Source organism: Mustela nigripes, chromosome 4 (assembly GCF_022355385.1).
Source record: "Mustela nigripes isolate SB6536 chromosome 4, MUSNIG.SB6536, whole genome shotgun sequence".
In the NCBI taxonomy this organism is placed as follows: Eukaryota; Metazoa; Chordata; class Mammalia; order Carnivora; family Mustelidae; genus Mustela; species Mustela nigripes.
In genome coordinates, this window is record NC_081560.1 from 23859629 (window position 1) to 23928904 (window position 69276).

General features: G+C 47.6%; 4 protein-coding genes across 5 annotated transcripts; 2 read left to right on the forward strand and 2 right to left on the reverse strand.

Annotated features, from left to right (window-relative positions):
* The first annotated feature begins 24755 nt into the window (after window positions 1-24755).
* Window positions 24756-28905, forward strand: PAX4 (paired box 4). The gene is made up of 10 exons (XM_059397497.1): window positions 24756-24768; window positions 25135-25265; window positions 25560-25775; window positions 26049-26124; window positions 26704-26829; window positions 27042-27124; window positions 27468-27537; window positions 27985-28040; window positions 28328-28488; window positions 28830-28905. Exons 1-10 carry the CDS (start codon window positions 24756-24758, stop codon window positions 28903-28905), a joined length of 1008 nt encoding a protein of 335 aa, XP_059253480.1.
* A 3558-nt stretch (window positions 28906-32463) lies between these two features.
* FSCN3 (fascin actin-bundling protein 3) lies at window positions 32464-41004 on the reverse strand. The gene is made up of 7 exons (XM_059395630.1): window positions 40826-41004; window positions 39200-39896; window positions 38747-38865; window positions 36123-36282; window positions 35480-35650; window positions 34965-35170; window positions 32464-32540 (listed from the first exon to the last, which is right to left on the reverse strand). The coding sequence occupies exons 1-6, from the start codon at window positions 40964-40966 to the stop codon at window positions 34965-34967; spliced, it is 1494 nt and encodes a 497-aa protein (XP_059251613.1). The 5' UTR covers window positions 40967-41004; the 3' UTR covers window positions 32464-32540.
* A 1509-nt stretch (window positions 41005-42513) lies between these two features.
* ARF5 (ADP ribosylation factor 5) lies at window positions 42514-45673 on the reverse strand. Its single transcript, XM_059396468.1, has 6 exons — window positions 45456-45673; window positions 44850-44930; window positions 44387-44496; window positions 43755-43826; window positions 43107-43232; window positions 42514-42999 (listed from the first exon to the last, which is right to left on the reverse strand). Exons 1-6 carry the CDS (start codon window positions 45520-45522, stop codon window positions 42913-42915), a joined length of 543 nt encoding a protein of 180 aa, XP_059252451.1. The 5' UTR covers window positions 45523-45673; the 3' UTR covers window positions 42514-42912.
* Window positions 45674-48321: 2648 nt separating this feature from the next.
* On the forward strand, window positions 48322-53528 carry GCC1 (GRIP and coiled-coil domain containing 1). Of its 2 annotated transcripts, none has more exons than XM_059396466.1 (2): window positions 48322-49737; window positions 50576-53528. In XM_059396466.1, the coding sequence occupies exons 1-2, from the start codon at window positions 48706-48708 to the stop codon at window positions 51929-51931; spliced, it is 2388 nt and encodes a 795-aa protein (XP_059252449.1). In that variant the 5' UTR covers window positions 48322-48705; the 3' UTR covers window positions 51932-53528. The 2 variants fall into 2 exon arrangements, with proteins under 2 accessions (XP_059252449.1, XP_059252450.1); XM_059396467.1 differs by having other exon boundaries at window positions 50636-53528.
* The last annotated feature ends 15748 nt before the right edge of the window (window positions 53529-69276 follow it).

The following is a 69276-nucleotide window of genomic DNA, read 5'->3' on the forward strand; positions in this document are numbered from 1 at the left end:
CAAACTACGTGACCCACAGGCTAAGTATATATTTTTCTTTCACAGATCAAGAGGTTGGAGGCGTTTGTTCAGAAGCTTAACCATTTCAGGGTGGGCATCTCCGTAATCCTCCTAGCTTTTCCCTTGTGGTTGCAAAATACCTGCTTCAGCTCCAGAAACTGTAAGAAAAAGGCAAGAAAGAGGAAAGAGACCAGTACCAGAAATATCTGCCCATTTTTATCAGGAAAGCAAAAGCCTTCCCAGAAGTCCCTGACCTAGGCCTTCCCCTGCTGCAGGAAAGGTTGAGAAGGCTTTTCGGTTGCCAAAGGAGAAGGATTCCGGCATGGGTGCTGGGACGGCCTGAGCACTGGGCATCTTCTTTGCCTCTGGCCCTGGTCAGCCCTTGCTGGAGCTCTGGCCTATTTCTAAGCCCTATTCCCTTTCTCAAAGGAAAAATACCATCCGCTCCTTCTTTCTAGACTAAAAAAGCCCAAAGCAGTAAGCCTGTGTTTCATCTGTACTGTCTCTGGACTTTAGCCCTCCCTATCACCTCCTCTACAAAAGGCCCTGCCTCTGTGGAGTGGAGGGATCGTGGACTCCCTCCACTGTTCTGCCTTCTCTGCCCGTGGAAAAGCCTTCTGTCTACTGCAGGCCAGAGGCACGTGTTGCATTGCCCTGTGTGGCTCACGGTGGCCCCAGCAGCTCTTACTGTACCAGAAACCTCAGTCTGATTGTACCCAGGGCCCAATTCCCTCCACTCAGATTGTCCTTCTATTTGGTGCAGTTACCGCTTTTCCTACAAAATCTTCTGAGACACCTGCAAATAGAAATGACTTCCGCCTCCTCTGTATCCCAGGCCCCGTGGGTTCCACCTTCCCCAATTTCTGCGCTATACTCCTCCTGTGTCAGAGTTATTTGTGCAACAGTTGAGCTGGCCTGGGAGCTTGTAACAGGCTCCTATGAGTCTTGTTGGTTTTTGTGCTCCCTGTAGGCCCTGCACTGCCTTGTAAAGGATAAGCACTCAGTAAGTGTGTTTTGAATAAAACTGAAGTAGTCAGTTTGTTTGAATGACTGAGATGACTGATGTACTTTTCTCTTTTCGTCTCTAATTTCCATCACATATTTTTTTGTGTTTTCTGGAAATTGAAACTGAGAATGTCTGGGTATTTCAGGCAGAAGCCGGGATTATAGTGGGGGTTGTCATCTTTGGACAGCTCTAGACACAAGATAGTTCATCTGAGGTGTGAATTTTTTTTTTTTTAAGATTTTATTCATTTATTTTGACAGAGAGAGAGAGATCAGGCAGAGAGAGAAGGGGAAACAGGCTCCCCACTGAGCAGAGAGTCCCATGCAGGGCTCGATCCCAGGACCCTGAGATCATGACCTGAGCCAAAGGCAGAAGCTTAACCCACTGAGCCACCCAGGTGCCCCTAAGGTGTGCATTTTATTTAAGTCCTGCCCCGATTGCCTGTGTCCCCGCCTCTTCTGGAGCCCTGGCCACCACATATGCATTAACTTCTGTTTGCCCCTTGTCTTAGGGTAGACCAGTTGCAGAAACAGAAGAACTCACAATTGTTTGGTGACTTGAGTAACACAGAGGTATAACCCTCTCTCACAGAACAGCCCAGTCACATAGTCACCCAAGGGCCCAGGCTGGCTGCAGCTCTTCTAGCCATCAGCAGGGACTCCAACAGACCTGTCCTTTAGAGTCAAGAGCAAAGGGAGACAGATCATGGAATGATGCAGAGACATTTTGTGGAAGAGAAGGACGATGAGATGGTCACGTTGGACATTCTCAATCTTGCACATAAAGTTAGAACTTAGAAGTCAAAACACGGGATGAGTCCCTGTGGGAGCCATGGCCCCAGGACTAAAGATGAGGCCCTTTCCGGAGAGTCTGTGGCCTGGAATAGCCAGCAGCTGATCCAAACCCAGCCAGGACTCTCGAGCGGGTTGGCATGTCCCCACCAGTACAGCCAGGGTCAGCTGTTAGCATAGAGGAGCCCAAGTGATCAAGAGGAAGAATGGCAAGAGGTTAGGATCAGGATGAGTGGTGATGGTGCGGAATGTGGGGCCAAGAAGAGGAATAGCGGACTGGGCCCTGGGCTTGGGGAACAAAGACAGGGTAGCTGGAATGTGCGGGGTTGGAGCTGCCAGCATTAAGCGACCAGAGTCTAGGCAGGCTTGACATCTGCTGGGGGTGAAAGAGCAGCGGTGGGGCTGGGGCAAGAGGACAGGGTTCAGGTGGCAGCTTGAAGGGACTCATGGTTGGGGTCTGCTCAAGGTGAACTCCAGGACAAATGGGCATTTTTTTAAAAAAGATTTTATTTATTTGACAGACAGATCACAAGCAGGCAGAGAAGCAGGCAGAGAGAGAGGAGGAAGCAGGGTCCCTGCTGAGCAGAGAGCCGGACTCAGGGCTCGATCCCAGGACCCTGGGATCATGACCCGAGCCGAAGGCAGAAGCTTTAATCCACTGAGCCACCCAGGTGCCCCATGAATGGGCATTTTTATCAGGTGCCCTTTTCTGGATCTCCTCCAGCTTAATTCACTCAAAGGACAGCTATTTCACGTAAAAGTACATCCTACTTCAGCCACATTCCACACAAATGCCACAGACACACTCTGATGTCAGAAAATCACCTCTGTTTTCTCATTACCCAAGTCTTTGTTTCACGTATTCGAGAGTGGCATAAATTCCAATATGATATGATTTTATGAAAAGGCAAGATAATTCTAAAATTAGAATTGTTGCTCAGCAGAGAGCAGCTAATAGAGTTTGCTCTCTTATGAGTACTTCAGAGGACAGGATGTTGCTTTATGCTGCAATTCAGACAGGCTAAACGACCATCGAGTTCTGTGATGTTTACACGCCTTTTTTTTTTTTTTTTTTTTAAAGCATCTTTCTCAGTACAAGGCTTTTGAGCAGTTTTCCTCTGTCTGGAGCTCTGACCCTGCAACAAGAAACAAAATGGAAAAACTCTCTGCCTTCTGGGAGCTTCCCTTTTAGTATCAGAAAACTAGTATGGGATGATTATGATGCCTGAACTTTAAATTTGGATTAGAGGTATTTGCAACAAAGGCAAAAATAAAAAAGACACATTAAGGTTATATACGTCTCCCTGTCTGATTAAAGGAAGTGCACTATTTTATAGGAAGAGACAAACTTTTCCCTTGACGTTGAATTCTGGAAGGTTTTTATTACATGACTCTTACCTAAAGAGTAATCAGTGGGTAAGATAACGGGTGATGTTTTTAGGAGAGTTTTGAAAAACATGCAGAAGTGTGGCTCTTTCTTATAAAAAGTTTATATATAGGGGTGCCTGGGTGGCTCAGTGGGTTAAAGCCTCTGCCTTCAGTTCAGGTCATGACCCCAGGGTCCTGGGATCGAGCCCCACATCAGGGCCCCCTCTCTCTCTGTCTGCCTGTCTGCCTACTTGTGATCTCTGTCAAATAAAAAAATAAATAAAAATCTTTTTAAACAGTCATATATAATCTAAAGGAATACTATTGGATAGTAATTCAGTGAGAGTTTGATAGGACACTGCAATCACTGTAAAGAAAAAAAAATATGCTTGAAAAAAAGAGGGCAGATGTAACTAATTCTTTCTTTCCAGGTACTGAGAGTCAAACAAAACATTTAAGAAAGGGAAATTAGACCTATAATATTCTAAGTGGGTCAAGTGAAAATAATATTAAGGCATTCACTAGCACATACCATTTTGCTGAGGGAAGATGTATGGGGAGGCTGTACAATTGGATTCCCTAAATTTGACATGACTCTGACCCTTCACTAAATCCTACGCAATCTCTTTGTAAATTGGTTCAAAGTGTATAGAGAATAATCTGGATGTATATGAGCCTTCTAAAATTGCTCAAGACTTTCCACTTGGCAATTCCACTGTGGGAAATCCCCAGGGGAAAAAATGTCTCAGGTCAGGATGGGAGGAGTCCAAAGCAAGTGTTCTGACAGAGGGGCAGGGAGTAAGGGTACTGGGATTGTCAGAATATGAGCTGTTTGTGAAACGTATACTTTGCAAAACTTGCAAGTTACTTAATCTCTCCAAGTCTCAGTTTCCTTATCTGTAAGATAAGGCTCCACTGGGAGCCTGCTTCTCCCTTTCCCACTCCACCTACTTGTGTTCTCTCTCTTGCTGTCTCTCTCTCTCTGTCAAATAAATAAATAAAATCTTTTAAAAAAGTAAGTTTGGTGAGAATGATAATGATGATGATGGTGGTGGTGGTGGTGGTGATCTTGAACATTTGAAGTCACTCACAGTCCCAAAGATATGAAAACAACCAAGAAATGTATGGTATGTAAACACAATGAAATACTAGGTAGTTATTAAAAATGACATGTGTGGGGGCGCCTGGGTTGCTCAGTGGGTTAAGCCGCTGCCTTCGGCTCAGGTCATGATCTTGGGGTCCTGGGATCGAGTCCCGCATTGGGCTCTCTGCTCAGCAGGGAACCTGCTTCTCTCTCTCTCTCTGCCTACCTGTGATCTCTCTCTGTCAAATAAATAAATAAAATCTTTTTTAAAAATGACATGTGTGTAAACTGCCTTTATGGTGCAATGTAAAAACCAGGATGTGAAAGAATTCTGCGTATTGATTATAACAAGGTAAGAAGAAATATCAGCATTAAAAATAACCCAACAGAATTTTTAAAATATTTATTTATTTATTTGACAGAGAGAGAGAGATCACATGTAGGCAGAGAGAGAGGGGGAAGCAGACTCCCCGCCGAGCAGAGCACCCAATGTGGGGCTTGATCCCAGGATCCTGAGATCATGACCTGAGCTGAAGGCAGAGGCTTAATCCACTGAGCTACCCAGGTGCCCCAACCCAACAGAATTTTTAACAGAGCTTAATGATCTGTCAGTTTGCTAGCTACTGTCTAAAGTTCATAGCGAATTCTTTTTCAACTAAACCTAGTTCTCAGAGCCAAGAGATTAATTTCTTATTTTGAAAGAATCATTATATGATCATAAAAATCATTTTCTTATTTTATTGTAAACTGTAAGACACCAGGAAGACACCCCAAACAAGGTACAATTTAGTGATTTATCACAAAGTGAACACCAGTATAATTACCACCCAAGTCAAGAAAATGACAGCAGCATCCCCAGAACCCACTTTCCTAATTACTGTTCTAAGTATGTATCTCAAAATGCTATAATTCTTTGTGTTTTTAAAAATTTATGACTGCAGAAAAAAAAATTATGACTGCAGTTAAACAATAAGTATTCCTTCCCGTGGCTTCTTTTGCTCAACATCACGTTTGCGAGACACATATATGTCGTTTCATGTAGCTGTTGTGTGTTCATCTTCATTGTTGTATAATATTCCATTGTAGTGACTATACCACAATATAGTTATCCATTCTACTTGGATGGGTATTTGGTTTGTGGCAGGTTGTACGTTCCAAAGATGGCCACAGCCATATCTCTCAACATATGTGTTCTTCCTACAAAGTGACCTTGACCTTCTTCCCAGTAAGACATGGAGTCTATGTCTCTCCCTTTGAATCTGGGTGGGCCTTTGCTCAGCCTCTGCCAACAGACTACAATGAAAATGATTTCTTAAGTCACTTCATAAAATATGCCTTGGATATTTGCTACCTTGTTCTTTTGGGATGCTTGCATTGGGAACCCAGCCACCATGCTGTGGGAAAGTCCAAGGTACTGCAGAGAGAGGGTTCATTCATGTGTTTTTGGCCAATAGCCCCAGAGGAATTCCTGCCAATAGCTGGCATCAACAGCCAGATGCAAGAGTAAAAAAGCCTTTAAATGAGTCCAGGCCCTCACCACTGAGTCACAGCCTTCAAGCCTCCCAGCAGAAACCACATTAGTAGAGCTATCACCTCTAGACCCTTTCTTTCTGAACTCCGGACTCACAGAATCCTTAAGCATAACAAAATGATGGTAGTTTTATGCTTCTGTGTTTGGAGTGATTTAAAACACAGTAACAGTGTCTGGAGCAGTGCTGTATGCAATTTTCAGATATTATAAATAAACATTCGTGCACATGAATGTCTTTAGGGAAAAATCGGGGGTCATATGTTGTGAATATCTTCTTTTTTTAAAAAAGATTTTATTTATTTGACAGAGAGAGATCACAAGTAGAGAGAGAGAGGAAGCAGCAGGCTCCCTGCCTAGCAGAGAGCCTAATGCAGGACTCGATCCCAGGACCCTGAGATCATGACCTGAGCTGAAGGCAGAGGCTTAACCCACTGAGCCACCCAGGCAGCCCGTGAATATCTTTAACTTAGGTGAATAATGCTAAGCTTTTTCTAGAGCATTGTACCAACTTAGATTCCCATACAGTAGTATCTTATTATGGTCTTAATTTGCATTTCCCTAATTTCTAATGAGGGAAATATTAAATGAGGATTGGCATTTTTATTCATTTTTTTAAAGATTTATTTATTTATTTGACAGAGAGAGACACACACAGCAAGAAAGGGAACACAAGCTGGGGGAGTGAGAGAGGGAGAAGCAAGCCTCCCACAGAGCAGGGAGGCCAACTCGGGACTCGATCCCAGGATCCTGGGATCATGACCCAAGCCAAATGCAGACGCTTAACAGCTGAGCCACCCAGATGCCTCATGGGTTAGCATTTTTACATATGTATATCTGGCATTTGGTCATAAAGATATTCTCCTGTATCATCTTGTAGGAGTTTTATTATTTTACTAGTCATATTAATAGTAACAATCCCAGGAGGTATCTGACATCATTTCATTTGTCTTCCCTCAACTCATCTTTTGGGATTGTAGCCATTGACATGCTATCCTAATCCAAAATGAGGTAGGAGGGTGAGAAAGGACCTAATTCTGGAAATATTCTCCTGCTCCCAGAACTTAGAAATTCTTAATTGTAAGCCAACTGATAAAATAAAACTCCTATCACCCTAGAAGAGTGAAACTCTTTATTCTTCAAGCAGCCTGGTCCAACTTAATCATTTGAGACCCAAACTCTGTAAAACTCTCCCCATCTCAGACCTCTCCTCCAAACCAAGTTCTATTTGAGCCTGTGGCTCTCCACCTATCTCACTATGAGAGCCAAACAAGCAAACTTTTCCATTCCCATCTAGTCCCTGTGGCCAGGACAAGGTGATAAACTCTTCTGAACTCTGGATTCCCAGATTTAGGGGCAAACATGAGGGTGTCTACATTTTAACTGTACTTTAGACCTTTACATCTTATTGTTTGAGTTCCCTTGGAAGGCAAATGGTTTCTCTTCTCAGGAGTTACTACCCATGGAATTGCAGTGAAGTTAGATTTCCAGCCCGCTCTTCTCTAAGATGTGAGACCAATTTCTTCTTCCAAGCCATGACAGACCAATGGGAAAATCTGTTCAGTTACTCTAGTGTTAACTGCTGCCCAGTCTCCCCTAATAATTCATTTCTCTTCTTCTCTTCCCCCCATTCATCTTTTCTCTTAGGACTCCTTGACATTCCTAAATGACTTTATCTCTTTCCCCAAAATAAAAATAAACACGTTGGAATTAAACGCCTCCAATACAAAAAGTCCACCCCCAAGCATTTTTTTTTAATCCCTTAAGATTTTCAACCTAAAATGTAAAAACTTTTTTTTAGGGCCAAGAAATGCAAGAGACGAAAAAGGAGACAAAACATAGCAGGAGCATAATAAATGCTCACAGAAAAGGGTAGCAGTTGGTTAGGAGGTCGGCGGTACAGATGAACTTTTCCCCAGCAAGGCAACGAGGAAATGCTTGGGTGCTCACAGGGACCCTCACCTCCCTCCTGCCCCCAGCCTCCATAGAAAGAGTGTTTTTTAAGGGTCAGCACCCCACAGGGAGTGTTGGTTGTGTGACACTAGAGAAGAGCCCAGAAGTTCAATTCTAATCACTCATTCAGGGATATCAACATCTAATCACTCAGTGTGGCTACTCTGTAGGACTTGGTCCCGCCAGTCCTGTCTGCTGGCCAACACAACCTCGAGTGCACCCTGGGAAGAAAGCAGATTGCTTCTCCTCAGTAACAACATGATTGATAGCTACACTTTCCAACTTCAAGATCAGAATTGCCCTAGGTGAGAAAGAAGGAATGGGAGTGAGTCCCACGTGACTGTAAGCCATCAGCCTGGGAAAAATTGCAAAAGACTTTGTTGCAAAAGGTTTTTTGGGGGGCATCTGGGTGGCTCAGTGGGTTAAGCCTCTGCCTTCGGCTCAAGTCATGATCTCAGGGTCCTGGGATTGAGCCTCACATTGGGCTCTCTGCTCAGCAGGGAGCCTGCTTCCCTCTCTCTCTGCCTGCTTGTGATCTCTATCAAATAAATAAATAAAATTTTTTAAAAAGAAGTTTTATTGTCTACTGCTTCATGTTTGTAAGACTCATTTATGTCGGTATTTACTCCTTTACTCAGGTGTGCCTGCGTAATCCACGTGTTCCTCATGTTTGATAACAAGGAAGCTTTATGTTTCCTTCTATTGGTGTGTAAGCAAGGTATAAACACGACCTTTTATTCAGTCTCTACAATGCAGCAGGCATAGTACTAGATATTTTAATATATTATCATAGAATCTCATGAGATTTCTTTAAGAATCCCAGGGAGGAAATGTTTCCATTATATAGACAATAAACTTGAGGCTCAGGAAGACAGGATTTCAACCCAGGTCTGTTTGACTCCTAAATTCAAGCTCTTAATCCTTCTCTTAGTTAATCCTTTTTTTTTTTTTAAGATTTTATTTGTTTATTTGAGAGAAAGAGAGAGCATAAGCAAGGGGGTGGGGAGAGGGAGAGGGAGAAGCAGACTCTCCGCTGAGCTGGGAACCTTATACAGGGCTCAACCCCAGGACCCCAGGATCATAAGCCGAGCGAAAGGCAGACGCTTAGCCGACTGAGCCACCCAGGCGTCTCTATCAGTTAATTTTTATTCATGAATCATTGTTTCGGAAGCCTCTTGGAGTCCATTCCACCCCACCCAAAGGTTGAAGTCATTGTCAAAAACTTGTTCCATTTAATAACATTCACCTTATCTGCCCATTCTTTTTTTATTTCTCTAGGCCTCTTGCTCACCCGTCTGCTTGCTCACCCGTCTTTGATTTTCTCCACCAAATGATCCTTTTTATTTCAGTCCTAGAAACAAAAAATCTGGAAAGATGAGTCACTGTTACAAGCCACTGTGGCAATTCTCTGCTTTCCTCCTACAGAAACTGTTATCTAGCTCCTTGGGAAATTTTTTCCCCCTTTTATCTAACTTGATTGTCCTTTCTCTGCCAAGAGATTTTCTATTCCTACAAAGTAGAGCTTAGAGGGAGTCTCTCTTGTAAACTCTTGGGTTCAGACAGAGCTGACCATATCTGAGAAGGTTTTGAAGTCCTCAGAATAATTTTATTTTATCTTATTTATTATTAATTTGACAGAGAGAGATAAGAAGTAGGCAGAGAGGCAGACAGAGAGAGTGGGGGGGGGGAGCAGGCTCCCCGCTGAGTAGAGAGCCCAGATGTGGAACTTGATCCCAGGACCCTGGGATCATGACCTGAGCCGAAGGCAAGGGCTTAACCCACTTAGCCACCCAGGTGCCTCCTGGGAATGATTTTTAAGGAGGAGGCTCACTTTAATGGTCCTTGCTGGTTCCAGTCCCATCTCCATTTCCAGGGCTTTTGCCCCCTCTTGGGGATTCTTTCCTTCCAGATACTTGGTGATCAAACGCTGCCCTCTGGCTGCCCAGCAAAGCCTTATTGGCAGCCCAGTGATTGGCCTATGACCTCTTTCTCTATCCCAACTGATGTATTCTGGATGTCATAGGATAGTCAAGGTGTTTGCAGGAGGCAATCAGTTAAGTTGAAGGCTGTTTATCAGATGGATCCTGGACAGCTCCTGATCTCCTCCTTACTGGGGCCTAGAAATTCCAGGGAGAGACAGGATGAACCTAAAATGAGTTCTAAAAGCACTTATAAGAACATGATGAGCAGGACGAAGTGGTGCTGGCCCCATGGAGTGGTCTACCAAGAAGTACTTGCAAGTGAGGGTGAAAGGAGAAATGGCATGTTTGTGACAGCCAATTATTGCCTTGCTGCTCTAGAGTCCCTGCCCAATAAGCAGGGTAGAACTCATCTTGGGGACCAGACAGGAAGTACAGAGTGGAAGATGCTCTCTTCTTGGGATGTGGCCAGGAAGGGCCTGGTTATCTCTCTCCAGCTCCAGTGCTAAGAGGTTATAGTAGAAGAGGTCCTGGTTAAAACAATGGACTCAGTCTTGCTATGGGTTGAACTTTGTCCCCCCAAAATTCATGTGATGGAGTCTTCAACCCCAGTACCATATGATGTGACTGTTTGTGGAGATTGGGTCATCGCAGATGTAATTAATTCAGTTAAAGTTGAGTTATCCGGGAGTATGGTGATCCTCTATTCCAATATGACAGGTGTCCTAATAGAAGAATGCCTGTGAAAGGACAGATACACAGGAAGGACACCATGGGAACACTGGAGTCATTCAGCCATGAGCCAATGAACAACCAGAAGCTAAATGAAAGACTTGACACCGATCCTTCCCCAGAGCCTCAGAGGGAGTATGGCCCTGCTCTTACTTCGATATCAGACCTCCAGGCTCCAGAACAACAAGCCTCCCTATAACAAGACAAAATGATCTACAGTTAGTTTATTCATAGAAAACTGACAAGTAAGTGGCAAATAAGTGGGAGAGTTTGGACTAAATATCAATTTTTCTAGCCCTCCACACGCTTGCCAATGGTGTCCTCCCACCATATCTTGATGGGTCAGGACAGAAGATGCCAGGGAGTCAAGAGCATAGATTTTCTCACGTCTCCTCTTTCTCATTCCCCTCCCACATACTACTTCTTCCTACTCCAAACTGTTTCCTTTCATCTGCTACTCCATGAATTTTTAAAAGGTGGGAATGAATTGGGAAAGGAACAATTTGAAAGCTAGGAGGCAGGACTCACTTGAGCATTTTCATTCCTCTATTCTCTCTCTACATCTTTGTCAGCTGCCTAAGGAGACTAGAGCTCAGGGGACTCACCCTCTAGTGCAGAGAACCCCCAGCATCTGAGGGAGATAAGCTGCCATCTTCTTATTTGAATTGCTTGATATCTCTGTGGACTGACTTGGTATCTCTTTGGAATGTCATTCTCTTGCCTTGTCTTCTCTCTCGACGGGGGTTCTCCCAGTACTCAAGATGTGTGAACTCAGAACCCTAAGGAAGTTTACTCTTTACAGACTTGTTTTGCTTCTACCCATCATCTTCATAGACAGATACCTTTCTTCTTCCCCATGGCTCTACCAATAGCTCCAAAATCAGCTTCAATTTTTTGAGACCGGGGTGATGAAGATGAGGGCAAGTAGAAGAATGCACAAGAATCCCCTTCTCAAAAACAGCATGGTAAATGAAGTGAGCCAGACACAGAAGGACAAATACTGCATGATCCCACTTATATATGGTACCTAGAATAGCAAATTCATGGAAAGAAAGTAGTGTAGAGGTCCAAGGGTTGGGAGAGGGAGGAATGCAGAGTTACAGTTTAATGGGTACAGAATTTAGGATGAAGTTCTGGATGGGGAATGATTGTAGTGGTACAACACTGTGAATGTTATGGCTTAATGCCACTGAATTGTACACTTAAAAATGGTTAAAATGGTAAGCTTTATGTTATGCATATTTTCATGCAACGGGGAAAAAAAGGACAAGAGGTAAAATCAGCATTTTTAACTACAGATTCTACATAATTACAATTTTTTCTGAGTTAGTGCCTTTGAGCAATTATGTTAAATAATTTGATATTTTTACTGTTTGTTTTAAAATAAATTCCCTGTTTTCTCCTTAAAAAAAAAAAAAGGAGAATTCTATTCTCAAATCCAAGCTTCCTCCAACAGTGGCAACAATACCTAAAAGATTTTACTCTGTTGGATTCCAGAACCTTTTTTTTTTTTTTTTACTTTCTTTTTTTTTAAATTTCTTCTCAGCGTAACAGTATTCATTGTTTTTGCACCACACCCAGCGCTCCATGCAATTCGTGCCCTCTCTAATATCCACCACCTGGTTCTCCCTCTTCAAAACCCTATAGCAGCAATGGCCACGGTCGCCAAACTGTGGAAAGAACCAAGATGCCCTTCAACGGATAAGGAAGATGCGGTCCATATACACTATGGAGTATTGTGCCTCCATCAGAAAGGATGAATACCCAACTTTTGTAGCAACATGGGCGGGACTGGAAGAGATTATGCTGAGTGAAATAAGTCAAGCAGAGAGAGTCAATTATCATATGGTTTCACTTATTTGTGGAGCATAACAAATAGCATGGAAGGCAAGGGGAAGTGGAGAGGAGAAGGGAGTTGACAGAACCTGTCTTTTCAATTCCGTCCCTGGAGGCAGAAAGATGGTGATGCAGGAGAGGGTTGGGGAGGATGTGGCGTTGAAAAGAGACCTGGCGCCTCAGAACGCTCGCAGATGCCAGGTCTTGCCCAAGTCGGTGTTTCCTTTGCTGCTTCTGACCTGGGGCTGACCCGCCTGCCAGTCAGGCCGCTCGGGCTTTCAGGGCAACTGTGAGGAGGACAGCCTGGGTCACCCAAGGTTAACTGTCATGCTGTGTCCCCACCAAGTGCAGGGCACTAGGCAGGCTGTAGGGGGAGCCCGCGTGCAGACCCAGCGCTCCTCCGGGAACTTCATCAGTGGGGTCCAATAGTGAATCAGCCTTCTCTCCAACCACCGTTCGGTCGGAACAATTATTATACATTAAATTTTCAAAAAATGTAAAGAAAACTAAGAGAAAAAACTCAAGGGACCAGGAAGCTGAAGAAAAACCGCCATGGTGGGTGGAGTGAGTTAGGGCTGCCGTCAGCAGTCTAAATTCTGGACAAAGAGAGTTAGAGGGTCAACAGAGGCTTTCCCTGAGCATGAGTGTTGTGTGTCTTCCAGGGAAGAAAAGGGGGGCTGTATGTGGAGCAGCGTAGGGAAGGCTAAAATCATTGATTCCAGGTAGTGGAGACTTGAGAGTAAGAGCAGTTTGTTGTGGGACCAAGAGTGGACCTGAGGACCAGCCAGGAAGGCGGAATCAGGCAAGCTGAGGATGGCGGTAAAGGGCGGCCAGCTGGGACTAGGGCTGAAACCTGGACCATGCGTCGCTCAGAATCAAGTTATTGTGTTGGATGGTGCCAAGCCAGAGACAGTAATGAGACTTTCTTTGTGTCTACCTGTCTTTACATAGCTTGATCTCTGGGTAGGGTAGTGACTTCTGCTGGGCTGAGTGGCTATTGCTTCGGAGAACTTTGGAGGCACAATAAAAGTTAGAGCTCTGGATTTCTGAGACAGAAGTAAGATCTTTATCTTTGGGGGGTGTGTGGAGCGGGTGGAGTTTTCTTCCCAATTGCCTTTGGGTCTTCCTAAACAATGGAAAGTTACCCAAGCTGGAACACTGAGTTTTCTTCTGTAGGACCTGCTACAGGTCTAGTTTTAGTGATGACTAGCTTAAATTAACACAGTCCTCTCTCACTCTGTCCTAGGCCTGGCCAACCCCCCACAACCTTTGGAAAGCATACAGGCAAAGACCTTGGATCATAGATGACTTTTGTTCTTCATCCCCTCTCTTTCAAAAATGAAAAACTTTTACGATATTTCAAAGACAGGAGAAAGATAGCCACCCACCTCTCTCCCAGGTAAGGTAACTCTACGTCAGGAAAGGGATTTCATATAATAGGTTTATTGAACCCAGAGATCAGGAGGGTCAACTGAAGAAGCATAGAAGCAGAAATGACAAGAGTGCCAAGTACGGACAACAAGGGTGGGGCTGGAAATCTAGACTAGAACTACTGAACTCGGTTAGTAGATAATGGGATTACCTACTGGCACAGAACAGTAGTAGTAAGAGCAGTAGTAACAATAATAATATAATCGCTGTACAGAATGTTCTTTACGTATATTAACTTATGTAATACAACAGTCCTATGAGGTAGATACTACTATAATCCCATTTTATAGATATAGAAAACTGAAGTACAAAAATGTTTTAAGATATGGAATGCCTGGATGGCTCAGTTGGTTCAGTGTCTGCCTTTGACTTAGTCATGATCCCAGGATCCTGGCATCGAGTCCCACATGGGGCTCCTTGCTCAGTGGGGAGCTTGCTTCTCACTCTGCTTGCCGCTCCCCTGCTTGTGCTCTTTCTGACAAATAAATAAATAAAATCTTAAAAAAAAAAAAAAAAGTTTTCAGGGGCGCCTGGGTGGCTCAGTGGGTTAAAGCCTCTGCCTTTGGCTCAGGTCATGATCCCAGGGTCCTGGGATCGAGCCCCGCATTGGGCTCTCTGCTCAGCAGGGAGCCTGCTTCCTCCTCTCTCTCTGCCTGCTTCTCTGCCTACTTGTGATCTCTGTCTGTCAAATAAAAAAATAAAATCTTAAAAAAAAAAGTTTTCAGATATAAGCCCCAAAAAAGAAGAAAGCTCCAAAAGGGCTAGGATATTTCTAATTTAATTTAATTTAACTTAATTTAATTTAAAGTCATTGACATGCAGTGTTCTATTAATTTCAGGTGTAGAATATAGTGATTCAACAATTCCATACATCACCTGGTGCTCCTCACAAGATCACAAGTGCCCTCCTTAGTCCCTATCACCTATTTCTCCCAATCCACCTGCTCCTTTCCCCCCATAACCATCAGTTTGTTCTCTGTAGTTAAGAGTCTATTTCTTGACTTCTCTCCCCCTTTCCCTCTCTCTTACTTTTTTTTCCCTCCTTTCCTCATTTGTTGTTTCCTAAATTCCGCATATAGTAAACTCATATGGAATTGGTCTTTCTCTGACTACTCATTGCTGCTATCCCAGTGCTGGGCATACAGTAGGTGTTCAATAATTATTTGCTAAATTAACAGTTAACTGGCCCAAGATCATGTAGATAGCATGGCAGAGACGGAATAGAAATTGAGGTTTGGTGGGTTTAAAGTCCTGCTCTTTCTTTCTTTCTTTTTTTTTTTTAAGATTTTATTTATTTATTTGACAGAGATTACAAGTAGGCAGAGAGGCAGGCAGAAAGAGGGGGGGAGCAGGCTCCCCCCTGAGCAGAGAGCCAATGCAGGACTCGATCCCAGGACCCTGAGATGATGACATGAGCCAAAGGAAGAGGCTTTAACCCACTGAGTCACTCAGGCACCCCTAAAGTCCTCCTCCTAAATATTGTGTCATAGTGTTCTGGATACACTTACAGGAGGTGAGCTTTGTGTGTCTCTCAGTATGAGTTACATCTGCTGGATACTGCCTGCCCTCACTCTCAGAGCTGGTTATGAGAGGGAACCCTTCCTAACTCATAGTATGAGACCAACATCAATTACCCAAATGCCAAAGGGTATAAAGAACTTATGAGAAAAGAAAACCAAAGACCAATATGTCTTTTATTAACGCAGATGGAAAAAATCCTCAAAAAATATTAGCAAATTGAATCCAACAATATATTAAAAGAATTATAGGGGCACCTGGGTGGCTCAGTTGGTTGAGTATCTGCCTTCTGCTTGGGTCTTGATGGGGGGGCAGGGGGTAGTCCTGGCATCAACCTGTGCCAGGCTCCCTGCTCAGTGGAGAGTCTGCTTCTCCCTCTTCCTCTGCCCCTCCCTTGCTCGTGCTCACCCTCTCTCTCTCTAATGAGTCAATAAAATCTTAAAAAAAAGAAGAATTACATACCACGGCCAAGTGGATTTATTCCAGCATGCAAAACTGGTTCAATATTTAAAGATCAATCAATATAATCCACCACATCAATAGGCTGAAAAACAAAAAAGTCCTATCAACTGATGTAGAAAAAGCATTTAACAAAATCCAATACCCATTCAAATAAAAACTCTCAGTATACTAGGAATACAGGGGAACTTCTTCAACTTGATAAAGAATATCTACAAAACTGGGGCGCCTGGGTGGCTCAGTGGGTTAAAGCCTCTGCCTTCGGCTCAGGTCATGATCCCAGGGTCCTGGCATCGAGCCCCACATCGGGCTCTCTGCTCAGCACAGAGCCTGCTTCCTCCTCTCTCTCTGCCTGCCTCTCTGCCTACTTGTAATCTCTGTCTGTCAAATAAATAAATAAAATCTTTTAAAAAAAGAAAAGAATATCTACAAAACCAATAGCTGAATTTCATTAGTTGTAGCAAATGGGGGATATTGAATGAGGGAGACTATATATGTTGGAGGGCAAGAGGTCTGTGGGAAATCCCTGTACCTTTCTCAAGATTGTGCTGTCAACTTAAGACTGCTCTAAAAAATGAAGTCTGTGAGTATGGCGATGTCTTCTTAGATACAACACCTAAGATGTGATCCATGAAAGATTTAATAAACTGGATTTCATTACAATTAAAAACTTCTGCTCTTTGAAAGATGGTGTCAGGGAAACAATTCAGGAGATAAGCCACAAACTGTGAGAAAATATTTGTAAAACATACATCCGACAAAGGACTATTATCCAACATATACAAAGAACTCTTAAGACTCAACAATAAGAGAACAAAAATCTGATTAAACAATGGGCCAAAGACTTCACAGACATGTCACCAAAAAAAGATACACAGGCGGCAAATAAGCACATGACAAGATAATCCACATCATATGTCATCAGGAAAATGCAAATTAAAACAACAATGAGATAACCACTAAACACAGGATTACCAACATCTGGAATGCTGACGCCACCAAATGCTGGCAAGGATATTGAGCAACAAATACTCACACATTGTTGGTGGGAACGCAAAATCGTACAGCCACTTTTGAAGACAGTTTGGCAGTTTCTCACAAAACTACTGTTACTATATGATCCAGCGACTGTCCTCCTTGTTGTTTACCCAAAGGAGCTGAATGCTTCTGTCCACACAAAAACTTGAACGTGGATGTTTGTAACAGCTTCAGTTATAATTGCCAAAACTTGGAAGCAACCAAGCTGTCCTTCAGTAAGTAAACAGATGAAGAAACTGTGGTACATCCAGACAATGGAATATTATTCGGCACTAAAAAGAAAGAAGCTAGCAAGCGGTGAAAAGACATAGGGGAGACTTAAATGCATATTAGTAAGAGAAAGAAGCCAGTCTGGAAAGGCCACATAGTGCATGTCTCCTTTGTGTGGCATTCTAGAAAAGGCAAAACTACAGTGATAGTAAAAATGTCAGTGATTGCCAGGGGCTTGGGGACAGGAAGGAAGATTGAATAGGGGAGCACCAGGGATTTCTTAGGGTGGTGAAACTATTCTGCATAATAACAGTATTTGTGGGTAGATAACATTATGGATTTATCAAATGCTATAGGACTTTATAACACCAAGACTGAACCTTACTGTATGCAAATTTTAAAAAACTGATGCAGAGATCAGGGATTCTTAAGATGAAATGCAGAATGTGACAAAATTACCCTGATTGTATTACAAATGTACATTGTACGAATGTACATACAGTGAAGGGAATGGGGGGAGGTGCTGATTTAAATAACTTTGGAAATGAGTGGAATCTGTAAGGCTACATGAATATTACAGAGTTCGCAGAAACAAGGAGGATTCACGTAATAACAGATTAGAATTGGAGATATCATGTTTAGTTAAACATAAACTCATGTTTAGTTTAATATAGATTCAAAGGGTTACATACAGAACTGTTTATAGATATGTCTATAGACATGGGTTAGTTCACACACGTCTATTTCTCTGCTCTGTCAGCTGAGAGAACCTACAGGCACAGACAGCCCAGTAGAAACAAACATATTAGTATCCAAATCCTTGATTCTTGTACCATTCTCCAGCAAAAGTTACCAGGCTTCTTGGAGAAATGCTGATTCTAAACCCAGGGCAGGAAATACACAAGATAAGCCTGGATCATCTTGCAGTGTCTAAAAATAAGGAAACACACACACACACAGACACGCACACACACAGGATAAAACCCAAACTCCACAATAATGGGGCTGTACCAAAGGGACACAGGAGTCAAACTGAAAGGGCTCCCAATGGCCAAAGTTGGAACAATTTAAGTATAAAGTAGTATACTGGATTATAATCCCAAGAATAGGGGCACCTGGGTGGCTCAGTTGTTAAGGGTCTGCCTTCGGCTCAGGTCATGATCCCAGGGTCCTAGTGTTAAGCCCCGCATTGCAATGGGCTCCCTGCCCTGCGGAAAGCCTGCTTCTCCCTCTCCCACTCCCACTGCTTGTGTTCCCTCTCTCACTTTGTTTTTTATCAAATAAATAAATAAAATCTTTAAAAAAAATCCCAAGAATAAAGTAATTATTCACAAATCCATATTGCTATAAAGAAATTATTGAATAAATAAATGAGAGAAAAGAGAGAAATTTGGGCAGAAGAAATCCAAATGACTTACATAGATAGTCCGCCCTCGAGCTGAAAGTGTAAGTTCCCACTCCTTCAGCGGGAGCTGTGCGCAAAGACTTCCTTCGGAAAAGCAGTGATGGGGAGCAAGGTCTTCAGGAAGCAGTAGCTTCAGTGGAGACACCTGACGGACATGACCTCAGCCAGGCAATCAAGGTCAATATCAACAGAGATAAGTCATCTGACAGCAGGTACCCTTAACATGGTGAGATGGGAATTGCACTTGCCTTGTTTGGTCTTCTCCCTCGAAACTCACAAGCCCAGTGTAATCATGAGAATAACATCAGATGAATCCTAATTGAAGTATGTTCTCTACAAGACCTGATTTCTCAACATTTTCAAAGTTATCGAAAACAATAAAGTCTGAAAAAACATCCCAGCCAAGACGAGGCTAAGGAGACATGGTGACCAAAGCAGAGTAGTGTCCTGGATGGAGTCCTGGTACAGAAAGAAGATATAAGGAAAACCTGAGGAAATCTGAATAAAGAATGGATTTTAGCTAATAATAATGTATCAGTATTGGTCTATTACAACAATTACAGTATACGATACTGTTATAAGATGTTCATAATAATAGGGTGTGTGAGAACTCTGTATTATTTTTGAAAGTTCTCTGTAAATCTAAGACTGTCCTAAAAAATAAAGTTTATTCAAGTGTATTTAAAAAGCGCACTGCTGGGGCGCCTGGGTGGCTCAGTGGGTTAAGGCCTCTGCCTTTGGCTCAGGTCATGATCCCAGGGTCCTGGGATAGAGCAGCATGTACTCTCTGCTCTGCGGGGAGCCTGCTTTCTCCTCTCTGTCTCTGCCTGCCTCTCTGCCTACTTGTGATTTCTGTCTGTCAAATAAATAAATAAAATCTTAAAAAAAATAAATAAAAAGGGGACTGCTATCCGCCTTCCTAGATCCTCTCCCCCAGGCAAGGTGGGGGAGGGGAGGGAGAGGGAAGTGTTGGGGAGCACAGAGCTGGCAGTCTCCAGGGAACGGATTGAATTTCAGGTTACTGGGTGGGTGTGAAAACCCCAGCCAGGACGCAGCAACTTTCCTGTGCTGGCAGGGGCTGGCGCTCATGGGGACCCAAGGACATACTCTTCACAGGTGGCCAGTGAGCGTCATCTGTCTGCCCCAGTCTGCTCTACTCTGAGGTGCCCAGTGCTGGTCCTGGGGGCTCTGGGCTGGGCTCTTCCTACCTTGCCCTTCATACCCCCATGGGTTTCCTTGCCTGGCCTTCCTAGGGGCTCAGTTTTAACCCCTGAACTCCCCAGCTCTCTTTAGGGAAGTGCAGACTCACCACCCTACCCTGCAAAGCCCAGTTCTAAGAGAAACATGGAGAAGGGTTGAACTCAGAGGCTAGCAGCTCTTGATAAAAACGAGGGGGAAAGGAGGCATTTTCTATGCCCCAGTTCAAAGCCACAGTTGGGAGAATGCACTCTTCACTGCCTCCCTGGCTCATTCAGAGGGAGGGAGCCGGATAGCCAGCATTCTAGAAATTGAGCGAAAATTGCAGAGATTTGCACGTGTTAGAGCTGGGTCTGGGTGAAGAGAGCAGGATGACTACGTAAAGCTTGGTGGGGGGGGAGGGGCTGCAAGCTCAAGGCCAAGTTTAGGAATATGCAGGGAAATTGAAGACTCCTCCTACTTTTGTAGCAAGGAAAGGACTATGACTGACTTAGGGTCATGTGCTGCCAGAAAGTGGTTTTGGAGAGGAGGCGCGTGGCCCTTGCGCTCTGGAGAGCAGAGGGCTGGCTGAGATGGTGCTTGCTGGAGAGGGAAGGTGGGAGACAGAATCTTACAGCCTACTAACAGATGCCACAGGGAGGGGTGGAAACAGCTTGGAACTGGTGTCACCTCCCCCAGGGAGCGCCAGATATCCCAGGTGAGGTGTGAGACCAAAGCTGCCTGCCGCCACCGCCTCCCGCATCCCAGCCCTCCCTGCGCCCTGTCCTCTCCAGCTTTACGCATGGCGCCTGTCTTGTCTTCTAGCCCCTTGGGGAGGGTAGGGGAATTCCAGCCACCTCTCCTGAGGACAGATCTTTTCCCACAGCCACCCCACCTTATACTAGGAGTTCCTGAGGGCAGAAGAAGCCAGGAGTTAGGGTTCCACATCAGGGTGAGGGACAGAATGGGATGGCCACGGGCGGCCTGGAGAGGGGCGCGCAGCTTGGCTGGCGGGTGGCAAGACCTCTGAGTTAATGTATAATTTCGAGCAGATGGCGGGGGCTGGTGGCAGCCTGGGCCCAGCTAATGAGGGACAATTAGCCCCAAACCTGGTGGGGGAGGCTGAGAGAGTCAGACAGTGCGGGCAGATATTTGCTCCTCAAACAGTCTGGTGCGCTGGGCTCTGAGGGCTGAGTGGCTGAGCCTTTGGGCTAGCTAGGCCCCCCTGCCGGGGCCCTAACTCTCTTTTCCCTCCCCCCATCAACTCTGGGTCGAAAGCCTCTATTTGTTCAGACCCAAGAGCACGTTGTAAAGGCGGGGGGAGACAGTAGTTTATGGGGGAAATCGCTGCCACCGCCATCTGCCAGGGCTTGTCCCTTCTCCCTCTGACACCCTTCTCTCCACCCCTCGTGCAGCTGTCTGTGGGAATAGCAAGTTAGGACATGGAGCCTTGCGCCCCCAGACGCAGGGGCAGATGTGGGGGGGAAGGGTGGAGGCAGGAAAGGGGGACTAAGAGCAGGGCTGCCTTAGGACTTCTGTGGGACCCTCTGTCACCCAGACATGGCTGAGTAGAATGGGAGGCAGTCCCAGATGCCCAGGGATTGAATGGGCTCTGTAGGTACTAGTGGATGTGCTGTCCTCCCCACCGTGCTGAAGCCACCTGCTATGGTCTCCCCTCATGGCCCGGGGCTCTAGCCCAGCCTGAGGAAGCTGGAAGAGGCTAGAAGAGAAGGAGAGTATTTGTGGGGGTAAGATAGAACACCCATTTCCGTGATACAGTTGGCCCTGCTTTGAGAACAAGAGTTCTCAACCCTAGGATCAGGCTGAATGTATAACACCCATCCCCAATCCCCACAAACCAAAGCATTTACCCATGAAATCTATTCTTCCACCCTCTGGGTCAAGTCTTATTGCCCTACACCCTGCTTACTTTCAGCCTGACTTCTGAGAGGGTTTCACAGAATCCAAGGTATGGAATGGACCCAAAGGTCTTTCCATGTTGGGTTCTTCATGAAGGATCTGCCCAAGACCATCGTAGTAACAAAACTTCCGTTGCTAGGGCCATGTTTCTCCTTCAGCACCCTGCTCCCCAAGAACCACCTAGCCAGCTACGGGTTTCCCCCACCTCAACAACCATCCCAATAACCTGCGGTGTCCTCAATGGGCGCCGGAGCATCGTTCGTAACAGAGAGTTCAAAAGCACCAACTCCCTAGTAGAATGGAGCCTGATAATGTCTAGAGATGGAAGAATGACCCCCAAGCTTCACGCCTCCTCTTAAACACCCTGTCACTTCACTACCCTTGGAGGCTCGTTACCACCACCACTGTTGCCACAGCTCTTCAATCCAGGGTGCCCCTAATTCTAGGCGAAAATCTATCCTAGGTGTGTCACCTCAGTCAAGGAGCCAGTTAGAGAATTGCTGAAGGCGCTCTGTGGAGAGAGCTGGTGCTTTGGGACACACGCTTTTCCCGCATGGACCATCATTCTCTCAGAGATTTAGGAGGCAGCTTGGCCGGTGTTAGGGATGAATCTATATCCACTTATTTTTTACAATAAAACACAAAAAACCCAGGAGTGGACCCCCAAACCCGCGCATGTGCATTCTGGCTGGGAAGTTCTATGAGGTTCTGGAAGTCACCCTTGGGCTCCTGTGCATTCAAAGCCTTGAGGATACAGCCTGAAATTCCCCCATCTTGCATATTACCCCATTCCCTCCAGGGATCCTGGCCCCCTGAGTGGGTGTGCTTGGGGCCCAGGGGGCCTGCATGAGACATGGCTCTGTACCTGCTTTTAAGGTGGCAGGTGGACACCAGGTGGGCTCCAAGGACTTTCCATGGAAGGACAGAATGGGTCATTGACTGTGCCTTGCTCTGCCTCAGGGCCAGTGTCAGTCAGCCCCATACACACCTCCCTCCTCCTCTCTCCTCTGCTCATGGCCTGTGACATCACTGGCTGCTCCCAGAAGGCTGCCCTCTGCTCCTGAGCACGGTCTCTCTGGAGCTCTGGACCCCCTGGCAGGACTGGAGCTGGAGCAGAGTGGAGACTGTTCCTAGGACCAGACCACCATCACCCCTGGAGCCTGCAGAGGTCTCGGAAGCCCAGCATAGGAGGCTGAGACCCTCCCCCTGAAGCACCCACTGCATTGCCTCTACACAGGTAGCTCACCTGCAGCCTCATTGTCTGCTCTGCCTCCCATGCTGTCTCCATGTCTTTGTGTGGCCAAGCCCACTTCCCTCCTCCTCTGTCTTGGCAGCCTAGCACCCCTCCTGCCCCTCCAACTCCCTACCTTGCTTTGCCATCTTGTGAGCACCAGCCCTTTTATTAGACAAGCTATTATGGACATTGGGAAGCAGTGGGGTGGCTGCTGGGAATGGGGTTTCTGTTTGTGGGTTTTACATTTGGAGATGATTTGGGTTTGGATGTTGAATCTGAGTCTCCACTCCTCCTCTGAGTTCTGGTCCCTTAGAGGGGACACTCTGTCATAGCAAGGGTTTGGCTGATATCCTGAGCTCCCATCCCCCTACTCTGGCAGAGACCTATCTATTCCCAGCTTGGCTCTCCTTTCTCCATGGCTTCGGTGGCAATTACACAAACACGAGGCAAGGATGGGGGAAGACAAAGAGCCTCAGGATGGGGGAGCTGAAGTTTTCGCTTCTGGTGAGGGACTGACTTCTAACCCTACTTGAGTTTTACTTCCTGGGTGGCCCCTGATTTGTAGGAACCCCAATCTGTGTCTCACCTTTCTTGTTGGAAAGATTTCTGCCTTCTTTCCTGGCCCTTTGGATTGATGAGAGCTTGAAAGGGAATATGTCTCTACCTCCCCGGACAGGAATGAGTAAAAGTCAATTTAGCCACTCAGTTAAAAGTAGCTCTGGATTCCATACTCTGGGAAGTTCCTTGTTTCTCCAGTGCTTGTGTCTGCTTCCCAGCTGCACTGTAATCTCCTTGTTCCTTTTCTTTTCACTCCCTTCATACTGAACAACTGGCCATGTGCTGATGATTAATACTTTATTCAGCAAATAATTGCCGATTAGTGAGCTGAGCCAAGATGGCATAATTCCTGCAGGAAAGTTCTATGCATGAGCTGTTTTCTGGGGTGACCTCCAGCCCTGCCAGGGTACCAGGCAAGAAAGGAGGTGGTTTCTACTTCCTTTACTTGTTGGTGAAAGCAAGAAAGGCATGATGGCCCAGGAGCTGCATCTTTGACTGTTCAGAGACTCTCTTGTTTCTGTGTCTCTTCTTGTCTCTCTTGCCTCTTGTGTTCTGTGTCAGTCAGCATGCAACTCTCTCCTGTTCCTCAATTTCTTCTTTCAACATGCTTTCATGAGTGGTAATCCAATGAGCGCATGTCTGATTCCAGACAGTTGGTCTCTGAGAGTGAAGCTGCTTCACTGCAGAATCTAGAACTCTCCAGAATTGATAGGAACCAACAACCGCAGCAGGATAGAAGATGCCAAGAGATGTATCTTCCAAGAGAAGCCTGAACTTGATGCTTGTTCATCCTTACTTGTAGTAATCCTTACTTCTAGTTCATCCTTACTTCTAATGGATGAGACCAGAGCCTCTGTGCCGGCGCTGGAGCGGAGCCCCCATGTTTCCCTAGAGCTTCCTGGAGAGTATTTAAAAAAATAATAATAAATTAAAGTCAAGAGCAAGACTCTCCCTGAAGTGCTCTGAGGAAAGTTTTCTGGTTGGTAGTTTGGAGAAACTAAGCTTAGGAGATGCATGATAGTGGAGGCAGTGTTGAACCTGGTCTCTAGGCTCAGACCAGCGTAAATGGAATCTTTGGTTACGGGTGCCCTCTTCTGGCTGGGCAGAATATTCTACATTTTGGGTTTTAGCCCTGTTGAATCTGAACATAAGATGCGCCTAAGCGCATCCCCCAGGGCAGAGAAGGCTTTCGAGGGGTCAATGACAACAGCAGCCCATTTGCAAAAGGGAAAGCCTGGGCATTTGGAGGCATAATCCTTTTCTACTTCCCTGACCTCTTACAATGACAAGTGTGAGAAATGAGAGCCTTCCCATCCTCCAGGCCCTTAAGATCCAGTACGCCGCTGGCCCTGTGATATGTTGGTTCATTACGGCAGGGTATAAGTAGAGAGAATTTGAATTTTCGCAGCAAACCTGATCCTCTATCACAAAACACTACCATCCAAGACCATTTTGAGCAAGAGACTCCACCCAAATAACCTTGGTCATTGCAGATCCGGCCCCAAGACAAAAGAAGGAGCTCCTAGAAGGAATCCCTCTCCCCAGTCTTCCCAGTTCCCGCCCTTCTGGGCAGAGCATTGGCCGGGAACATGCCGCAGGATGGTGAGATGTCTGGGAGAAGTGGGAAGAACAGGCTGGTGTAAGGGGGGAGGGGCTCTCTCCGGGCCCTGCTGCCCTTGGACAGCGTTCTGGGGGAGTTTCATCCAGGTACTCCTTCTTGCTCCACCTGCCTCCCTTAGATCACAAGGGTCAGCACAACTGCTCTCGAAGCAAAGACTCACCCATGGGCCACCTTGCAAAGAAAGTGGGAGCTGGGGGACCCTGGTGGGTGGTGGGGGGACTTTCTCTGTGATGGGAAATGGGAAGCCAGATCTGTGTGGCCTGAGAAACCCTCCCCAGCAGGGTCCTCCATGCAGCAGGTGGGCTGAGCAGAGGGGAGGTGTGTGGACGTCTTCTTCTTATGCCCAGGGATCAGCAGTGTGAATCAGCTGGGGGGGCTTTTTGTGAATGGCCGACCCCTGCCCCTGGGCACCCGGCAGCAGATCGTGCAGTTGGCAGTCAGCGGGATGCGCCCCTGTGACATCTCCCGGAGTCTTAAGGTAGTACGGTTTACCCAGGGTTGGGGACAAGGAGCAGGGACACAGCACCCTCTGAAGGCAAGTCTGAGGCTGTTGTAGACTCTGAGGGTTTTGGGGGCTTGGGTTACTTCCTGGGAGACCCTCGGGGTCTGGGGTGGAGATCTTCAAGCTCCCAGGGATAAGGCTGAACGCTCAACTCTGTGGCCTGGGTCAGTAAGGCTCACTTTGCCTTGCCGTGTAGCCTCCTTCTGCCTCAGGGACTCTCACCCTCCGCCAATCACACCATCATCTGTCCCTGCTTCTCACCTGACCCAGGTATCTAATGGCTGTGTGAGCAAGATCCTAGCACGTTATTACCGCACTGGTGTCTTGGAGCCCAAGGGGATCGGGGGAAGCAAGCCACGTCTGGCCACACCCCCTGTGGTAGCTCGAATTGCCCAGCTGAAGGGTGAGTGTCCTGCCCTCTTTGCCTGGGAGATCCAACGCCAGCTCTGTGCCGAAGGGCTCTGCACACAGGACAAGATTCCCAGTGTAAGTGTTCTCCCCTCCAGGCACCGGGGCTGGCAAACTGGCCATCCGGGGAGAAGACCCCTTCTTACTTGGCAGTGGGGCCATCCCAGGCTGGGGAGGCAGGGCTGAGGGGCTCTCTTCTGAAAAGTGAGAAGAAAGCATGGGAAGAAAAGAGGCTGCCCTGGGAATGATGTGGGGGCCCAGACAGAGAGAAAGGATATTGGGGAAAGGATTCAGGATGTAACCCTGGGTCTACCCACCCCATTTCCTCACTCAACACCTCAACTCCCCCAGGTCTCCTCCATCAACCGTGTCCTGCGGGCACTCCAGGAGGACCAGAGACTGCCCTGGGCACAGTTCAGATCTCCAGGTGGGTCTTGGAGATGCCCCCAGGGATGCTCAGAGCAAACATTGGCATTTTACGGTTTGCAAAGCCCTTTCTTGTTCTTTCTTGTGTCACCCTCGTGGAAAGACAATAAGGAGGGCCTGGCAGGGAGTGTTGCTCTCTCCGGGCAGAAGAAAATCAAAGCTCAGAGAAGGAAATGGACTTATCCAAGGTTACCAGCTAGCTGTTGGCAGATTCTGGAACAGAACCCAGGTCCCTTGACCCTCAGGTTCACAGGATCTGCTGAGGAAGAGGAAGGACTGGACCTTCCACACCCTCCCTCTGCCTCATGCACAGCTTCTCAGAGCACCCTTTACATTCTGAACCTGGACCAACCTTGCTGCTGTTTTCCCAAACCCTAAGCATGCACTTGACCATGGCACTGGTTGTGCCCCCACTCAGTGGCTCTGAAGTTAACTTCAAGGAGCTGTAAATATTCCACCAGCATGGCTCTGCCCTTCTACTCATGCCGGTCCCTGTCCATTGCCCTAGGGGCTTGGGAACCACATCATAGGAGAAGAATCACGATCACAAACCACCACAAGCCTTTGTCTCCCTTTACAGCTGTTTTGGCTCCCACCCCTCACACTCCCCATGGTGGCTCTGAGGCTCCCCGGGGTCCCCACCCAGGGACTGGCCACCGGAATCGGACTATCTTCTCCCCAGACCAAGCCGAGGCGCTGGAGAAAGGTACCAGGGTGGGGGCAGATGGTGGGTTAGAGGGTGCTTGGGGTGACCCATGGAAGCAATGCCCCTGGGGCCTGTGGGCGAGGCTATGGGTGGCCCTGGCTTGGGAAGGAAGGGGGTTTAGGGTTGTAGTAGGGGGAAGTGGAGCCTGAGGGGGAGGCCCGGGCCTTGCTCCTCTCCCTGTGCCCTTACTATGCAAGCCTCCATCTCGGCAGAGTTCCAGCGTGGGCAGTATCCCGATTCAGTGGCCCGTGGAAAGCTGGCTGCTGCCACCTCTCTGCCTGAGGATACCGTGAGGGTGAGTGAGCTCTGCCACACGGTGCACACAGACTGCAAGAGGAGAGTCTCTGATGAGAAGACTTTGGGTTCCGGCGAGGTGGAGAAGGGGGCAAGAAGGTGGAAACAGATTTGTTTGTAGCAGAAATCAGACCCAAGACCCTGCTTGTTCTCCTTCTGCTGATTGCACTCTCTTCCCCACTCCAAGCCTTTGAGGTGAGGCAGGGGACAGAGAACAAAGGCCAAAGCAGGAAGGGAGGGCATCAGGTCTGCGCTCTAGGTCCAGACCACTAAAGTGTGGCAAGAGCAGTAGGTACCACTGATTGAGGAGCACAGCCAGCTACGCTGTTTCCGCCTTCCCCCAGGTCTGGTTTTCCAACCGAAGAGCCAAATGGCGCCGACAAGAGAAGCTCAAGTGGGAAATGCAGATTCCAGGTGATTTCTCTGCATATCCATCCTTCCATCCATCCCGCCCATCCTTCCATGCGTCCATGCATGCATTGGATCCATTCATCCTTCCCCTCACCTATCCATCTACTCAACCATCCATTCATCCATCCATCCAGCCATCCATCCATCCATCCATCCATCTATGCACCACACATTTACTCGGCATCTTCCATGTGCCAGGCCCTGTGTTAGATACTCTGCATTCAGAGTCTCTGTTCTTCAGGTCTGCACTGTCCCCTGCTTACCATCCTTCTTCCCCAGTTTTTCCCAAGGCTCAGCCTTGGGGAGGAGGCCATTTAGGGTTGTAGCATCCATCTCCTCCCATCCCTGCCAGAAGTTGCTGCCTTTCCTAGGACCTCCCTGCTGCTCCCCACTCCTCCCGACTCCCTAGACCCATTCCTCCTTCTGAGTGGATCTGCTCTCACCTTGTAGGTGCTTCCCAGGATCTGAGTCTACCAAGTACCTCCCCAGGGGCCACTTCAGCACAGGTATCCAGGAAGAGAGGGGAATTGGTGACCTGGGAAGACAAGAGCTCACTGCTTCTCCCATTCTCAGTGAGGTCTGAGTTAGAATTCCTGACTGTTCTAAGTTCCTACACTGCACACTTTGGAAAGCACCATCCTCCTAGTCTACCGTGTGCATGGTGCCCTCCGGAGTTGTACAGGACACAGCCAGAGGCCGGGGGCAGAATTAGAGCCCCAGGTCTGCTGAATAGGAGCCATCACTGACAGTGTGTGTGTGCGTTGGGGAGGGGGGGGGTCTCTGCTTTTTCTAGCAGTCACCTTGCAGTGTGCCCACAGCGGTCCTGCCTGCCCTTGAATCCTTGGGTCCCTCCTGCTATCAGCTGTGCTGGGGGACAGCACCAGACAGGTGCCTCAGTGACACCCCACCCCAGGCCTCTCTCAAGCCCTGCTGGGGTAAGAATCCACAAGCTAGGCCTCACTGCTGCACGGTATGGGGGAGGGCTTACTTCTTGACCCACAAAAGGGCAGGAATCTTCAGTCAGGGTCATCAAGGAATCTTGACACAGCTTTCTTTATTCCTTGCATGCTTACAAGGTTGGAGACTAGCACCCCCAGGGTCTATAGTACCACTGACAGCCTTAGCAGGAAAAGAGGATGGGATTGGGATTTGAGTACATCTATCCATCATCTATCCATACATCTATCCATATATATATATATATACCACCAGTGACTTTGATGGGTGGGATCACAGCAGCAAACCAAACTCACCCTCTGTTTGTCCCCGCAGGCTACCTGCCTCCTGCAGTTGAGCTCCCTGGATTCAGTCCTGCTCTGCCACCCTTGTCCTTCCTTCCATTGCCCCCATTGCCAGTCTTGGTGCCGCTGAGGTCTTGCTCTGACCCTGGCCCTCCTCCCCACCCCTGTAAGACCTGAAATGAGGGAGGAGGGCCAGAGTGGAAAGGGGATGGGGTGGGGAGGACCTAGTATCATCCCGCCCAAGCACATTATTGTTGCCCCCTCCTTCCTATGACTCTTCTTCACCTGTGGCCCTGCCTCACTGCACCCACCCCCCACCCGGCCCCTGATGCAGCACAACTGTTTGGAGGAGCTGGAGAAGCCGTGCCCACCCACTACTCACACTGGCCTTGAATGGCCTCGACTTGGCAGGAATAAAAACATTTTTTAAATTAGCAATAGTTCCTGTTGGTGTTTTTCCCATGAATATTTATACACCCACCCCTGTATTTAACAATAAAGTTTGTTCTATCTCTATCTATATGTCTATCGAGCTACCTACCATCTTTATCTTCCTATCTTTCTATCCCCCATCTTCCAATCTATCTAATCTATGTATCTATATGATCTATTTATATATGTAACTACGTATGTATGTATCTAGCTCTCATCTCTTTAACGCATCTGTATGTCTATGGAACTATCCAGTCTGTCTAATCTATATATTTATCTGTCTGTATATATACCTACTTATGTAGGTCTGTAAATACGTACCTACATTAGTGTTTGGGTGCTCACACACTGACAGGCACACCCACCCACACAGCCATACACTGATGGCAGACGTCATGGGATTTCACCCTAAGTACCCAAGGCATTCCCCCCAAATAAGGAACTTATCTTACATAGCTACAATGGCCAAGAAAATTTACAATACTTTGTTAATCTAAGAAAATACACGTTACTTCCTTAATTGTGTATGTATTTTTGGCAAAGCAGCAGAGTGGAAAAGCCATTATTCATACTCTTTTTGTCCCTTTATTCATGCTTGGGGTGGGGGGGGGGCGGGTTTGCTTGCTTCTTCTTCTAGTAAGTTCCAAGTCTTCTCAATTTTGTTTCCCTGAAGAGAAACCTCTAGGTTCCTCCTGGGAAGGGTTGGTATGTAGGGGAAAAGAGGAATAGGGGGAAAAGGGGGTGAAGAAAGGGATATCTTTAAGGGGGAGGGGCTCATTCCTCCAGGCTTGTTCCCTTTTGAAGAGCTGGGGATAGAATGATGATGGTGGGAAGCAGGTAAGAGGAGTGGGGGCAAGTCTGGTTTCTCCCACCTGGGAGGGGTACTCACCCAGAAGTTATCTCATCATCAAATACTCTAGTGCCTTGCTCTTCAGCAACCAGCCACCAGTCACATGTGGCTATATAAATGTAACTAAAATTAAGTAAAATGAGCAATTCAGCTCCTCATTCACACCAGTTACATATCAAATGCCCAATGGTCACAGGTGTCCCCTGGCTCCTGTATCAGATGATAAACATTCTAGAACAATCTCGAATTTCCATCAGCACAGAAAGTTCTGTGGGCCAGCATAGCTCTCAAGGGAAATGCCAAGGGTGATGGAGCATACCCTACCCCTGTCCCTGCTGACAGACTGCCCGGGAAAATGGGTGAGGTTTTGGGGGGTGACAATCTGCACGGTACAGTCTGGGAACAAGCCATTCACTCAGCTGTAGGACTGAGGTTGGCAATGAAGGCAGCTGCCCGCTGAAGCCCCATTGCCGGGCACATTCAAGTGGAGGGTGGATGGCCACTTGTGGGGAATGGGGGTAACAGACTATGTGGAGTGTGTGTGTGTGTGTGTGTGTGTGTGTGTGTGTATCTCCGTGCAAATGAATGCTCGTGCATCTAAGTTTGTATATGCATTTATGGAATGCTGAGGAAAAGATTCTGCATTAAATGACCCCAACGTCCAGTCTCTCTGAAGATTGTACTGTATTTCAACTCATATCTCTGGTCTATTCTTAATGTTCTCTAGGAAAGGGATACCCTGGGCTCTAGTGTTCTAAAGCTTTGCTTGTTAGATTAAAATTTTTACAAAACTCTTTCCTATCTCTTGGGGTGCTTGGGTGGCTCAGTTGTTCGGCATCTGCCTTCGGCTTGGGTCGTGATCCCGGGGTTCTGGGATGGAGACCTCCATCAGGCTCCCTGCTCAGCAGGAAACCTGTTCCTCCCTCTCCCACTCCCCCTGCTCTTGCTGTCTCTTGCTGTCTCTCTCTCTGTCAAATAAATAAGTAAAATCTTCTAAAAAAATAAAAGAATTATTTTCTATCTCTTGAGGAGAAACATACTTACAAAAACCCGAGGTCATTTTCCTCTATGCAAATGGAACCTCTCCCATGTTGTGGTTTTAGCTTCTTTTCTTAACATATTGAAAACCCAGGCACCCATTATAGTACGGTGCAATTTTCCCGAAGTGGGGGTCAGACATCACTTTTGGTATTTGAGGACATTTCAGGAGGCATGTAGACACTGCTTTAAATAATATTTAGTCAGAAATGAGAATATTATTCCCCTTTTGACTTCCTTTCAAATCTCATTGCACTGAAGAGAAAGCTTTCATTTTGGTCCTCTGTAACAACTGTTAACCTTTTTTATAACAGAGGGAAAGAGAACCTCTGGTTTTGAGGTTTGGGCAGGGGAGGGAAATCTAACTAGGATTTGATAACAGCACTTAGTTTTCATTGTATTTATTTTTAAGGTCCCTTTCTATTTACGGCAAGTGAGTCTCCTATTTTGTGATAGTGATTAAAATAGTCCTTTTTTATTTTTAAATATTTTATTATTTATTTGACACAGAGAGAGAGATCATAAGCAGGGGGATGGGCAGGCAGAAGGAGAAGCAGGCTTCCTACTGAGCAGGGAGATGGATGTGGGGCTTGATCCCAGTATCCTGGGATCATGACTGAGCCAAAGGCAGACACTTAACCATCTGAGCCACCCAGGCACCTCTAAAATATTCCTTTCTAAATAAAATTACTTAAAAGTTTATGTCAATGAAGACATTGATAGAACAGATGATTGATAGATGAAGGCCAAAGTTATAAAGACAGTACAAGAATGATGTTCATTGTGGAAGCTCGGTTTTGATGGAAAGAGTAGTGGACATTATAATCCCCTAATTGAAGAATTGAGTCAGAGCTCCCAGTCATGGGACCCTCACTTCAACTCCTGTAAAAAGTGGGCGATGACAGGGAAAGTACCTGTCTTGCCCAACTGACAAGATCAAAGGTGAGATGATTGGTATATTTCAGGCTATCGATGCATAAGATGTGTCACGATCATTACCCTGTGCCCATAGGACTCATAATCCCTCATTCTTTCAAAACCCAAAGGACATCTAATCATTTCTGGATTCTGCATCCTTCAGGGCAAAACTGGCTTCTCACATGATTACTGGAAAAATTCTAGTGGTCCTGTGGGGATGGGGGAAGATCAGTGGAAGCATTGGTTACCATCTGGTCTTGCCTCTTCCGGATTGAACTTGCGGGGGGCTTGGGGCCTTGGACTCCACCCACCTCCAGACCCTTATTCTGTACTGAGTCAGATGCACACAAGGGGTCTTGGGGGTGGCCTTTTGTGTATTGTTGCTCGAAACAGGTGTTTTGCTAAACTGGGTAGGGAAAGTTGTGTAACAGATATTCTCATGGATCTTGACTCTGGGGTTCCTGTTGTGTTTAGTGCAGTAGTTTCTCCTGGAGGATTTGGATTTCCATAGGTGGCATCCCATTGACCTGGAAAGGGAAGAGGAAACAGAAACCTTGAGTCAATGATTTGCTGATTTGCTGGAAAAATCTGGTAAGATCAACTGGGAAAAGAGATAATAAAATGATTTGTCCCATTATTATTTTTCTTTTCTTTTCTTTTTTAAAGTAGGCTCCACACCCATCATGGAGCTCAACACAGGGCTCAAACTCACAATCCTGAGATGAAGACCTGAGCTGAGATCAAGAGTCAGACACTTAGGCGACTGACTGTCCTGTTTTGTCCCATGCTTGATGAATGTGAAGTTGTATGTTTATGTGTATTTGATGTATGTGAAACTAGTTTATAGGCAAAGGCAGTAAAAATTATTATTATTTTTTAAAGATTTTATTTATTTATTTATTTGACAGAGAGAGATCACAAGTAGGCAGAGAGGCAGGCGGAGAGAGAGAGGAGGAAGCAGGCCCCCTGCCGAGCAGAGAGCCCGATGTGGGACTCAATCCCAGGACCCTGAGATCATGACCTGAGCCGAAGGCAGCGGCTTAACCCACTGAGCCACCCAGGCGCCCTGGCAGTAAAAATTATTTTTAATCAGATTAATGGTATAAAAGATAGCATCAGAATTCAAAGGGATACTATAGTCAACAGATAAGATTTATTAAGAATTCAACTGGATTGGGGAAGGTTTCTGATAAAGGACCCTGCACTAGATTCCAGGCTGCTTACTATACATTTTATAATCATTATTTCTCATAACACAACAAAATCCTATAAGATATATACTATATTCCCCTTTTATTGGCCAGGAACAGGATTTGAGAGGTTCATTTTTCCAGGGTCAAACAAGTTTAACTGATAAAAATCCAATGAGAACCCAGTTCAATGTCTAAGAATGAGCTATTAACCACTATGATACATTGTCTACTGGAATGTCATGGCCTGGAAGGAGCCTGCAAAATTTAGTTCCATTGAAACCCTTTATGAAACAGATAAGAAAAGAAGCCTGGTGGAATTTCATTTGATTTTTTTCCACTTTGGCCCTAGCAAAGGGTTTGTTTAGAAAACCAGTAGAGGGGCGCCTGGGTGGGTCAGTGGCTTAAAGCCTCTGCCTTCGGCTCAGGTCATGATCCCAGGGTCCTGGGATCGGGCCATGCATCGGGCTCTCTGCTCAGTGGGGAGCCTGCTTCCTTCCTCTCTCTCTCTCTGCCTGCCTCTCTGCCTACTTGTGATCTCTGTCTGTCAAATAAATAAATAAATAAACTCTTAAAAAAAAAAGAAGAAGAAGAAAGAAAAGAAAAGAAATCAGTAGAAAATGCAAGAAAGGAGTGAATATATATAGTGGGGGTCCATATCTAGATCCATATGGCTACTTAACCTTCATACCATCCTGTGAAGTAGCTATTATTCCCATTTTACAGATAGGGAAACCAAGGCCTAGAAATGTTAAAACAATTTCCCCAAGGTTCCAGGTCTATGTGATACTAAAACCAAAGCTCTTCTTCCCACAACATCCTCATGCCCTTCCAAGCCAGGGAAGTGAGGTCAGCTCTGAGGAAACAGGGCAAAGAGCAGTGAGGTGTCCTGAAGACCTGGGAACAGGGAATGATTTAGGAAAGCAAACTTGGCATGGAGAAGAGATGATGGGGTGGACGGATCTGGAGGCAGTGAGTGCTGCTGGGGAGCCCTCATCACAGTGCAGGCTTTGGGTGAAAAGCCTGGATTCACACGGTAGCAAAGGTAGTTAAGAAGGAGCAAGTGCTCAAGTCATGGTTATGGAAGTACCCAAGAGTTTTCAGGGTTTGGTAAAGGGAATGAAAGGGAGGAAGGCGAGATGGTGCTGAGATCTCGATCCAGAGCATCTGGGAGGATAGCAACGCTCTAGATGGCCATGGGGAAGGACCGGAAGAATCATCTGCAGAAGGGAGAGGGATGAGGCTGATTTTGAGAGGATGGCAGGACAAAGTCAAGTCAGTTGTCAATCAGAAAGTTGGAAAGAGAGGAGGTTAGCGCTCTGGAGAAGGGTCAGAGCTGCAGATGAATATCTGGAAGCCATCAGCACACCAGGGATCCAGGGGTGTGGGGATAGAAAGTGCATAGTTTAGAAGGCATACCCTCAAAGTTACCCATCTTCCCTAAGAGTGGGGCAAAGCTCTGCATCTTAACACAGAGAGATACATCTGATTCTGTCCCCCTCAAGCTTGCTGGCACACACGTCAATGTGGTCTCATCGTCAGAAACCTAGATCTGATTTCCCCTTCTTTGTCTAGCAAGTCAGTCTCCAGAAGCCCTGAGAGGAGAGTCTGGATTTGGAATAAATGTCTGGAGCTGATCCGGTTGTGGGACAGAAGTCAGTCCACGGGTGTGTTTTGGTCTCATGCTCACCCACTTCCCTTCTTTCCTTGCTCCTCAGCTCCTTCTCCTCTACCTCCTAGTCCTGACCCACTTGATCTTACCTAAAACTCCCAAATACACTCTTTGGTAATCTCTTCGCTGTCCGCCAACAGGGTGCCGCTTCGGTCGGATCGCATATAGAAGCCATTGGGTGCCAGCACCGTGAGCAGGTTGCTCCCGTGAAGCTCTATACAGAAGTTGAGAGCAAACTTCCCCCAAGGACGAAAGGTGCCGAAGGATGTTATTGACCAGAAGGATCCACCCTGTGCTGGGGAGGGAAGGGTGAAGGATGAAGTCCTCCCACTGGATGGCTAGAGGAGGCTCCTGGCAAGTACGCCAGCCCCTCTGACTTCCCCACTGCCTATGTAGGCAGGTCCATCTGTGGAAACGTGGGAGGGCTGGGTTTGGGTCTACCAACCCACTCGGGGGGCCTTGACGTGTGAAAACAAAGAGAAACTCCATTTTTCCTTTTCTGCTGAGTAGGCTCTGAGCAGAAGACATTGGAGTCCGAGTTGGGGCTAAGGCAGGACAAGACCGTGAACCCAGGAGAAGTTCACGGAGAAGAGAAGCTCCTCACCCTGGAAGTGGTAGATGCCCTGGCGGCAAGGCAGCAGGTGGATGCAGTCGGGCTGGTCCATATTGCACTTCATGAGGTCATGCTCTGAGGACGTGCCCACGTACCCATAACGACCTCGCAGTACAAGGAAGGGCCGGTTAGCTAATCGAATCCCAAATTCCTCATTGGGGCCTGGAAGAAACAGAGAGGAGTTATCTGGATGAGCTGCTTCCAGATGCTTTCCAGGAGGAGGGACACTTAATTGCAGGTTGTCAACATTTAAACAATTACTGAACACCTACTAGGTGCCAGATCTTGGGCTGGGTACTTATGAAATGTCTGTCAAAACACTTAATAGGGTGTAGAGCCCAAGAGGTTTTAATATCCTTCCTTCCTTTGAGAGGGTGGTGAATCTATTTAATCTTCACAAGACTCCTGGGAGGCAGGTGGGCTGGAAAGCACCCCCCTTGGGAAGGGAGCCAATGGAACTGGGGCTCAAAGATGTGTTTGCCCAAGTAATGACAAAAATTCATTGTCATTCAGCAAATTCAGTGATTCAGCAAATACACAGACCCCAGCTCCAGTGCTCTTTCTATTACAGCCCAGCTCCCTCTGAAAGCATCACTGACTTGGGATAACCTGGCAGGAGGGCCTCTCTCCTCACCTGGGATGGTGGCATTGGCCATCAGCAGGCCATTGTCTATGATGCCCAAGAAGCGTCCATTGGGAGACTGCAGGATGATCTTGCCACAATTCCAGTGCACTCGGAAGAAGGTATCAGGCTCCATGGGGTGCCCATTAGCCACCACTGTTCTGTGGCGCCTCTGAAGAGATTACAGGGAGCAGACAAGAGAAACAAGGACAAAATCTCAGCTTTCTTCCCATCATTTTTATTCCTACATCCCACACGCAGACTTTCTTCATTCTCCCAGGGCATGTGCTTTATGCTTTCACATCCTTTCTTTTCTTTCTTTCTTTCTTTCTTTCTTTCAAGATTTTATTTATTTAGTTGACAGAGAGAGAGAGAGAGAGAGAGAGCATGCACAAAAGCAGGGGGAGTGGGAGAGGGAGAAGCAGGCTCCCTAGGGATCCTGATGAGGGGCTCTATCCCAGGATCCTGGGATCATGACCTGAACCAAAGGCAGATGTTTAACTAACTGAGCCCCCCAGGTGCCCTGTTTTCACATCCTTTTTGGAAAACATATTGTGGTCTCAGCTCCCCCCTCTTCCCCAGTCTTGGCTATATCCCAGAGTCCATTATCAAAAAAGGACCTGGATAACCACATGGAGAGAAATAAACCTCAGCCCAGATACCAAAATAATTTTCAAATGGATCAAAGACATAAAAATGAAAGCAAAACCATAAAACATCTACAAGAAAACCTAGGAGAAAGTCTTTGCAACATTGGGGCAGGCAAAGATTTATTGGAACCAAAAAATCACTAATCGTGTGCAGAGTGGAGAAACTGGACTTCATCAAAATAAAAAACTTGCTGCTCAAAAGACACTATTAAGCAAATGAAAAGGCAAGCCACAGGCTCCGAGGAAACACAATACCTGTATTTGGCAAAGAACTTGCCTTTAGAACACAGAAAGAACTCTTGACTTTAGAACATAAGAAAGAATACTTATGACTTGATCATAAGAAAACCCAGTGGGCAAAAGATTTGAACAGACACCTCACAGAGAAGATATACATATGGCCAATAAGCCCATGAAAAGATACTCAATGTTACTAATTACAAGAGACATGCAAATTAAAGGCACACTAAGATGTCACTGCACTTCCATTAGAGTGGCTAAAATAAAAAATACAGACAATATCAAGTGTTGATGAGGAAGTGGAACAGTTAGAACTCATACATTGCTGGCAAGAATGTAAAATAGAATACTCACTTTAGAAAACTATTTAACATTTTCTTAAAAATATAAACATGGGGCACCTGGGTGGCCCAGTTGGTTAAATGTATGCCTTTGGCTCAGGTCATGATCCCAGGGTCCTGGGATCGAGTCCTGCGTTGTGCTCCCTGTTCAGCGAGGAGTCTGTTTTTCCCTTTCACTCCACCCTTCCCCCCACACCCCTGCTTGTGCCTGATCTCTCTCTCTCTCTCTCTCTCTTTTTCTCTAGCTTGCTCTCTCAAGGAAATAAAGGCAATCTTAAAAAAATTAAAAAATAAAAATATAAACACACATTTATCATGTGACACAGTATTTCTACCCCTAAGATTACTGAAAGTACAGACCCACAAAAAAACTCGAATGCAAATGTTCCTTGCAACTCTACTTTTTAAAAGATTTTATTTATTTACTATGAGCAGGGAGCCTGACATGGGGCTCCATCCCAGCATCCTGGGATCATGACCTGAGCTGAAGGCAGAGGCTTAACCGGCTGAACCACCCAGGTGCCCCGCAACTTTATTCACAATAGCCCAAACTGGAGAGGACTCAAGTGTTCATCAACAAGTAAATGGATAAATAAATCATGTGTGTGTTGATGAGTAGTAGTATGGGAAACGGCTCAGTAATAACAGAGGATAAACTACGGATACATGGATCATGAATCTCAAAAATATTATGCTGATGAAAGGAAGAATACACAGGGTGCCATGGTGTGATTCCATTCATGGGAAATTCTAGAGTAGGCGACTAATGGGCAGCGACAGAACAGTAGCGGGTGGAGGAGAGGGCAAGAGGAAAGGGGGACTGACTACAAAGGGGCAAGAGGGAATTTATGTAGTGATGTGAATAATCTTTAACTTGTGATTGGGTGTATACATGTGCATATACATGCACGAGTGTATACATTTGTCAAAACTTCTTGAATTGCACATTGAAACGAGTGCAGTTGATTGTATATAAATTGTGCCACCGTAAAATTGGTTTTTCTTTCTTTCTTTTTTTTTTTTTTAGATTTATTTATTTATTTATTTGACAGACAGAGATCACAAGGAGACAGAGAGGCAGGCAGAGAGAGAGAAGCAGTCTCCCTGCTGAGCAGAGAGCCCAATGCGGGACTCGATCCCAGGACCCTGAGATCACGACCTGAGCCGAAGGCAGTGGCCTAACCCACTGAGCCACCCAGGTGCCCCTCTTTCTTCTTTTTTTTCAAAGAGGCCCCATTGAATGAAATTGGGCCCATTGGTTAAAAATTGACCAGGGTCTCCACCCTTGTCTCCACCGTCCTCCACCTCAGCCTCTGGTCACCTGCCTTGAAGAAGGAGAAAGTATGTCTAGAATGGGAGAGCTCAGAAATGAAGGATTCCCTTGCTCGGAAGGCCAAGGTCTCACCTGGGCTAGGTAGCAGCCATTGGCTGCACGAAGCTGCAAGCTGGGGCTCTCATCGTCGCATTCAAACTGGAACAAGGACATTGGGGTTATGTGCTCAGAGGCAGCGCATACCTCAACATCTGCAGAGAAAGATCATGTCAGAAGGAGCCAGAGTCTGGTTTCAACCTCAGTCTTAGCCCCTCCTCCACACCTTCTGTCTGGGTTCCCTCTGGTTCCCCTCCTCAGCCTTTACCACCTTCTGCAGACCACAGGAGCCTGGAGAAGACCCAAGCTATTCCCTGAAGTCCCTGTCCCTGCCTTATCACCCTACTCCATGGTCTAAGAGATCCTGTTGGGACCCTAGGATCCTCCTTATCAGCAGCTTCCAAAATATCTGCTGCTCTCCGATACATTTTTCTCTTTCCAGGAGCCAGCTCTCCCTCCCTCCACAGCTGTCCTAGACCCAGCACTTGCCATAGATGATGGAGAGGAACTTCCGAGTCTTGGACCTGAGGCTGACCCAGGTGGGACATCGCTGTAGGACGAACCACTCCTCACCCCTGTGGGGATTGGAGCCCAGGCCCAGAAGCAGGCGTGTGCCCTGCGGGTACAGCATGCCTCCTTCTCCGTCGCTCAGGGCCACGAGCCCTCCCGGCCGCACCTGCATGTGAAAAGCCGTCTGTGCTGAGGGTTGGGGGACCAGCCGGTCTACGTGGGACAAGAAGAAGTGTGTTGAGGTCTCCAGGTGGTAGCATCCATCTTGGAAATGCAACAGGAAGCCACATTCCTCCAGGCAGGGAACGGGCGCATCCACCCAGACACGGCCCATAGTGGGGTCAGCCCGGGCATAGCAGTGGTTCACAGGGCTGTAGAGGATCACGTGGACGTGCAGGGCCGGACGGGGGGTCCACATGTGGTAGGCTGAGAGGACCCTGGAGTTGCAAAACACATCTTCACCGTCAGACTCCAGGTAACGGCCACTAATTATGCACTGGAGGGTCCACTTGCCATTGCGGTGGAAACGCAGGAGGAAGCACCCGTGGTGGCTGGTCCTGGGCCGGCCGTAGCATAGACTGCCGTCTGCCTCACACAGGAGGTAAAGGCCTTGCAAGCCTCGTAGTCGGACCACCGCCTGTGCGTCATGCTCATTGCTCACCAAGATCTCCCAGGTCTGGAGGCGGTGGGAGGGAGAGGCAGGAGATCAGTATTGCCGAATGACCAGGCCAGGGTGTCCAATGCCATCACGCCTGGCATCACCCTAGGACCTTCATGGCGACCAACCACCTTCCCCTCCACATCGGCCTCCACAGAGACTGCCAGCTTTTCCACCCTCTCATCCAACTGATCAAAAGATTTCAGGAGACCTCTCCTACTGGAATCAGGGCGCTTCTCAAGATCCCAAGAAAAGTTCTAAGGACCTGCCTCTCCCAGCTCACTGAAGGTAAAACTCCTTCTCTGTTACTTGGTGGCTTCCTTCAATGCCTAATTTTCTAAGAAGTGTTTTGGTTTAAGTTTGACTTCTCTCTTCCTCACTGTTGCCCCTGGAGAGCATGTTAACTAACACTCCCCTCCCCAGAGCCCACCTCCCCAGCAGGGCAGGAGAAAGTCAAGACCTCTTACATTGGGGTGGGCAGGCCCAGGCTCCAGGGATAAGGATTCCCAAACCACAACCCATAACCGAAAAGAATCAGTCCATCCCTAACTGCACTGCCCTCCGCTACCCACCCCCCCCAACCCACCACAGCCCCTGGAACGCTGGAGGCCCACAGTCCTGCCTTCCAGCCTGGGCTCTTCACCTCTCCTCTTTGTGATGACACAGCCACCTGGTGTTGGGGTGGAGGGAAGAAAGCAGCCAGAGAAGGCAAGGCAGCAAGGGCTGAGGCTTTGCCTCTCGGAACAGGTTGAGAAAGGGGGAGAGGGAAGGATCGAGACCTGTGAGCAAAAGCCTGGGGTAGGAGGGTCTTGGGCTGGTAATGGCAAAGGCTAGGAAAATGATAGCGAGCGTACCTCAGCCACCACACACACACACACACACACGCACACACACACCAGAGCTTGGCCACTAGGAAAGAGGACTCCCGTACAGGTTTATCTGGTTACCTGTCTCCGGCCCAAGCCCTTTGCAGTAGCAGTGACCGTGTTCTTATATGCCTCAAAAGTGAGGTAGGATCCTGCCCAGCTGATGAGCCCAACCCTTAGCTCCTCAGGCTTGGGTCTTCGAGTCCACTCCACCTCCTCCATGGGGCCGGCACCACAGGTGATGACTCTGTCCGGCCCAGCCTTCCCCCCAGTGGTGCAGTTCCACAGGCCATAGGGCCTGGAATCAGGCCTGTAGTACCCACCAGAAGACGTTCCCAGAGGGAATTTCTCAGGCAGAGGCTGGCCTAGGGCCCAGCGCCTCTGTGACCCGGGAGCATTGTGACTGTGAGGGCTGCCTCTTATCCATAGTGGGGAAAGGGCACTGGCCCGGCCATGGTCAATCCGCAGCCCAGAGGAAGTGGGTCTAGGGCCTCTGGCGTCAAGCTCCCTGTGCAACTCCAGGCACCAACAGAGCTGAGCTAAGACTGGGAATCAGAACACCAACCTGGGCCAGTGATAACCTGTGACTACAGGCAAGTGTCTTCCATTCTTTGCTTGTTTCTCGCTTTAATCACAGGATAAAAACCAACCTCTTTCCTCCTCACGAAGTGAGGTCTGCTTGGCTCCCTTGGGACTCAAGTGTATTTCGAGTTCAAGATATCCAGGAAAAATTTATTAACTTTTACAGCCCTTGAGAGAATGAAGCCAAAATGTCTCAGAAGATGCTTTTCAGGGGGTGTGAGAAAACCCTAGATAAATAACCAGCAAGGATCAAATGACTCATTTTCATCAGGAAGGGTTGGCTCAGAACAGGGGAAGGGAAATGTCCTAAGTAGGGAGAGCCCTGGGCATCTTCCTCATAATCCCCTGCCTCACTGTTCCTAAGGATCCCAGCCCTTCCCCTCAAAGGGTCCCTGTTGGCCAACAGCTTCTGGGACTCACTTCCTACAAAGCTCCTGGAGAAAATCAGGCCAGTAGCTGGAGAAACTGACCACCATGAAAGGAGAAAGGCAAGAAGAAATAACGGTGGCAAGGGCAGGTTTTGTTTAAGCTTTGCAGGGATTCGAAGAACGGGCAGAGTGAACCACACCTGGAGAACCACCTACACTCCTGGTTCCATGCACATACTTTCCCCTTCCTGCTGTGGGGGCGAGGTGGTACAGGGCCAGAGGTGTCTTTTAGGTAGAAAGAGTTGCCTCACACAGTGCGGAACTTTAATCCCCAAGGATTAGAAGAACCCTATGGTGTTTCATAGAATAAGGCTAACAGAGTAGTAGTGACAGAATCACCTGTGTAATTTCTAAGATGCATATTCTTGGGCTTCAGATCAGTCTTAATGAGTCATATTTTCTGAAGTGCCCCTCGGGGTGCTATTGTTAATAAATACTGCCCCCCAATTTTAATGTTCACAGTAATCTTTAAGAACCACTATTCTAAGTAGCTAGGAGATGGAAAGGCCCAGGATATAAGAGATTTACAGAATCATGAAAGTAGATCCCCTCAGCAAAGGCCCCCTGGAATTGGGGAGTGCTTGTAGCCTCAAGAATAAGGAGGGCGAAGCTGAGCTGGATGAAGGGAGCTGGTGTGTGCATGCGGTGGGGAGGGGGTCGCTCTGTAGTCTCCACGGCTCTGAGCTTCCTTCCTATCGCATTGTCCCTTTGTATCCAACAACCCAGCCCCCTCACTTCTAGGCTACAGACAACACCATGTACAAACCACAGCAAATTTATTACTCAATGTCCAGTGCCACATCATAGCACCACCAGAGCCCTCACCTTCCCTCCCCACCTGGCCCCAAGGGGACTCCCGAAATGGAAAAAAAAGAAAGTAAACCCAGATCCCTGCTCCTCCTCTGGAAGAAGGGGCCTTAGCCCTGGAGAAGTCCCCCTTCCACAGGTCCCAGCAGGCAGGAGAGTGGACCCCTTCGGCCCAGACAGTGAGGCTCCAGGCTCCAACGACAGAGAGAACATGCAGGCAGGAGCCAGAGCGGAGGCCCGTGTCTGTGGGAGAGGAGTGGGAGGGAAGGGCACTGCCTGAGGAGTCCGGGAATCTGGCCGTCCCCGCTGCACGCGGGAGCTTCTGGGCAGCAGGGGCCGGCCCCTGGTGGGTTAGCGCTTGGACAGCTCGTGGGACAGCCAGTCGAGCCCATCATACAGGCCTGTGCCTTGGGTGGCACAGGTGGCCTGGACGTACCACTGTGGGGAGAAGGAAAGAGAGCTCAGCAGCAAGGAAGATGAGGGGACGCCTTCACGTCCTACCCCCCCCCCCCCCCGTGGCACCCTGGGCCATGCGGGACCCTCACCGTGCGGCTCCGCAAGTGCTGCAGGCCCAGCTTGTCGGTGAGCTCGCTCACGGGCATGGCGTTGGGCATGTCCTGCTTGTTGGCAAACACCAGCAGCACGGCATCCCGCAGCTCGTCCTCCTGCAGCTGAGACGGGTGAAGGGGATGGAGGCCGGCGTCCTGGCAGAGTCTCCAGGCCTCCCCTTCCCGCTGGGCAGGGAAACCTCCCTTTCTGCCTTCTAACATATTTGTGGGGAAAATGTAATATCGTGTAGTCTGAGCTGAACACAAGCTTCCTAAGTCAGCTTGCAGCCATCTGGCCTTAAATCCAAAAAGAGCCTTTTTCAAATGACTTGCCCTAGTCAAAATGGCAACGTTTCTCAATGGAAAAACAAGAATGTTAAGAGGATGTTTCTCTCCACCACACATAATTCCCCTTTCCCCACCAACACCTCGGATGTGAAGACGTGAAGATTCAAGGAAAAAGTCAATCTTGGGCTTTTTGACCTGACTCCAGTTAAAACACAGTGAGGTATGCCTTGCAACTGCGTCCACACAGAGAAACACAGTCAAGGCCTGTGAGACCTTTCCTGACTTTCACCCCAGCTCAGAGATCTCAGAGCTCTGTCTCTGAACGGGGACTCCGTTCCCAGGGCTCTTGGTGCTCACCATCTTCTGGAGCTCGTCAGCAGATTCCTGGACCCTCTCTCGGTCATTACTGTCCACTACGAAGATGAGGCCCTGGGAGGGAAGGAAGAACGGACAAGCCATCACTCCCAGCTGGGACATACCCTAGTCTGGCTCTTTCTTTTTCCCATCTTTGTGTCTAAACCTTCTCATCTTAAAACTTTTCACTAAGCTTCTGCAAACACAGTGGCACCAACCGGAGACACCATGTGAAGGATACAGCCTCTGCCCTCAGGCAAGCAGTGTAGTTAGAAGAAGCACAAGGGACCAGGGAAAGACCAGACGAGAGCTAAATGAGGCAGCATGAGTGCGCCTGACTGCCTCAGTCAGAACTGTGAGTTCAAGTCCCACGTTGGAAGAAAAAGCTGACTTTAAAAATAAATAAACAAATAAATGAGGCAGCATGGCCCCAGAGTTCTGCTTCTCAGAAGCTAAGGTAGCTAAGTCTCAGAAAACTAAAGGCATTCCTGAAGGATGAGGAGAGGTAAGGCTACAACTGTGGATAGATGGGAGGTGAAGGTTTTTTTCCCCCTGGCTTGTGAGACAGGCCTAGGCCAACATCTCAGTCGTAGCCCTAACACCTTCTCTCCTGGGGTTGGAGAGCCCCACCCCACCTGAGTGTTCTGGAAGTAGTGCCGCCACAGAGGCCGAATCTTGTCCTGGCCTCCCACGTCCCAGACTGTGAAACAAATGTTCTTGTATTCCACTGTTTCCACATTGAAGCCTGGAGATAATTGGAAAAAAAAAAATATGAGAACCAAGTCCTGAAAGAAAGGAACTCTCTAAATCTAGGTGGATTCACTGGGGACATAAAACCAGAAGGCAATGATCAAGTCCCATGGGAAGAGAACCCCAGAGAACAGTCAGTCTACAGACCAGGCCCAGCTAGGTCACATACACCTGCCTCAGCACCATGCAGCAACTAAAGGTAACTGTGACCCACTTCTCAGGTAGCAGTGTCTGGTGTCAGGGTCAGCTCCCTGCACAGAGATAAGGGCCTCAGGCAGAATGGGTAGCAAACCCTGGGAAGGCCTGCTGCCAGCCTCCCGCTCCTCCCAGCCTCGCCTCAGAACTCACCTATGGTGGGGATGGTGGTGACAATCTCCCCCAACTTCAGTTTGTACAAGATTGTGGTCTTGCCGGCTGCATCCAAGCCAACTGCAAGGAGAGGGGCACAGGGATGGAGACGGGAGCGAGGGAGCCCTCTAGAGACCAGGAAAGGGGAGAAGCCAGGACAGCCGATGGAGACGGGGGCGGAGAGCCCAAGCGCCTGCAGGTGCGCTCCGTTCTCTACCTTCGAGGCCTTAAGAGCAGTCTGGGTGGTGAGCACCAACTCGTGCCCCAAAGCGGGCGAGAGGCGGGAGATGGCTAGGGGGGAAAGGGCATAGGAGGAGGGCTGCGCTCCTTTTAAAAGTCGTCTCCAAGGGCGGAATCCTCCCTTTTTCCCAGCCGGGCTGGGGAGGAGGGAGCTTCACCCCACCCAGGCCCGCAGCTCCCGGGCTCAGGCCCGGGGATCGGCACTGCAGACCGCGACCAGCCCGAGAGCAGTGACCCCCGGGGGGTTAGGAGGCAGGTGACTCCAGGTCAGAGACCCGGCTGAGCTGGGCTCGGGGGGACGCGGGGGCGGGAGGGCTGCGCGGGGGCCGGCGCTCCGGTCCGGGCCGCGCGCTAGATCTGCCTCACCCATGAGGATCCTCATCTGCTTCTTCCCGAAGATCCGCGAAAAGAGCGCGGACACGGTGAGGCCCATGGCGGGGCCCGGGGGAGGGGGTGCGGGCACGGACGCGGGGTGCGGGCTGGAACCGGCCGGCCGCTGGGGGATGGGGCGCAGCAGCAGGAGGAGGAGGCTCCGCCACCGCCTCCGCGCGTCCCGGCCCGCCCTACGTCATCGCGGGCCCGCCCCCGACCGGGCCCCGCCCCCTCCCCGCCCCTTCCCCGCCCCCAGGCTCCGGCTCTGGCGAAATCTGAAGCTTGGAGAGTCTCCGCAGCCTCGCGGCGTCCCGCGCCGGCTTTAAAGAGGATTGGGGTCTCGGTCTCTCCCCGTTTCTGGAACGCTGCCAGGTCTGTGGTTGCTTCACCGGCAGCCCAAGCGGGGCCGAGGAGAGTCTATAGTGCTTCACAACGGCCCCCGACCCGTAGCTTAAGTGGCCAGCCCCTGGGTTTTGGTTCGTCGCGGCCAGTCCACCCTGCTCTCAGGTTTAGCTCTTGCGAACTAGCATCACCCACTGTATGCACCGCCGTCCTAGGGGAGCGGAAGCTCTGTGCTCCCGTCTTAGTCTTCTCTTTGACCCCCTCAGCGCCCAGAGAGGGGCGTTGAGCGTTGCAGGTGGTTCAAGGGACCGTAGAATCCCGAGAGGAATGTGCGGGAGGTGGGAAAAGAAGGTGCCCCAGCGCTAGCTGGCTTTCTTGGTTTCGCAGTCAGCAGAATCTACTCCTGCATACAGGAGAAACAGGCCCTTGCCTGGAAGGGCCCCGGACTCAATGTCCTTCAGCTGACCGAGGCAGCCTTTCTGAAACCGCTTCACTTTGCCACAGACCTGGGAACCCGGATTTTTTAATGTCCTCCAATCCAGGAATTGATGAAACTCTTGTCGCCCTCGACAAAAGTGCTTCACAAGTAATTTTCCCACTAAGCAACGAGGGGGAATAGCAAGACAGGTATTTAAATTTCTTCTACGATAGAGACTGAGTCAGTGCCAGGCACCTAATAAATGCTTAACAAATATAGTACTTGGTTTGGATGATCTAATAGGCGGCTCAGTGGAGCAAAGTCAAGCGATTTGAAACCTACATGCCAGTAGGCTTGTAGGATCAATTGCTTATGGACTGGACATTGTGAGATGAGCTGAGAATCAGAGAACATTCATTCATTCACTCATTCAACAAAGATTGAATGCCTACCATGTACCGTTGGTCCACTTCTCAATCAAATCTCAGTTCTGCCTTTTACCCCCTTTTTTGGAGGGCTTAGCTTCAATGATCCTCACAACCTGTTATTTTCTACAAAAGGAGAAACAGTATATCTAAATGCTTTGCATAGTGCAGCTGGATTTTATCTGGGCCACAGATATTATTTGAACGACAAATTATATGAACAGACCTCCAGGCTCTTCCCTGTCCTGACCTGAAAAGTCTGCAAAGAGAACAGCTTTGGGCACAGGGTATGAGTGAGTCCATGACTTTCCTTGACTCTTCAGCCACAGACTTGCATTCTTAAGAAGGCTTTTTACAAGGTTGAAGAGTGCGTTTAAGAGTCTCAGTATATTAACAGAACTAGTAGTGAGGAAGTCAGGTCAGTTCCACATCTTTAATTAAAAGAGCCAATCCCTGTTGTCCGTCCCTGCTGTCCTTGCTCTGTTTCACTACCATCTCTTCCTCAAGACAGAAATAACCTCCTTACCAGTCTTCTGTTCCTTGAGCTCCTTGAGCTCTTGCTCATTTAAGTCTGGATGATGCCACCCAAGATTAAAATCTTTTAGTGTCTTCTTAGCGCCCAAGATAAAGTCTAAATGCCTTAATTTGTGTCTCCACCTATTGTGCCTGGCCCATCTGTTGCCAACCTCCTTGACATACCATAAGCTATGGCTATGAGGTGATTCTCAGTGCTTCCCCGGTGAGCCAGGCTCTCTGATGCCCTAGGAGTCCCAGCAATCTTTTCCCTCTGCCCAGAATGCTTGTTTCCCTCATCTTTAGTTAGATGGATAATTGTTACTTATGCTTCAGATCCCCAGGTATTTTCCCTGAACCTTTTCTGCTTCCCCTAGACAGGCCTCCCTCCTCTTAACTTCTGTAGCACTTTGAATATACCCATACATGCTGGTGTGAGAGCAGGACTTGTGTTTTTATCTCTGCTTTCTCACTAGATAGGAGCTCCTTGAGGGCAGGGCCTTGTCTCTTTGTCGTGATCACCTGGAACAGGACTTGATATGTTGAGAGGTAGACAGATATAGATAGGATTCCTAGTTGTGTGACCTTGAGCACGTTATGTAACCCATGTCTCGCGTTTCCACCCACTGAGCAGAATAGCTGCAAGGGGTAAATAACAAAACTCTTGTGACGGTCCTGGAGTACAGCTGGCACGTAAGATGGAGGTCATGGCCTTAGGGTGCCTTCCACATATATTTGTTGAATCAACTCAGCAGAACTCAGGAAGGGTGCTAATAATTATTATACTGTACACCGAACAGGTGCCAAAACTGTCCTATCAAGGGTTACAGTTTTCGTAGTCTAAATGGGAGTCTGACTTGTTGATCTTCAGGGACAGAGATACTGAGCCCCAAATGTGGGGAAGCGTCGCTCATCCGGGTGTTTGAGAAGGACTCAGTGCGGCGTTGCCCCCCGACCCTCGCTCCTCGTAGCCCGAAGGTAAGCTCGGGCGCCGTCGCGAAAACATGAACACTCCAGAGTACTCGACTTTGCTTGCCCTGCGTTCGTAGCCCAGCTGGGTTCAGAACAGGCCACCTCCCACCCACCCGCCGAAGTAGCTCCGCCTACCGCGCGCCCTCTGGGGGCGGAGCCTGTTGCGTCGCGCTGTCGTCACTTCCAGGGAACCCGGAAGCGCCGTTCTCCGGCTGCTGTACTTAGAAAGTCGTGATGGAGATACGCTGGATTTAAACCCGTGGCCGACCGTGGGCCGAGGGCCGGTGGGGCCTGCTGTGGCCCGGGCGAGTGCGAAGCAGTTTCTGGGACAGTACAGGCGATTCCTGGCCGTGTGCTTCTCTTGTGGTGGCGTCGCCCCTTTAGGATAGGACTGGCCGCGGCTCTCGGTGCCTAGGACCCGGCAGGCGCTTCTGCAGGCTGCCCCGCGTCCGGCATCCGGTCTCCGACAGCTTGGAGGAGCGCCTTCGGGAACAGTTATCTCCCCGTCGTTCACTGCCCCCGCCAAGGTCTTCGCGACCCTCTTCTGGCCGACGTCGAGCAACCCGTTCTGAACATGGAGAAGTTTGGCATGAATTTCGGGGGCGGACCGAGCAAGAAGGACCTGCTGGAGACCATTGAGACGCAGAAGAAGCAGCTCCTCCAGTACCAGGCACGTCTTAAGGATGTGGTCCGCGCCTATAAAAGCCTCCTGAAAGAGAAGGAGGCTCTAGAGGCCAGCATTAAGGTGCTGTCGGTATCCCACGAGGCAGATGTGGGCCTCACAGGTGTCCAGCCTCCAGGCCTCTCTTTTCCTGACTCTGTGGATGACCGATGTTCCACTCAAAGCGAGGATAGCACTGGGACCGCCACCAGCTTGGATACTGCGGCAAGTCTCACCAGCACCAAGGGTGAATTTGGGGTAGAGGATGACAGGCCGGCTCGTGGACCCCCACCTCCAAAGTCCGAAGAAGCCAGCGGCTCGGAGAGTGGCGTTAGTAGTAGCAGTGGGGATGGACCATCTGGGGGTGGGGAAGTGGACAAACGACTGCACCAGCTGAAGACTCAGTTGGCTACTTTGACCAGCTCTTTGGCTACAGTCACCCAGGAGAAGTCTCGCATGGAAGCTTCTTACCTGGCTGACAAGAAGAAGATGAAACAGGACTTAGAGGATACCAGTAAAAAGGCAGAAGAGGAGCGGGGCCGTCTGGAGGGAGAATTGAAGGGGCTGCAGGAGCAGATAGCAGAAACCAAAGCCCGACTTATCACCCAGCAGCATGATCGGGCCCAAGAGCAAAGTGACCATGCCTTGATGCTTCGTGAGCTCCAGAAACTGCTGCAGGAGGAGAGGACCCAGCGCCAGGACTTGGAGCTTCGGCTGGAAGAGACCAGAGAAGCCCTGGCAGGACGGGCTTATGCAGCTGGTCAGATGGAAGGGTTTGAGCTGCAGACCAAGCAGCTGACCCGTGAGGTGGAGGACTTGAAAGGTGAGCTGCAGGCTCTTCGGGATGAGAAGAATCGGCCCGACCCTCGGCTGCGGGAGCTTCAGGAAGAGGCTGCCTGCCTGAAGAGCCATTTCCAGGCTCAGCTGCAGCAGGAAATGAGGAAGGTAATTACTGTCATCTCCTTCAAATGTTAGTCATTTAGCCTAAAGTGGGAAATATCAGGGTTTTGTCTCCTTTGGTAATTAGAACTAAGTGGCTGCCGTGTCCATTGTTGATGCTATTCAGGAGGTTGCACTGTGAGTCCTGGGAAGTCGGTGCGGTGTGCTGTTGACAGTATCCACAGAATGTGCTTCCAACAGGTTGTGGACTTCCTCAGTGTAGGCTGGTTTGGGACAAGACACCTCTGAACTTCTGGCCTTGGCATCTTAGCAGCTGTGCTCTGTGGGGCAGTATAGTTTCAGCTATGCAGTGAAAGGAGTGTGTCTGCCTCTAGGCAGATGCTTTACACAGGGAGTGGTATACGCCTGTAGGTAGGGTGGCTGCGGGGAGGAGGAGGTGGTGCTAAAAGAAGTCTCAGAAGCAACCTCTTATAATTGCTTCTAGTCAGTTAACCTGTTCTGGAAAGGTGTGCTATTTTACAGTGCTCCTTTCAGCATGGAGAGCAATCCAACTGAGTTTTGAACTTCCAGGAATATTGGGAGAGGAAAAGAATGTCCTGTGATTTCTTACTGGGATTTGGGGCAACAGATGACAAACAAAGATAACGCAGTTCTCGTGTGAGCCTTGTGTATGACAGGAGACAGGAGACACTAGAGCAGAACAACAGTAGATACGCGGAGGTTCTTAATATTGTTTGCTGTGATGTATCTCTGGGAGCAGAACCCCACCAGGTTATAGGAAGGTTCGTTAGTTTCCAAAGCAACAGGAAAAGCCCCAGTGACCCTTCTCAAAACAAGCCATCTGAGTCCTGTGACCCATTGCTCCCCTCTCTTGCTCTCTCAGTTTGCTCTAGGCCTTTGTGGCTTTTCTGGACGCATTTCCATCTGTCCCCTTGCCTTACAGACAGCCCTTGCGGAAGATCAGCTACGCCAGCAATCTCAGGTGGAAGAGCAGAGGGTGGCGGCCCTGGAGAATCAAATCTCTGAGCTGTCCGAGCTGCTGGGCACCTATGAGAAAGCCAAGCAGAAGGACCAGCTGGCTATCCAGAAGCTAAAGGAGCGCATCCTGCAGCTGGACCTGGAGAACAAGACGCTGGCGCTCGCCGCCTCCAGCCGCTCCCCGCTGGACAGCCATGGCGAGGAGTCCAGTCTGGATGTCAACGTCCTGAAGGATAAGATGGAGCAGCTGAAGAGGCTGCTGCAGGTGGCGGCCAGGAAAAGCCAGGTGACCCTGGACGTGGAGAAGCTCTGTGACCTGGAGATAATGGCCGGCTCGGAGGCTGCCGACGGGGAGAAGGCTTCGGCACTCTACTACCAACAGGAGCTGAAGCAGCTGAAGGAGGAGTTCGAGAGGTACAAGATGAGGGCCCAGGTGGTCCTCAAGAGCAAGAACACCAAGGACGGCAATCTGGCCAAGGAGCTGGAGGAGGCCCAGGAACAGCTCGCCGAGCTGAAGGAGAAGTACATCTCCCTGCGGCTGTCCTGCGAGGAGCTCGAGCGCCAGCACGGGCAGGAGGCCGAGGACTGGAAGCAGGAGCTGGCCCGGCTGCAGCACACGCACCGCCAGGAGCTGGAGCAGAGCCAGCTGGACTTCAGGGAGCGTGCGCTGCGCCTAGAAGAGGAGCTGCACAAGCAGCGGGACCGGGCCCTGGCTGTGCTGGCCGAGAAGGACTTGGAGCTGGAGCAGCTGCGCTCCGTGGCCTTGTCCTCGGGGCTGCCGGGTCGCCGGAGCCCGGTGGGCGGCGGGGGGCCCGGGGACCCGGCCGACGTGTCGGCCCCGGACAGCCTGACCCAGGCGCTGCAGCTGGCCGCGGCCAACGAGCCCACGTTCTTCCTGTACGCCGAGCAGCTGGCCCGCAAGGAGGTGGAGATCGCGTCGCTACGGAAGCAGAAGCACAGGCTGGAGGGGGAGGTTCGGCAGCTGCAGGATCGGCTGCTGGAGGACGGGGAGCGGCACCGAGAGCAGGTAGCCGCCCTGCAGAGCCACATTGAGAAGAACATCAGGGATCAGAGTAGGGAGGGAGCCAACCTGGAGTACCTCAAAAATATCATCTACCGCTTCCTGACCTTGCCTGACAGCTTGGGCCGCCAGCAGACCCTCACGGCCATCCTGACCATCTTGCATTTCAGTCCCGAGGAGAAGCAAGCCATCACGCGCCTCCCCACCGGTGGGAGCTGGTGGCCTTCTGGCAAGAGATGAATGCCCTTTTCGAGGACTCCCGAAATCTCTGTGCCTCTAGTGGGGGAAGGGACAGACTGGTTTCTGCTGCCCCCTCTCTTAACATTATAATTTTTTCTTCACTGTGTTGAACTGGAAGAGTCTTTAATGTGGGATGGGATTTTCTGCCAAATGCCATGAAAGCCACGTTGTCCTTGGGCCCTAGAGATCCCGAAAATGTCCCAGTAATACTCGGATGGTGCATTTGTGAGGGAAGACAGGGGACAGATGAAGACTGGGAGGTGCCAAAGTTGGGGAGGTGGTGAGAATATTTTAAAATAAGACTTTCTGTTTTAGTATTACACTCCTAGCACAGAACCAGGAGTTAATGTGACTCCAAAGGGAGTTCAGTTATTTCTAAATACTCACAAGGACCGGCTGTTTATGCCCCATCTCATAATCTGAGTCTGGTCCACCGGTGCCCCAATTTTCTGGGGACATAAATCAGGGCCGGAGAGGAACCAGGAAGTTTGAAATAGTGACCGATTGTTCCCTGTTGTCCACAGATTCTTCCATTCTGGAACAGGTACCTAGCTGGGGCTAGGTACGGCCTGGTCAGTCTGGACAAAACATACCTATAAGTATGTAGTATGTATGTAGAGGGCCCCGAGCACCATGTCAGTCCTGTGGATTTCCTGAGTAACCTGCTTTTGGCCTGGATAGGGTTTCCATGGGCCTCTTGCATTTGACCCTGCCTTAACCTGTCTGTCTCAGCTTGGTCTGGGATTGTGAGTAAATGATTTTGCTAGCTTTTCCTCGATGCTGAATTTGCATTAAGAAAAAACCCTGGCTTTCTTACAGCGGAGGATCTGATTGGGAAACTCTGAGCCTATCTAGTTACAAAGAATTAGCTCAGAGATTTACAACTTCCTCACCTCCCCGCAGCTGTTTCTGCTTTTGTAGGGACTGAGAAGAGGAGGATTTGCTGATTCTAGAAGATTCTGTGACCCTCACAAGAATGTGGTGGAAGTTCAGCCGAGGGGCTGGGGGTGCCAGCTGCCCCCATGGACAGCATTCTGGCTAAATCTTCATGTCCCTGCAAGCCAGAGTGTTCATGGGTTACTGCCTCCAGGGTATTTTGCCCATGTCTTTATCGGGTCACAGAGTTTCAGTACACAATCCTCATCTTCTCTACATGCATTACTATAATTTTTCCTCCTTCCTGGGTTTTTTTGTTTTTTTTTTTTTTTTAAATGTTTGGTCTTGCACAAGTAGATTTAATCTGCACATAAGGAAAGGGAGCTTCAGGCCGTCTGGAAAGGAGGGGCTCAGAAAAGTTGGGTTCAGACAATATCAGTTCCCCTATTCTGCCCTTTCCTCCATCTGCTCTTGATCTGGTTGTAGAGATCTTTTGACCCTAAAGACCAATGGTTTGTCACTGACTGGACTAATACGTATCTTTTCTGTTATGTCATCACAGCTGTTTTGTGAGGGTTTAGGGTGCCAGAAGACTTTGATTAAATATTCTAATTGGGAGGCTGGATGTCCTAGACTGTCTAGGAACAGCAGACTCAATGAAACAGATGTGATGTGTTCAAATGATAACAGACCACAGAGTCATTAAATCTGAACAACCTGACTTAATGTGCTTTTTTAACAATATGCATGCCTGTGCACACGTGCGCGCACACACATGTATATACACATACACAGAATGTGAGTGTAAGTGGTGAATAAAAAGGATGGAGATAATATATTAATCCATGAGTTTGAGGGGTAGCTGGGAGGGTCAGTCTGTTAGGTACCTGCCTCCGGCTCAGGTCAGGATCTCAGGGTTCTGGGATCGAGCCCCTCATGAGGCTCTGCACTCAGCAGGGAGTCTGCTTGTCCCTCTGCCTCTCCTCGTCCCCATGCTTACTTGCTCTCTCTCTCTCAAATAAATAAAATCTTGAAAAAAAAACCCCAAACAAACCATGAGCTTGAATCTAGAGAGGAACCTCTCAGTGCTTTAACTACCTCAATTACAAAACAAATTTTTCAACCTCCAATTAGGTGTGTGTGTAAGCAGCTACACTACACTTTCTACTTGGTTTGGTGGGCAGGCTTGAAACTTCCATAATTGCTGCTTGAAACTTTAGAAGTAATCAGGTCTTTTAATGCTCTGTTATGCTTCAAATCCGGGTTTACAGTATTCTGGAAAAGTTTCTCAGGATTTCAGACTGAACTAAAATCATCGTCTCTTAATTGTGATCGCCTTAAATGTAGCACATTTTTTAAAAAGATTTTTATTTATTTATTTGACAGAGAGAGATCACAAGTAGGCAGAGAAGCAGGCAGAGAGAGAGAGGAAGGGAAGCAGGCACCCTGCAGAGCAGAGAGCCCAATGCAGGGCTCCGATCCCAGAACCCTTGGGATCATGACTTGAGCCGAAGGCAGCGGCTTTAACCCACTGAGCCACCGAGGCGCCCCTGTAGCACATATTTTGATTGTGATTTCTAGGTGGTTTGGGACAGCACAGAAAGATCCAAGGTCACAGCTACTTTCCTAGGACTAATAATTCCTGTGCTTTTGACTTTTAAGAAGATACCATACAGGCAAAGAAGCAAGTCAAGTTCTGATTAATAATTTTTTAAAAAACTATTAATACTTATAAGCCTGTGAACACTTCCTGCTGAAAAGGCAAAGGCTAGGTGCCTCCCCACCCTTAAGAAGAACACAAGGTCGGGGCGCCTGGGTGGCTCAGTGGGTTAAGCCGCTGCCTTTGGCTCAGGTCATGATCTCAGAGTCCTGGGATCGAGTCCCGCATCGGGCTCTCTGCCCAGCAGAGAGCCTGCTTCCCTCTCTCTCTCTCAGCCTGCCTCTCCATCTACTTGTGATTTCTCTCTGTCAAATAAATAAATAAAATCTTTAAAAAAAATTAAAAAAAAAAAAAAAAAAGAAGAACACAAGGTCTTTATCTCCCCACATTTTCCTCCCAAGTATATTTTCCAGTTTCTTGACTGGTTTTCCAGTGCTGGATACTCTAAGAAAGGAAAGGGAGAGAAAAAGAATTGAGATCAGATACAGTCATGCATGAGGCGTGTCAACATTAAGTAAGGAGACGACCTTATTGTTTATTACCACAGGAATTGGGAGGATTGCTGAGAAGAACAAATGCAGGGAGAAGGGGCAGAGAAGGCAAGTTGATCATTCTAAGGGCTTTCTGCTTTCCTTGCTTCCCATCTCTTGTTGGGTATCTACTCTCTGGGGAATCAATAGCCATACAGTCATGCCCTAGATGTAAGACCCTATCTGTTATCCAGAACTCCAGGGCTCTTGGCCTTTTCTTGAGAAGCTGCCACTGCAGGGCTGTCTTTGGGAACTCTTGCCAACCGCACCGGCACCATGTCGAGCCATTCATACCCATTGCATCATTTACTCCACACGTGTGTTGTGTCGTCCATTTTTACAGACCAGGTGGAGAGTGGTTGAGGTGTTAACGTTTGCCCAAGGTCATGTAACTGTTAGGTGTCCAAACCAGGTCTGAGTACCCAGCGCTGGCTCAGTCTGAGTGTGCTGTCTTCTCAGGACTTGTAAGAGTCAGTGCCTGTCTCCGCAGGTGACTTCTGTGGCTGGAGAGACTGAGCTCTAAGCTGAATTGGATGGGTTCAAATGGAAAGAAAGTCTCCAGCTGTAAAACTGCAGCAAGTGACGTGGCTATGCTGGAGAGATAAACAGGCAACACTGTTTCTTTATAAAGCTGCCTGGTCCCCCAGGCTCTAGATGACAGCTCATTTTTAGGACTTGGATCACCAACAGAGCAAAAGGAGGGCTGGGTATTGCTGTAGTGGGTTCCAACTCTAGGTTCTAGTAAAGCTGAGCAAACAGCTTGGGGAATTAAACATAGAAGGCTAACAAATGGGTCACTTTACCGATCTCCTACCCCCTCTACTTCCCCCTCTGTCTTCTGTGCCTCACTAGGCAGCCTGCTTACCTCAGCTTGATGGTTGGGGAGCAAGGAACGAGGTTCACACATCCTGGGTTGAAATCTCAATCAGATCTCCTTTCCGTTCTGTGACTTTATAAATTAATCTTACTGAAGTTAGTTTTCTTAAAATGGGGATGATACCTATTTCCAGGTTCTATCCTCATCTTAAAGAAAAATTACGTGCATTAAGAACCAGCCCAGTACCCGAAACAAAGTAGGTGCTAAACCAGGTTAGATGCTTCCCTCCTCCCCCAGAGTATTTAAGTGACAGAATGGAAGTTAGGCTGAGCTTTCAGAATTTAATTCCAGTGTTTCTTACCCACAAGTGTTGCTGTAAGCAAAAGTAGAAACAACAATGGCCTTTTGTGCAGTGCCTGCTATGAAGGAGACTTGCTGACTTTTGGCCTGCATTGTTTTATTTAATCACACCAAACCTGGGAAGATAATTGTTTTACTTAATCACACCAATCTTGGGAAGCTTATCTATTTTAAAAATGAGGACCTTGAGGCTGGGAAGGAGGAGACTAATTGCCCAAGGCCCAGGGCTGGTAATGGCACGCAAACAGCAAACAGTCGTATCTGAGGAGGGTACTAGCTAAGCTAGAGTAGGGTCCATTGTCTTTCTCTTAAGTTCAACAGCTCCCAGGCCTCTGAAAATGCAGCTTCAGGGGTGCCTGGGTGGCTCAGTGGGTCAAAGCCTCTGCCTTCGCTGCAGGTCATGATCCAGGGTGCTGGAATCGGGCCCCCCATCGGGCTCTCTGCTCAGCAGGGAGCCTGCTTCCTCCTCTCTCTCTGCCTGCCTCTCTTCCTACTTGTGATCTCTGTCTGTCAAATAAATAAACTGCAACTTCAGTCTAGGGAATATCACAGGCCATTCCCGGGGGTGGGGAATCCTGTCTCAGCAGCCTGTCTAACTCTGCGGGGCAGAGTGTGGGGCCTTAGTGAGCTGAGTCCAGACTAGAAGGAGTCTGGAGGCCAAGCTTGTTGTGTTAGGTTTGCAGGTCTACGCGGAGTCACGTGGTCAGTTTCCATTTTCCCAAACTGGGGTCCTTGGCACTGTTCCTTCTGCCTTCACCCATCCCAGCCCCAGCAGTACACCCTTATCCCTTCCAGCTCAGCTGGAATGTCACTTCCTCCATGTCGATTTTTCTTATATTTAGCCATATGCAGGTGCTTCCTTCTCTGAGGTCCTTTAGCACTTTTTCCACACTGACCTTGGGCACAGTGATTTCCTGTACTTTTTTTTTTTTTTTTTAAATTTTTAAACGAGGGAGACATGGGGTGGTGGCAGGGCAGAGAGAGAGAGAGAAGAGCAGGCTCCCTGCTGAGCAGGGAGCACCACACCACCCTGAGCCACCCAGGCACCCAACTCAATAATACTCTTTATAGGATTTGTCTTCCTCTTGTAAAAGATCCTGTCAAGGGCCTCATATTGCATTTAGTTGTCATATCTCCTTAGTCTTCTTTAGTCTGGAATAGTTCCTTGCCTTTTCATGATCTCTTATGACATTGGCATTTTTAGATAATACAGCACCCCCCCCTCTTTGAGTTTAATGTTTCTTCATGATTAGATGCTGGTGATCCAGTCCCTACCAGAATATTATAATCTCAGAATATCACATCTAGAAGCAAATGCTATCCCTTTGCCCCTCATTGGTGATATTAATTGTGGTACCCCAACAGATATCTGATTTCTTCACTGCATGGTTAGTATTTCTGCTTTGGTACTAATCAATCTATGGGGAGGTTATTATTATTATTTTTTAAAAATATTTATTTACTTGACAGGTCACAAGTAGGCAGAGAGGCAGGCAGAGAGAGTAGGGGAAGCAGGCTCCCTGCTGAGCTGAGAGCCCGATGTGCCCAGCTCACTCCCAGGACCTTGAGATCATGACCTGAGACCATGACCTGAGCTGAAGGCAGAGGCTTAACCCACTGAGCCATCCAGGCGCCCCTGGGGAGATGTTTTAAGTCCCTGCAAATATCCTGCTCCTCATCAAGTTTCCCTCCTAAATTTAGCATCAACCCATGATAATCCAATCATTACTCTCTTGATCTTGATGGTTGCAAAATGATTTTCAACTCCAGCATTTATCTTTTGGTCCTTGGTTTTTTTTTTTTTTAAGAAAGAGCCCTGCCTTCTTCATCGCTTATTTAATAGTTTACTTATCTATTTATTATTAGCATGAACTGATGGATTCCTATTTTTCCACAGTTTATAATTCACTATTTTCCTAAATTATTTTGGCTCAAATTTCTCAGATTTGGTAAAAGTCCCTTCAAACTCCTATGTTCTGGTGACATCCTCCCATCATTTCTGGCATAAAAATGTGTTTCTGGCTCATCTTGTGGGTTCTATACCCTAGTCTGAAACCAGTGATTTCTTTGGGGGAATCCCTGGTTCCTTTTAGTGGAGTCTGGTGTTAGAAACCAATATCTGGGAGTGATGTCAGCCCGTTGTTACTGGAGTATCTTTGTTTTTAGGTCCTCACAGCAGGCAGGAAATGTATGCATATAGGAAATGTATGCATATAATGTACACACTCACATACACATGTGGCTATACACATGCCCACACACTTTACAAATCATGAGTTCACACCATACGTCCAATTCTAATCCATTTCCATACAGTGCTTCTGTATTATCCATCCATTCTGTATTTGTGTTTCCTTCTACAGCAGGAACCTGAGGATGGCGGCCTTTAATGTTTCATTAATATTAAATGCTTCATTAACATTTAAAAAGTAGGCAGAGTGAAAAGAGCACAGGGAGACAGATAAGGAACAACCAGAAAAGGAGGAGAAATCCAGTGAGGGGATGTCAAAGAATTCAAGGAAGAGTGAGATTCATCATGGAGTGAGTGCTCAACCCTGTCAAAAATTTTTTTGATTTGTTTTATTTAAAAAAAAGATTACTTGAAAGAGAGAGAGGGTGAGCACAAGGGCAGAGGGAGAGAGAGAGTCTCAAGCAGGCTGCACTGAGCATGGAGCCTGAGGCAGGGCTCGATCCCACGACCCTGAGATCATGACGTGAGCGGAAAGCATGAGTCAAATGCCAAATGAACTGCGCCACCCAGGCGCCCTTGGCCCTGTCAAGTTTTAAGCCACATTCCAACACGATTTGAAATGACTTTTCAACATTCAAACATATTCCTGCTGTGTGACTCAGCAACCGGTTTTTTAATTTTGATGCTCTTTTTCCAGTATCTGTCCACAGGAGTGCTTGCCTTTATGCTGCATGTACAGGATAGTCTGCGTGCTAATTTGGTGGCTTTTTTTTACTTGAGATTATTTTATAATGCGTTTCATTTTCCAGGTATCCCCTCCCCTGTTTTAATGACTGTGGTGATTAAAGAGGGAAGAGGCCTCCTTTGTTTGAGTTTCTGGGGTTCCTTGGCCACTCACGCCTTTGCCCCTTCATCTGCTCACCCCCCACCCCCCACGCCAACACTTTGGAGAACAGACAGCGACTACACTTAGGCTGTGTTTGCCAAGTTGAAGATTCACAGAGTTGCTGGCATTCAACCCAGAGCAACAGCAATTTTCTATGGTCGCAATCTAACGTGCCAGGTACTACGTTTTATGTATGGAAGGCCAGATCTAAGAGCTTCTCTCTGCAATGAATTTAATTATTCTTTATTTAATCATCAAAACAATCCCATGAAGCATTATTTTCATCCTCCTCCTTACATCTGAGACAAAGAAAAGTTAAGTAACCTGCCCAAGATCCCATAGCTAGCAAGCAGGAGGTACAGGATTTGGGCCCAGAAAGTCCGGCTTTGGGGCTGGGGTTCTTAATCATTACCCTACAATGCCTCTCTAGAAAAGCATTGCTAAGCTTAAAAGGCCCAAATCCAAAGTTGTTGAAGGATCTGGAGACAGTTTTCTGGCTAAGTGAATGTGAGTGCCCAGTGTTTCCCCATTTCAGAAATTATTTAATGTATGTGTGCATTCCTCAATCGATGTCAGAACCGGGAGGCTAGGGAGTGGGTCTACTCTTTATGCCCTCATCCCTAGTGCCCTGTGCAGTGTGCAGAGGAGATATGCCCTCAATAGCAGTCGAGTAGTCTTAATGTCTTTGAACTCTTTCCATAAGTGCTAGGTGTGATGGCAGAATGCCTGCAAACATACAAATGTCCTTAGGAAAAATGGGCTCTTGATTTCTAGCACCCCGAGACTCAAGTTCTTTGAAGGAGTAGGAGAAAAGGCTGAGGATCACTCCTGAAAGAGAGAAAAACAAGATACCGATTTTGTCTTCACTTGTCTCTGGGAACTTTGTGACCCACTCTTTTGTTTTTGCTTTTGTTTTTAAAGATTTATTTATTAGATATATATAGAGAGAGCGCCCGCACATGTGCAGTGCAGCTTGGGGAGGGGCAGAGGGAGAGGGAGAGAGATAATCTCAGGCAGGCTCCCTGCTGAGCATGGAGCCCAGTGCGGGGCATGATCCCAGGACCCTGAGATCACAACTCAGGCTGAAACCAAGAGTCCGACACCCAACCGACTGAGCTACATAGTTACCCTGTGACTCATTGCTTTTAATCTGTCAAAAGGGGAAACAGTGCGTTTACAAGTTTTCTCAAAGTTATTGTGATGATAAAATCAAGCAGTGTATTTTAAGTTTTTTAGAAAAGTATAAAGTATTGGGATGCCTGGGTGGCTCATTCGGTTAAGCATCTGCCTTTGGCTCAGGTCATGATTTCAGTATCTCCGGATCAAGCCCCACATTGGGCTCCCTGCCCAGTGAGGAGCCTGCTTCTCCCTCTCTCATTGCCCCTCCCCTGGCTTATACTCTTTCTCTCTAGCAAATAAATAAAATCTTTAAAAAGTGTACTATAAAACATAATTATTATTGTCTGACATTTTATACACGAGATAATATGATACACGGGCAAATTAACTACCTGCTGGTGAAATTAAACCCCATCCCACTGTTTTCCTAAGGAAGTAGGAGTAGATTCATAGTCTTAAAAGGATGAAGTGGGGGGAAATATTAAAAGAAGTATTGATTTGTTCCTGATGCCATAACAAGTTATCACAAACTTGGTGACTTTAAAATAACACAAATTATTATCTAATAGTTCTGGAAGTTGTAAGTCTGAGAGAGGTCTCCCTGGACTAAGATCAAGGGGTCCACAGGGCTCTCTGTTCCTTCTGGAGGCTCCAGGGAGAAGCTGTTTCCTCGCCTCTTCCAGCTTCGAGAGGCTGCCTGCGTTCCCTTGGTCCCCTTCCTCCATTTTCAAAGCCAGCGATGTGACATTCCTCTCACCTTTCTCCCAGAGTCACCTCTTCCTCTACCTCTCTTCTGCCTCTGTCTTCCTCTCTCACGGACCCTGTGATTACATTAGGCCCATTGAGATAATCAAGGATCATCTCCGTGTTTCAATTCCCCTTTGTCCTGTAACCTGACAGGTTCTGGAAATTAGGACACGAACATCTGGGGGAGGGGGGACATTAGTCTGCCCACCACAGTATATATTTGGCAAATAATTTACCTGGAAAGAATTTTAGCAAAAGCAAAAATGGAAAATGAAAATTCCCTCTAACTTCCCAGTAATAAAGGCTCCCAACACTACTGGATGATTCCTAGCAATACTCTTTTACATGGGAAACCAGCAACACCTAGTGTCTCTCCAAATAAATTTCAACAGAAAACACGAAGTGTCCTGTAATTAAAATGGTAGAATAAAAGGTGCAGCCCTGTGCCTGAGGGCGGAGAAAGGAAATTCTCACCACTCCTAGAGGGAGAAGGCTGATGATTCTCTCTTCTAGCTGTTCTTGTGTTTTGTTTTGTTTTGTTTTTTAGCATAATCTTTTCAAGGTTCATCCATAGCTCTTCAATCTGTTCTTTAGACCCAGTTTTGAGCCCCCACATCCATGCATATAACCAGAATTATTTAAATTAATTCTGTTGTGGGCAAGGCACAATGCCGGGCTCTGTGATAGGAGAAAGATAAGAACACGATCCCCGGGTGCCTGGGTGGCTCAGTGGTTAAGCCATTGCCTTCGGCTCGGGTCATGATCTCAGGGTCCTGGGATCGAGTCCCGCATCGGGCTCTCTGCTCAGCAGGGAGCCTGCTTCCTCCTCTCTCTCTCTGCCTGCTTCTCTGCCTACTTGTGATTTCTCTCTGTCAAATAAATAAATAAATCTTTAAAAAAAAAAAAAAAGTAAAGAACACGATCCCCATCCTCAAATTACTTCCAGTCTTATGGGGCAGACAAGACACACCCTGGCAATTAAAGCGTGTATATGTATCCATTTACAAAACACTAGAGACTTCATGGCCAAGGGTACCAGTTATAATGTGGCTTACTTGTATGTATATCGAAACCCAAAAGAACACTGGCTTCCATAGCAGAGAAATTCATTTTTTGTTCTTGTGAAAGAATTTGTGTAGTCATTGGAAGCCCCTCAAAAAGTTCAACTAGGACCCAGCAGCTCCACTCCAAAGTATATACCCAAGAGAACTGAAAACGCACTTCCATACAAGGGCTCTTAGTACATATAATAGCCACAAAGTGGTAACAACCCAAATGCTCTCCATCTGCTTGCTGAATGGATACAAGTGTGGTATAATCCACACACTGGACTATTATCCAACCATAAAAAGGAATGAAGTACTGATACATGCCACAATGTGGATGAATCTGGGAAACATGACGCCAAGTGAAAGAAGACAGACGCAAAAGGCCACCTATTGTATGATTCCATTCACGTGAAATGTCCAGAACAGGTGAATCCGTAGAGACAGAAAACAGATTAGTCATCGCTAGGGGCTGGGGAGCAGGGAGGGAAGAATGGAAGTGACCGTTAATAAGCGCAGGGTTTCTTCTGGGGGTGATGTTCTGGAATGAGTGGTGATGATTGAAGAGCTTTGTACATATGCTAAAAACCCTAACAGCCATTGAATTTACACTTTTAAGTGAGTGTATCATTTTATATGTGAATTATACCTCAATAACGTTACTAAAAGCGTGCTAGGAGGGTCAAAGAGGCAAAAATCGGTGATGAATAATCAGAGGACACAGACAAGAGATTGAAAAAGTACCTCCTGGTGGTGGTTTGCTCTCCTCCCCCAGTTCCTTCTCCAGGTCTCAGAGTGGTTGCCTCATGCTCCCATGTATTAGATCTTCTTCCTCTCCTCCTCCCCTACTACAAATAGCAGAAAGTCCACTACATGAGGCTGACCTGGCCCCAGCCAGGGAGAGAGATGGCATTTCTGGTCCCTATGGAGAGAATGTGCTGATGGACACAGAATGGGATAGGGTTCACGCCCCTGATCCTGATGGTGTCCCCACATGGGAGAGACTTCCTGTTCAAGGGAATAAATGTCCTTGAGAGTCCTTGGCCCTGATGGTGCAGGGGAGGAGCTCTGTGAGCCTGATACGTCCCTGTGGCCCACCATGCTCTGTTTAGAGGGTGATGACTCTTAGGGCTGCCGGTGTCCCTAATCTCCATGGGGGATGTGCTCTAGCGGTGTCTGTCCTCACGCCCCAGGCTGGCTCTGCTTTGAGCGCTCAGGCTATTTCGTCCCTACAGTCCCCAGTGATAGAGCACTTCCTCATTAACACACATTCTAGGATCTCCTTCACAGCCCTGTGGCTTTATTTTTTTTCCCCCTATTTATTTATTTATTATTTTAAAAATTAACATATAATATATTAATTGCCTCAGGGGTACAGGTCTGTGAATCATCAGGCTTACACATTTCACAGCACTCACCATAGCACATACCATCCCAGTGTCCATAAACCAGCCACCATATCCCTTCCCCTCTACCCCCCAGCAACTCTGCTTGTTTCATGAGATTAAGAGTCTCTTATGGTTTTTCTCTCTCCCGATCCCATCTTGTTTACTTTTTTCTTCCTACCCCCCAACACCCCCCCACCTCTCAAATTCCGTATATCAGAGAGATCATATGATAACTGTGTTTCTCTGATTGACTCATTTTGCTCAGCATGGTACCCTCTAGTTTCATCCGTGTCATTGCAAATGGCAAGATTTCATTTCTTTTGATGGCTGCATAGTATCCTCTTCTTTATCCATTCATCTGTTGATGAACATCTAGTTTGGCTATTGTGGACATTGATGCTGTAAACATCGGGTGCACATGCCTCTTCGGATCACTACATTTGTATCTTCAGGGTAAATACCCAGTAGTGCAATTGCTCGGTTGTAGGGTAGCTTTATTTTCAACTTTTTGAGGAACCTCCATACTGTTTTCCAGAGTGGCTGCACCAGCTTGCATTCCCACCAAAAGTGTAAGAGGGTTTCCCTTTCTCTGCATCCTCCCAATATCTGTTGTTTCCTGACTTATTAATTTTAGCTTTCTGACTGGTGTGAGGTAGTATCTCACTGTGGTCTCAATTTGTATTTTCCTGATGCCAAGTGATGTGGAGCACTTTTTCATGTGTCTGTTGGCCATCTGGATGTCTTCTTTGAAGAAATGTCTGTTCATGTCCTCTGCCCATTTCTTGATTGGATTATTTGTTCTTTGGGTGTTGAGTTTGATAAGTTCTTTATAGATTTTGGATACTAGCCCTTTATCTTATGTGTCATTTGCAAATATCTTTTCCCATAATGTCAGTTGTCTTGGTTTTGTTGACCGTTACCTTTGCTGTGCAAAAGCTTTTGATCTTGATGAAGTCCCAGTAGTTCATTTTTGCCCTTGCTTCCCTTGACTTTGGTGATGTTTCTAGGAAGAAGTTGCTATGGCTGAGGTTGAAGAGGTTGCTCCCTGTGTTCTCAAGGATTTGGATGGATTCCTGTCTCACATTGATGTCCTTCATCCATTTTGAGTCTATTTTTGCGTGTGGTATAAGGAAATGGTCCGGTTTCATTCTTCTGCATGTGGCTGTCCAATTTTCCCAACACCATTTATTGAAGAGACTATCTTTTTTCCATTGGACATTCTTTCCTGCTTTGTCAAAGATGAGTTGACCATAGAGTTGAGGTTCTATTTCTGGACTCTCCATTCTGTTCCATTGATCTGTGTGTCTGTTTTTGTGCCAGTACCATATTGTCTTGATGATGACAGCTTTGTAATAGAGCTTGAAGTCTGGAATTGTGATGCTGCCAACTTTGGCTTTCTTTTTCAATGTTCCTCTGGCTATTTGGTGTCTTTTCTGGTTCTGTATAAATTGTAGGATTATTTGTTCCATTTCTTTGAAAAAAAAATTGATGGTATTTTGATAGGGATCGCATTAAATGTGTAGATTGCTTTAGGTAGCATATACATTTTCACAATACTTGTTCTTCCAATCCATGAGCATGGAACACTTTTCCATTTCTTTGTGTCTTCCTCAATTTCTTTCATGAGTACATTATAGTTTTCTGAGTACAAATTCTGCAAGGTTGGTTCAATCAATCAATCAATCAATCAATGCAAAATCAATCAATGTGATACAATACATTAATAAAAGAAAGAATAAGAATCATATGATAGTCTCAATAGATGCTGAAAAAGCATTTGACAAAGTATAGCATCCTTTCTTGATCAAAACTCCTTGAAGTGTAGGGATAGAGGGTGCATACCTCAATATCATCAGACCCATCTATGAAAAACCCACAGTGAATATCATACTCAGTGGATAAAAGTGTGGCTTTATTCTTGATCTGTTTCCTATTCCTCCTCTTGTACCATACAAACCAAATACTATTCCTTCTTCCTCCTTCCCCTCCTCCCTCCCTCCCTTCCTTCCTGTCTCACTCTTTTTTTTTTTTTTTGTAGTTGTCACACAAAAACCAGTTTATTTGTAGCAAAAAAGGAGGTCACAGGGGATAACTTCCAAAGCCCTGACTCTTCAAGTACTGTTTCTGATGTCACTGTAAGAGTTCTTTCACTTGTTCTAATAGGCCTTTGTCAACAGTGCAGATTGGATTAGGCTTCATGCATTACCTTGAGTGACTCATGTCTGCCCCAAGTGACCTTTCTCCCCATATGCACGGATTCCAGGAGTCCAGATAGTGTGGAGATGCATGGAGATGGAGTCTGAGTTGGAGGAACTGTCATAAAAGGTGGAGTCCCAGCTCTTATAGCCGAAGTGCAAGGAGACATGATGACTAAATGTAACATGGTTTCCAGGATGGAATCCTGGGGAAAAGGACATTAGGTAAAAACTAAGAAAATATGAATAAAGTATGGACTTTGGTTAATAACAGTGTATCGATATTGCTTTATTAATAGAGATGAATGTGCCTATGAATGTAAGACATTCATCAAAGGGAAAACTGGGTTTGAGGTAGGTGGGAACTCTCTATATTATCTTTGAAGATTTTCTGTAAGTCTAAAATTATTCCAAAATTAAGACTTCATTAAATCACCCCCAAATCTAGTGTCCCCATTCGCATCAGAATATTTAACTCTAGATTGGCCAGACCATCTTAAAGGAAGAGTGTCATCCCATATGCCTTCTTTATTTTTTCTTTATTTTTTTAAAAGATTTTAAATTATTTTTAAGTCATCTCTACACCCAGCATGGGACTCAGACTCACAACCCTGAGATCAAGAGACACATACTCTACTGACTTAGCTGGCTAGGTGCCCCCCATATGCCTTCTTTAAAGGGTAGTTATCAATACCACCTGAATCATTAGTGTGGCCTGAAGAAGATCCATTTACCTGTATCAAAGACAGGGTGTTGAAGTCCTGGATGTGTGCCAGGAAGAAGAGCCCACTGGTGCCCAGGTGCACGTTCTGCTCCCAGGGTGCGTGAAGCCTTGAAGGACAATGAGTGACTGTGGGAATCCTGGGCCGTGTCTGAGTGGCTCTCAGGAAAGGACTGACCCATGAGGACATATTTCAGGGAGTTCAGGCAAGTTTTGAATCCCTGGAAGAGCCAAAGTTCAGGAGCTGACAGTGTAGTCAGGTTTCGTGCCAAACTTGTGAGTTTAGTCTGAGAATGAGCAAAGGTTGCAGGCATGTAAGCCATGTAACTGGGTCATTCGCAGGAGGGTTCAGGGCTCTAGGTTACAAGGTCTCTAGTTGGGTGCCCTGTAGGATATCATACTTCTCATGACAAACTGTTAAATAGATAGCCTGGCCAACAGGATGCCTCTGTCCTCCCCTCTGGGGGACACTGCTGAGGAAGACGAGATATTGGAGAGCTGGAGGGAGGGGAGAGAAATGCCTCGGCAGTCTGTCCCACTCCTGAAGCAGTGACTGTTTTTCCTAGGGCAGGGCTTACATATTCAGTAGAATGGGTTCAAGAGTCCCCCTCAGACTCACATCTATCTGGAACCTCAGTATGTGTCTTTCGTTGGAAACAGGATCTTTGCAGATAGAATTCTTTAAGATGAGGTCATACTGGATTCAAGTGGGCCCTAATCCAATGACTTTTGTCCTTATAAGAAGAGGAGACACACAGACAAGGAGGAAGGCCACGTGGAGTTGGAGGCGGAACACAGAGTGATGCAGCTGGAAGCCAGGGAAGGCCAAGGATTGCCAGGAGCCACCAGAAGGCAGGAAGAGGGACTGTGGCCCTGCTGACCCCTTGATTTGGGATTTGTAGCCTCCAGAACCGAAAGAGAATACATTTCTGTTGTTTCAGGCAACCTAGCTTGTGGTTCTCTCTTATGGCGGCCTGAGAAAACCAAGTCATCTGACAGGGCTGACGCTGGGACGGTGTACAGTACCAGCTGCCCTTGGCAGCCCGAAGCTTGGTGCTTCCTGGTCCCTGGCAGATCGGAAACCTGGGGCTGGAGCCTCATAACTGTGAGCCCCAACATAGTCCAAAATTAAAGAGTAATTAGCACAGGTGATAACACGGGTTATCCCTACCTTCTACTCCCCACAGTGAAGTCTTGCCCATGTGGGATCTCCTTGTGAACACTTTGTCCCATTATCTGAAGGAACTAAAAGGTATACATTCCTCCTGCAAAGTTTCCAGTGGTTCCATGAGATGTGCTCACGTTTTCTTCTCTAGGGGTTACCTGTCCCACACCTTCAAGCAGAAATCCCTCTCTTTTCTGATCCTTGATCTGCCTGCTCACTGTGGCCTCTTGACCACACGATGGTCATGGTGTGGCCATAGTCTCGAACGGTATGAACATCCCTTCCCAAACCTTCCCTCCTAGGGAGCAACACCTCTTTCTTCTTTATCTTCTGACTTCCTCCTTTCTGATCTCTGTGACTTAATTGCCTCCCCCACTTGCTAGAAACTGTTGCTGTTTGCTTGAGTTCTGTATTTGATCTTCTGTCATCACTCTGCAACTCTCTTGGGGAACCATCCAGGGCCCTAGCTCTAATTGCCACCACCATGTGACCTCCTAGAGCTGTGTTCCAGTTCAGGACCCTTCCTTGAGCTCCAGCTTCATATGGCCCATGCAGGGTTTCCACCTGGCCTACTAGCCCCTTGTGACTCAGGGTGTTCAAAGCACTGGATTGATGGGTCTCTCTTCCCTCTGCTAGAACCACAGACCTGCCCTCTTCTGAAAAGAAGAATTCATAAAGAGTTTCCATTGAAGATTTGAAAGATAGATATTGAACAGTTTTGAAGGAAATAAAACACACACACACAGAGAATCACATTTGGTGTGAGTGTAGGAATCACCCAATCAATAGACTGTCAAAGCTTGTCTGTACTAACTTCTATTATGATGCAAGGGGATCTCAGGACACAATTACACATTAAAGGAAAACATAGGCCAACATCTAATGCGTTTAATAGCTCCTTCCAGCCACCTGAGTGGCTTTCCGGATCTTACCCCTGATGTAGAGGCTACTCTTCTTGGTCACCTTGTGTTGCCCTCAGGCCAGCCTGAGCCCTTCGAAGTCCCTTAAGTGGATGCAAAAGTACTTTTTCCCTGTCTTCATCCTCCTCTGTGCAGGTACATTCTGCCCTTCTCCTCTGCAGTGATGTCTTTCTGGCCTTGCTCTTGGTAAACTCCAGCAGGCTGATGAGACTAGAACCTCCCGTGTGAGTCATGGTCCTGAGCTTTGAGGCTGTCTCACTTCTGTCTGTACTTCCTGGCTGCTCTCCCTTGCTGCTCACGTTAGCTGCCTTAGGTCAGCGTCCAGGCCAGCAAACACCTCTGTGAAATCACAGGCAAGATCAAAAGTCTGCAGTGGTCCAATGGCCATTAAAACACACACACACACACACACACACCCCAAAACCTTAAAGTGTCTCTGGATCCAAAGTGGGCTGGAGAGTTGAGAGATGGGATGAGAACGCATGTAATAAAGTTTATTTCCAAATGTGGCATTAAGCTATCGAATTCCATCACTAATGATGTTAAAATCCTGGCTCTGAAGCCCAGGAATGTGCAGGTGAGGATGCTTGGGTGGGTGACACTGGCCATTTCCCTTGGTGTATTCGTGCACAGTTTGTTTTTGAGACATCCAGTAATGATTAGAAGTGTGCCCCCAAGCATCTCTGGGCTCAGCGCTGGCACTCATGTCCTAATTAGGTGGGTT

What these genes read in the sequence shown, in the direction of transcription:
- PAX4 (XM_059397497.1), top strand. An exon ending in ACATCTCCCGGAGTCTTAAG is followed by an intron (nt 25,266 to 25,559) that starts GTAGTACGGTTT and finishes CACCTGACCCAG; the next exon opens with GTATCTAATGGCTGTGTGAG. An exon ending in GTGGGAAATGCAGATTCCAG is followed by an intron (nt 27,538 to 27,984) that starts GTGATTTCTCTG and finishes CTCACCTTGTAG; the next exon opens with GTGCTTCCCAGGATCTGAGT.
- FSCN3 (XM_059395630.1), bottom strand. Translation starts at nt 40,966, where the DNA reads ATGGAGGAGGTGGAGTGGACTCGAAGACCCAAGCCTGAGGAGCTAAGG. An exon ending in GTTCCTCTCCATCATCTATG is followed by an intron (nt 38,866 to 39,199) that starts GCAAGTGCTGGG and finishes CTTTCTCTGCAG; the next exon opens with ATGTTGAGGTATGCGCTGCC. An exon ending in GGCCAATGCCACCATCCCAG is followed by an intron (nt 35,651 to 36,122) that starts GTGAGGAGAGAG and finishes TGTTTCTTCCAG; the next exon opens with GCCCCAATGAGGAATTTGGG.
- ARF5 (XM_059396468.1), bottom strand. Translation starts at nt 45,522, where the DNA reads ATGGGCCTCACCGTGTCCGCGCTCTTTTCGCGGATCTTCGGGAAGAAG. An exon ending in ACTACTTCCAGAACACTCAG is followed by an intron (nt 43,827 to 44,386) that starts GTGGGGTGGGGC and finishes CTTCCCTCCCAG; the next exon opens with GGCCTCATCTTCGTAGTGGA. An exon ending in AGCACTTGCGGAGCCGCACG is followed by an intron (nt 43,000 to 43,106) that starts GTGAGGGTCCCG and finishes TTCTCCCCACAG; the next exon opens with TGGTACGTCCAGGCCACCTG.
- GCC1 (XM_059396466.1), top strand. Translation starts at nt 48,706, where the DNA reads ATGGAGAAGTTTGGCATGAATTTCGGGGGCGGACCGAGCAAGAAGGAC. An exon ending in TGCAGCAGGAAATGAGGAAG is followed by an intron (nt 49,738 to 50,575) that starts GTAATTACTGTC and finishes TTGCTCTCTCAG; the next exon opens with TTTGCTCTAGGCCTTTGTGG.